This window comes from Papaver somniferum, unplaced genomic scaffold (genome assembly GCF_003573695.1).
Source record: "Papaver somniferum cultivar HN1 unplaced genomic scaffold, ASM357369v1 unplaced-scaffold_10, whole genome shotgun sequence".
NCBI classification, from domain to species: domain Eukaryota; kingdom Viridiplantae; phylum Streptophyta; class Magnoliopsida; order Ranunculales; family Papaveraceae; genus Papaver; species Papaver somniferum.
Window position 1 is genome coordinate 11,853,528 of NW_020618825.1, and position 72,089 is coordinate 11,925,616.

At 37.1% G+C, this 72,089-nt stretch overlaps 3 protein-coding genes and 1 long non-coding RNA gene across 6 annotated transcripts in view; 1 reads left to right on the forward strand and 3 right to left on the reverse strand.

The window, feature by feature from the left end:
• Positions 1-18,067: 18,067 nt before the first annotated feature.
• On the reverse strand, positions 18,068-21,883 carry LOC113326951. 3 transcript variants are annotated; one of them, XR_003348631.1, is made up of 8 exons: positions 21,774-21,883; positions 21,291-21,334; positions 19,677-19,808; positions 19,528-19,599; positions 19,298-19,413; positions 19,145-19,213; positions 18,957-19,053; positions 18,068-18,441 (listed from the first exon to the last, which is right to left on the reverse strand). It is a non-coding gene; the product is annotated as an uncharacterized LOC113326951 (long non-coding RNA). The 3 variants fall into 3 exon arrangements; XR_003348632.1 differs by having other exon boundaries at positions 21,291-21,337; positions 21,774-21,877; XR_003348633.1 differs by lacking the exons at positions 21,291-21,334; positions 21,774-21,883 and adding an exon at positions 20,237-21,153.
• A 5,331-nt stretch (positions 21,884-27,214) lies between these two features.
• Positions 27,215-32,724, forward strand: LOC113326723 (AT-rich interactive domain-containing protein 4-like). Its single transcript, XM_026574388.1, has 15 exons — positions 27,215-28,169; positions 28,252-28,443; positions 29,041-29,094; positions 29,190-29,278; positions 29,472-29,769; positions 29,877-29,933; positions 30,139-30,170; positions 30,285-30,420; positions 30,503-30,676; positions 30,771-31,361; positions 31,576-31,713; positions 31,841-31,939; positions 32,034-32,134; positions 32,217-32,307; positions 32,410-32,724. Exons 1-15 carry the CDS (start codon positions 28,017-28,019, stop codon positions 32,554-32,556), a joined length of 2,352 nt encoding a protein of 783 aa, XP_026430173.1. The 5' UTR covers positions 27,215-28,016; the 3' UTR covers positions 32,557-32,724.
• An 11,053-nt stretch (positions 32,725-43,777) lies between these two features.
• Positions 43,778-46,096, reverse strand: LOC113326030 (E3 ubiquitin-protein ligase AIP2-like). Its single transcript, XM_026573841.1, has 5 exons — positions 45,823-46,096; positions 44,993-45,203; positions 44,624-44,865; positions 44,276-44,488; positions 43,778-44,169 (listed from the first exon to the last, which is right to left on the reverse strand). Exons 1-5 carry the CDS (start codon positions 45,973-45,975, stop codon positions 44,020-44,022), a joined length of 969 nt encoding a protein of 322 aa, XP_026429626.1. The 5' UTR covers positions 45,976-46,096; the 3' UTR covers positions 43,778-44,019.
• Positions 46,097-68,435: 22,339 nt separating this feature from the next.
• Positions 68,436-72,089, reverse strand: part of LOC113326992 — a 3,716-nt gene continuing 62 nt past the window's right edge. The window contains exons 1-8 of the mRNA XM_026574643.1: positions 72,067-72,089; positions 70,393-71,202; positions 70,211-70,291; positions 69,901-70,071; positions 69,677-69,742; positions 69,521-69,586; positions 69,370-69,438; positions 68,436-69,078 (exon numbers count right to left, since the gene is read on the reverse strand). The exon at positions 72,067-72,089 is cut by the window's right edge and continues 62 nt beyond it. Coding sequence (XP_026430428.1) covers positions 68,674-69,078; positions 69,370-69,438; positions 69,521-69,586; positions 69,677-69,742; positions 69,901-70,071; positions 70,211-70,291; positions 70,393-71,091 — 1,557 coding nt within the window. The 5' untranslated portion in view covers positions 71,092-71,202; positions 72,067-72,089 and the 3' untranslated portion in view covers positions 68,436-68,673. The remainder of the gene's footprint in view (positions 69,079-69,369; positions 69,439-69,520; positions 69,587-69,676; positions 69,743-69,900; positions 70,072-70,210; positions 70,292-70,392; positions 71,203-72,066) is intronic.

Genomic DNA, 72,089 nt, shown 5'->3' on the forward strand with positions numbered 1-72,089 from the left:
TTGTCCGGACCAGATTATTAGGAGATGTGTATCTGAGAGTGACCAGTCTAGTATTATCTCCTTTTGTCATGAACATGCATGTGGGGGTCATTTTAGTGCTAAGAAGACTGCTGCTAAGATTTTGCAGTGTGGATTTTACTGGCCTTCGTTGTTTAAAGATTCCCATAGTCATTGTGTTTCTTGTGAGCGTTGCCAGAAGTTAGGAACCATTTCCCGTAGAAATATGATGCCTTTGAACCCTATTTTAGTGATTGAGGTCTTTGATGTGTGGGGATTGATTTTATGGGTCCATTTCCTATTTCGTTTGGTTATCTTTACATACTTGTCGGTAGACTATGTGTCTAAGTGGGTTGAGGCGGTTCCGTGTAAAACGAATGACCACAGGGTCGTAGTCCAGTTTTTGAAAGAGAATATACTTACACGTTTTGGTACGCCGCGAGCTATAATTAGGGATGGAGGTTCACACTTTTGTAATAGACCGTTTTCTCTTTTAATGAAACAATACGGTATTACCCATAAAGTAGCAACCCCATATCACCCTCAGACTAGTGGTCAGGTAGAGGTTTCCAATAGGGAAATTAAACGTATTCTAGAGAAAACAGTTAATCCAAATAGGAAAGACTGGTCGTCGAGGCTTACTGATGCCTTATGGGCTTACCGTACTGCGTTTAAGACACCCATTGGAATATCACCTTATCGTTTAGTATTTGGCAAGGCATGTCACCTGCATGTTGAGTTAGAGCATAGAGCCTATTGGGCTATTAAGAACTTAAATTTTTCACTTGACAAGGCAGGAGCTCAAAGAAATCTCCATCTCAATGAGTTGGACGAGATTCGTAGAGATGCATACGATAGTGCTAAGGAGTATAAGAACAAAATGAAACTTGTGCATGATAGGAATATTTTACGAAAGTCATTTTCTCCAGGTCAAAAAGTTCTTCTGTATGACACTCTGATGAGTGCTAAAAAGTGCATATTTCTATATATTTTTTTTGGCATTTAACTCATCTTTTGTGCATTAATTCTACATTTTATCCCATATTCTGTATTTTCATTGTTTTCAAGAATAAATACTTTTATTAATTAATTTTGCATTTTTAGGTACTAAATAAAGCCTGGTTAACTCCAGGAGCGAAAAGAACAAAGAAACGGCAAAGACTCCCGCAGAAAGGCAGCGAAAAATGATGTTTGCAAGAGCCGGATCAACTGGAAGTGGGCTTGAAAAGGAAGAATTGTCCTTAAAGAAGATATGGGCTTGGCATACCCAAGGCCCAAAACCCTCACCCAAACCCATTTCCAATATCCATACCCGTCTCCTTCGCCAGCCGTCAGATTGGATCACATCTGAATCCAATGGTCGCATCATCGCCAGTACATCAAAGTCTGAAGCTCCTGTCTAACACTACAGCACCTAAATCCATCTTGAGCCGTCAGTTTCGTTGTATTAGAAATCCGACGGTCGATACCAGTCTCTTCACTTGTAGCCGTTAGATCAATCTATCATTTCCGCATCCCACGGCTCAGCTTCGCGAATCATCGAGACTTGATGCAACCGCTCAACACCCTAATACCCAATTCTATACCCATTATCCATACATGCCTTAACCCTAAAACTATCGATCCAAACTTTCTTCTTCCATCTTCTTCACCCATTCCCTCCCATGCCGTCGCTGACAATACCACCAACTCCGTCTGCAGCCTCTCAACCACCACCATCCTTCATCATAACACACCAACCCTAAAACCCATCATCACTACCACTTTCACCAACTCTATAGACTTCTATTCCACCAATTTCACGCCTCACCAATCTCATGAACCCTAGATGTGAAATTGGTAGAATAGGTTGAAATAGAGTTGTAATTAGAGCATGGGTAGACGCAGGAGAAGGAATAAAGGCATGGGTCGAAGAAGATTGAGTGATTTCAGAGAGTTAGGTATGTCAATTTTGCTTTTTGTAAAAACCCTAATTTCAACTGTTTAATTTGGGAATTTTCTCTGTAAACCCTAATTGATTAATTTGGGTATAAATATGGGTTGTGGGTGTGTGTTGTAACGATGCCTGGGCTAGCCAGAGCTTCACCCAAGAGGACTGGACTAGCCAGTTCCTCAACTGTCTTCAGTTCATGTTTTGTTTGAATGCAATGTTGTTTCAAGTGTAATTTCCATATTCTAAGCTCATAACTAGGGTGATGAGGAAACCCTTTGAGCCATTGCTAAGTTTCATTCAGTTATAAACATAATTCTTGTTGTGCTTGAAATGTTTAGGATAGTCTTAATCAAAGCAATTTACATTTTGCTCTCACAGTGCATATCATGTATGCATTGTAGTTAGAACACCACCATGTGATTGTGCTACAGCTCATGCTTAATTGTCTGTTATGAATCCTCTGACTAGTTGTACTCTAAATCAGACAATTAGTACTTAGGATGAATACTTTAGTTGTGATTAGAACATCCTTTAGGTTGTTAAAAAACCTAAGTGGCTTCTCTGTGGGTAGTTGCAGTGTGAGAGCCCCAACTACTAGTAGGATTAGAATTATCTTAGTGCATTTAGCTTCCTTTCTAACCCAACCCTTTGATGAGCAGCAAGCATAGAACCTCCACTGCCATCTAGTTAGTCAGTTGAGCCAAGAAGCTCAATGATAACTATACAAGGGACAAGATTTATGTGGAACTAGGATAACTTAGTCTAGGTGAAATGGTGGAATCTAATCCCTAGTCTTCACCAAAAATCCCTCTTTCCTTTACTGTTTCTTGTTTTTATTTGATTCCATTTACTTCTTTGCTGTCACTTCACTGCCTTAGGCTCATTGCCTTTGTTTCATTAGCTCACTGCCACTGCTACACTTAGAGATATAGCTTAGCTAGGAAACCTTCAATCACACACACCTAGTCTCTGTGGTTCGACCCTGACTTGCACACATCTACTACAACAGACCTTGTGCACTTGCAGGTATAACAAGTAGGCTTCTTTCTTGCTCTTATTTTACACTCTTAAAAGCCTACCAAGTTTTTGGCGCCGTCGCCGGGGACTTGGCATTGTGTGGTTGCTGTTTTTCCTTGCTTTCTTTTGCTGCTATTCACTTGCATATCTTGCATTTAGTATAATCATTTAGTGTAAGCATGTATCTCATCATAACTTGCATTCATTACTGCATATTCATCTTTGCATTGCATACTCATTGCATCTTGCTGTCCTGATTGCATATCATATTTGCATATTAGTCATCTTTACATTCTTGCAGTCAATCTTGCGTTACAGTTCTTGTTCACTGCCTTTCTTTGCTGTCCTTGACATTTTTGTTGAGTGACCAGGTACTGTGACCTTGCTGTGAGTCTGAGAACAAACCTCTGGTGCTGCTGTGAAGCCCAAATAGAGCTTCTATTGCCAAGCCTGCAACATTTCCCCTGTTCAGCTACTGCTTGTGGTGCTGCTGAACTTGTGGTGCTGTTGTTGCTGCTGAGCTGCTTCTCCTGCTGCTGCTCCTGGTCCTGCTGCTGTGCCTCAGCTGTTTCTGCTGTGCAAAGGCAAGCTGCTGCTACCTCCTGCTGGAGCTGTTGTTGCTGTGATCCAAATCCCAACTGGGCTTTTGCAACCAAACTGAACAGATGGGCTGTGCTTCAAAGGTAAGTATAAACCCATTAAGAGAACCAAAATTGTGGGCTTCCATTTTTCTTGTGGGCCTGTAATATTAAACCCAATGTTTGGGCGTATATTTTCTGTTGGGTTTGTAATTAATTACCTGTGGGCTTGACCCAACACCATTTGTAAAACGTTTTCAAAAGCCCAAGTGGGCCTTGTCCTTCAACAAACTGAGAGCCCAACAACCAAAAACCCAGTTGGGCCTCACACTTCAGTCACTGAAAACCCAGAACTCAGCTGAACTCAGCTGGGCTTCGTTAGTTTCTAGGGCTTGCTGAAGTCGTTAGTGGGCCGTGTACCCAAACTATAGGCCGAGAGTTGGGCCCTGTTTCACAACAATTTTTCCAAAACCCAACAGTGGGCTTGGCCTTTTATCCCATAAAACCAAAGTTTTCAAAACCCAATAAACCAAAGTGTTTTCTTTTCCCATTAAGTCCAAATTTTCTAAAACCCATTAAAAACCAAATTTCTTTTTCAAACCCGACAAAACCAAATATTACCCATAAAAACCAAATTTTTCCTAAAAATCCAAACCCATTAAAAACCAAATTTTGGGCTTTGTAATATAGTTACTTAGCTTTTGAGCCCAATCATGTCTAGATCTTGGTCTACAGTTGGGGAATACAACAAATCCCTTAGAGAACTTGCGTATGGACATACTTCACGTCATGAGCCTCCCATAGACCATGATGCCAATAGTTATAGGAATTATTATGGACATTTTCAAAGTCCCGAGCTTCAATACATGAACCCTACTGACTATTCGCACATGCATCGTTCGCCACAACGTGAAAATGAACATTTTTCTAATGCCTCACTCACACAATCATCTCTTGTGGATCAATTAGAAGCTCGAATCGCAGCTTTAGAAATGCAATCACACGAGGAATCTGTCACATCTAATTTTCTTAGGCAACCTGAAATCTATGCATGTCCCGCATGTGGTAGTTTAGACCACCCTGTTGAGAATTGTCATATTTTGCAATCTAGAGAAAATCCAAGGTATGAAATGCCTATAAATTGTGAGGCTGGTAGTCATTGGGACCATAATCAAACCTTTGAGGGTTGCGATCAATCTTTTATAAACCCTAATGACCATGCACACATGTACCAATCACCACAATTTGAACATGAAGAATTTTGTACTACCATGAATTTAGACTCCACCACAGAAGCTTTCAGACTCAGTGAGCAAAACTTCGATAGATCTACATCACGAATTCAGGCATATTTAGATCAGATTTTGCTTCACCTACAAAAGGAGGAAATTCATGAGGAAATGTATGTTGTCCCTAATGAAGTGTCTAGTCCCATTCATGTAAATGATGTTGAATATGAACCTAATTTAGAGGAACATGAATCGACTAATGACACCACCACTGTTAATGAGGACCAATATGCATGCTACCATGATGATGATTATGATGATTATGATGATATGTTAGAAGAACATGAAAATATTGTGGAACCTGTTGGTTCAATAACATATGGCTTCTCGCCCTCGACCTTCATGAATGTTGTTTTTTCTAATACTCATTGTAATTCATATGATTTTGATATTGACATGGGGTTCGTACAATTATTCTGTGAAGATGAGCATGACATAGGAATAGTTGAATCTTCTGTAGACACTAATGTTATTATGCATGAAAATATATTTGATGTGTCTGATTCTCCACCTAGGTCACATTGTGATATTTCTCCTGATTTGCCGATGCATGAGAATAAATCTGTTGATGATGTTGATTCTGATTGTGGGCTTGCTAATTTATTTGATGAATGTGAGCATGTTGTGACACTTGTAGAAGACTTAGGAGATACTGATTTGATTAATAATGATGTGCCTATCGTCCTGCCTGAGTCACAATCTAATGGCCTTCCACCCAACCTAGATTTGGTTTATACCGATATTGTCAAACCAACTTTTCTGAAAATTCCCAACCTAGGTTTGGAACTGTGTGCTTCCCAAGTCCTTTTGGACTATTTTTCATCTAAGTATAATATCTTTGAGGAGCCACAGTTGGAATTAGCATGTTTGCCCGTCCCTAGCAAAGTTCATTTCGAGCTAGACCTTGTGCATGATGAACCCCCAAAACTGCGAGATTTTGTATCCAAAATTTTATCTGTTGAAAAATCCAGGTTTGAGGGTAGCTCATTTTTTTTCACAGCTTCACTTGCATGCCTATCATATTATTATTGTGTGAAGCTGTTGAAATGTCTACACTTCGTCTTTTGGGTTGATCCTCAACTCTTTAGATTGTTAGTGTATGGTGAATTTTTTGTATATAATCCAGTAGATAAAAATTTTAAAAACCCTTTTGTTCCTTTTGTATATATTTTGCTAATCCAATATGATCTCGGCTGAAATATGTTGGATTTTTTCCTTGAGTAACGGAATTCTAATCTTGCTTTCGCCGACATCCGGGTATTCTCTTTCCTTTTTCTCTACTCAGCATGGTCATATTCGTATGTTGTCGTATAATTTTATCCATCTTTTGAAACATTGAGGACAATGTTTAGTTTAGGTTTGGGGGTATAGAGTAGACACCACGATAACATGCTATATAATTAAAAACAGAACTCTTCTTTTTGAAAAAAAAAAGAAAAAGAAAAAAAAAAACGATGTATATATTCAGAAAAGTATCAAAAAAAATAATATCAAAATAAAAATCAAGTATTTATCAATTCCATCCTCTCTTGTTCCAAAAATAAAAGAGAGTAGTCAATGTAAATAAGAGTCATGTAAAGAGTCATCTTTTGTTGTATTATAGTAAGCAAGGAAGGGTGCATGCCAGTGATGTACAACGCGAGTAATTGTGAAATACCTCCAACTCATTCACAATTCTCATAAATTCCGGACAGCTAGCTAGATTTCGACCTCGGTTCTTAGTCTGAGAAACTATCTCTTGGTGATGAGTAGTCATAACATCTGATCTTTCTTTACACATGTGTAGATACACTTTACGCTCTTATCACATGTCTTTATTTTTTATCAGTGCTAGGATTGTGCCTTTGATAGCTAGATTGACATCTCCATTTTGCTGTGAGCTTCTACTGTCTTGCACATGTCACATTTCATGGAATCTGAGCTTATATTTTGTCCTAGAACTTTGTAGGTACGTTCTAAGCAAACCTTCACGAGACTTCACTCGTCCACTAGGGACACTTAGTGGTTTAAAAGGCTTAGTGCATACGCTAAATGCATTCGAGAGACCAGCGACAGTGGTATAGGTAGGATTTCCTTAGTTTTGTTTTACTTGAGGACAAGTAAAATTCAGGTTTGGGGGTATTTGATGAGTGCTAAAAAGTGCATATTTCTATATATTTTTCTTGGCATTTAACTCATCTTTTGTGCATTAATTCTACATTTTATCCCATATTCTGTATTTTCATTGTTTTCAAGAATAAATACTTTTCTTAATTAATTTTGAATTTTTAGGTACTAAATAAAGCCTGGTTAACTCACGGAGCGAAAATAACAAAGAAACGGCAAAGACTCCCGCAGAAAGGCAGCGAAAAATGATGTTTGCAAGAGCCGGATCAACTGGAAGTGGGATTGAAGAGGAAGAATTGTCCTTAAAGAAGATATGGGCTTGGCATACCCAAGGCCCAAAACCCTCACCCAAACCCATTTCCAATATCCATACCCGTCTCCTTCGCTAGCCGTCAGATTGGATCACATCTGAATCCAATGGTCGCATCATCGCCAGTACATCAAAGTCTGAAGCTCCTGTCTAACACTACAGCACCTAAATCCATCTTGAGCCGTCAGTTTCGTTGTATTAGAAATCCGACGGTCGATACCAGTCTCTTCACTTGTAGCCGTTAGATCAATCTATCATTTCCGCATCCCACGGCTCAGCTTCGCGAATCATCGAGACTTGATGCAACCGCTCAACACCCTAATACCCAATTCTATACCCATTAGCCATACATGCCTTAACCCTAAAACTATCGATCCAAACTTTCTTCTTCCATCTTCTTCACCCATTCCCTCCCATGCCGTCGCTGCCAATACCACCAACTCCGTCTGCAGCCTCTCAACCACCACCATCCTTCATCATAACACACCAACCCTAAAACCCATCATCACTACCACTTTCACCAACTCTATAGACTTCTATTCCACCAATTTCACGCCTCACCAATCTCATGAACCCTAGATGTGAAATTGGTAGAATAGGTTGAAATAGAGTTGTAATTAGAGCATGGGTAGACGCGGGAGAAGGAATAAAGGCATGGGTCGAAGAAGATTGAGTGATTTCAGAGAGTTAGGTATGTCAATTTTGCTTTTTGTAAAAACCCTAATTTCAACTGTTTAATTTGGGGATTTTCTCTGTAAACCCTAATTGATTAATTTGGGTATAAATATGGGTTGTTGGTGTGTGTTGTAACGTTGCCTGGGCTAGCCAGAGCTTCACCCAAGAGGACTGGACTAGCCAGTTCCTCAACTGTCTTCAGTTCATGTTTTGTTTGAATGCAATGTTGTTTCAAGTGTAATTTCCATGTTCTAAGCTCATAACTAGGGTGATGAGGAAACCCTTTGAGCCATTGCTAAGTTTCATTCAGTTATAAACATAATTCTTGTTGTGCATGAAATGTTTAGGATAGTCTTAATCAAAGCACTTTACATTTTGCTCTCACAGTGCATATCATGTATGCATTGTAGTTAGAACACCACCATGTGATTGTGCTACAGATCAGGCTTAATCGTCTGTTATGAATCCTCTGACTAGTTGTACTTTAAATCAGACAATTAGTACTTAGGATGAATACTTTAGTTGTGATTAGACCATCCTTTAGGTTGTTAAAACACCTAAGTGGCTTCTCTGTGGGTAGTTGCAGTGTGAGAGCCCCAACTACTACTAGGATTAGAATTATCTTAGTGCCTTTAGCTTCCTTTCTAACCCAACCCTTTGATGAGCAGCAGGCATAGAACCTCCACTGCCATCTAGTTAGTCAGTTGAGCCAAGAAGCTCACTGATAACTATACAAGGGACAAGATTTATGTGGAACTAGGATAACTTAGTCTAGGTGAAATGGTGGAATCTAATCCCTAGTCTTCACCCAAATTCCTTCTTTCCTTTACTGTTTCTTGTTTTTATTTGATTCCCTTTACTTCTTTGCTGTCACTTCACTGCCTTAGGCTCATTGCCTTTGCTTCATTAGCTCACTGCCACTGCTACACTTAGAGATCTAGCTTAGCTAGGAAACCTTCAATCACACACACCTAGTCTCTGTGGTTCGACCCTGACTTGCACACATCTACTACAACAGACCCTGTGCACTTGCAGGTATAACAAGTAGGCTTCTTTCTTGCTCTTATTATACACTCTTAAAAGCCTACCAAGTTTTTGGCGCCGTTGCCGGGGACTTGACATTGTGTGGTTGCTGTTTTTCCTTGCTTTCTTTTGCTGCTATTCACTTGCATATCTTGCATTTAGTATAATCATTTAGTGTAAGCATTTATCTCATCATAACTTGCATTCATTACTGCATATTCATCTTTGCATTGCATACTCATTGCATCTTGCTGTCCTGATTGCATATCATATTTGCATATTAGTCATCTTTACATTCTTGCAGTCAATCTTGCGTTACAGTTCTTGTTCACTGCCTTTCTTTGCTGTCCTTGACATTTTTGTTGAGTGACCAGGTACTGTGACCTTGCTGTGAGTCTGAGAACAAACCTCTGGTGCTGCTGTGAAGCCCAAATAGAGCTTCTACTGCCAAGCCTGCAACATTTCCCCTGTTCAGCAACTGCTTGTGGTGCTGCTGAACTTGTGGTGCTGTTGTTGCTGCTGAGCTGCTTCTCCTGCTGCTGCTCCTGGTCCTGCTGCTGTGCCTTAGCTGTTGCTGCTGTGCAAAGGCAAGCTGCTGCTACCTCCTGCTGGAGCTGCTGTTGCTGTGATCCAAAGCCCAACTGGGCTTTTGCAACCAAACTGAACAGATGGGCTGTGCTTCAAAGGTAAGTATAAACCCATTAAGAGAACCCAAACTGTGGGCTTCCGTTTTTCTTGTGGGCCTGTAATATTAAACCCAATGTTTGGGCGTATATTTTCTGTTGGGTTTGTAATTAATTACCTGTGGGCTTGACCCAACACCATTTTTAAAACGTTTTCAAAAGCCATAGTGGGCCTTGTCCTTCAACAAACTGAGAGCCCAACAGCCAAAAACCCAGTTGGGCCTCACACTTCAGTCACTGAAAACCCAGAACTCAGCTGGGCTTCGTTAGTTTCTGGGCTTGCTGAAGTCGTTAGTGGGCCGTGTACCCAAACTCTAGGCCGAGAGTTGGGCCCTGTTTCACAACAATTTTTCCAAAACCCAACAGTGGGCTTGGCCTTTTATCCCATAAAACCAAAGTTTTCAAAACCCAATAAACCAAAGTGTTTTCTTTTCCCATTAAGTCCAAATTTTCTAAAACCCATTAAAAACCAAATTTCTTTTTCAAACCCGACAAAACCAAATGTTACCCATAAAAACCAAATTTTTCCTAAAAATCCAAACCCATTAAAAACCAAATTTTGGGCTTTGTAATATAGTTACTTAGCTTTTGAGCCCAATCATGTCTAGATCTTGGTCTACAGTTGGGGAATACAACAAATCCCTTAGAGAACTTGCGTATGGACATACTTCACGTCATGAGCCTCCCATAGACCATGATGCCAATAGTTATAGGAATTATTATGGACATTTTCAAAGTCCCGAGCTTCAATACATGAACCCTACTGACTATTCGCACATGCATCGTTCGCCACAACGTGAAAATGAACATTTTTCTAATGCCTCACTCACACAATCATCTCTTGTGGATCAATTAGAAGCTCGAATCGCAGCTTTAGAAATGCAATCACACGAGGAATCTGTCACATCTAATTTTCTTAGGCAACCTGAAATCTATGCATGTCCCGCATGTGGTAGTTTAGACCACCTTGTTGAGAATTGTCATATTTTGCAATCTAGAGAAAATCCAAGGTATGAAATGCCCATAAATTGTGAGGCTGGTAGTCATTGGGACCATAATCAAACCTTTGAGGGTTGCGATCAATCTTTTATAAACCCTAATGACCATGCACACATGTACCAATCACCACAATTTGAACATGAAGAATTTTGTACTACCATGAATTTAGACTCCACCACAGAAGCTTTCAGACTCAGTGAGCAAAACTTCGATAGATCTACATCACGAATTCAGGCATATTTAGATCAGATTTTGCTTCACCTACAAAAGGAGGAAATTCATGAGGAAATGTATGTTGTCCCTAATGAAGTGTCTAGTCCCATTCATGTAAATGATGTTGAATATGAACCTAATTTAGAGGAACATGAATCGACTAATGACACCACCACTGTTAATGAGGACCAATATGCATGCTACCATGATGATGATTATGATGATATGTTAGAAGAACATAAAAATATTGTGGAACCTGTTGGTTCAATAACATATGGCTTCTCGCCCTCGACCTTCATGAATGTTGTTTTTTCTAATACTCATTGTAATTCATATGATTTTGATATTGACATGAGATTCGTACAATTATTCTGTGAAGATGAGCATGACATAGGAATAGTTGAATCTTCTGTAGACACTAATGTTATTATGCATGAAAATATATTTGATGTGTCTGATTCTCCACCTAGGTCACATTGTGATATTTCTCCTGATTTTCCGATGCATGAGAATAAATCTGTTGATGATGTTGATTCTGATTGTGGGCTTGCTAATTTATTTGATAAATGTGAGCATGTTGTGACACTTGTAGAAGACTTAGGAGATATTGATTTGATTAATAATGATGTGCCTATCGTCCTGCCTGAGTCACAATCTAATGGCCTTCCACCCAACCTAGATTTGGTTTGTACCGATATTGTCAAACCAACTTTTCTGAAAATTCCCAACCTAGGTTTGGAACTGTGTGCTTCCCAAGTCCTTTTGGACTATTTTGCATCTAAGTATAATATCTTTGAGGAGCCACAGTTGGAATTAGCATGTTTGCCCGTCCCTAGCAAAGTTCATTTCGAGCTAGACCTTGTGCATGATGAACCCCCAAAACTGCGAGATTTTGTATCCAAAATTTTATCTGTTGAAAAATCCAGGTTTGGGGGTAGCTCATTTTGTTTCACAGCTTCACTTGCATGCCTATCATATTATTATTGTGTGAAGCTGTTGAAATGTCTACACTTCGTCTTTTGGGTTGATCCTCAACTCTTTAGATTGTTAGTGTATGGTGAATTTTTTGTATATAATCCAGTAGATAAAAATTTTAAAAACCCTTTTGTTCCTTTTGTATATATTTTGCTAATCCAATATGATCTCGGCTGAAATATGTTGGATTTTTTCCTTGAGTAACGGAATTCTAATCTTGCTTTCGCCGACATCCGGGTATTCTCTTTCCTTTTTCTCTACTCAGCATGGTCATATTCGTATGTTGTCGTATAATTTTATCCATCTTTTGAAACATTGAGGACAATGTTTAGTTTAGGTTTGGGGGTATAGAGTAGACACCACGATAACATGCTATATAATTAAAAACATAACTCCTTCTTTTTGAAAAAAAAAAAAAAAAGAAAAAAAAAACGATGTATATATTCAGAAAAGTATCAAAAAAAATAATATCAAAAAAAAATCAAGTATTTATCAATTCCATCCTCTCTTGTTCCAAAAATAAAAGAGAGTAGTCAATGTAAATAAGAGTCATGTAAAGAGTCATCTTTTGTTGTATTATAGTAAGCAAGGAAGGGTGCATGCCAGTGATGTACAACGCGAGTAATTGTGAAATACCTCCAACTCATTCACAATTCTCGTAAAGTCCGGACAGCTAGCTAGATTTCTACCTCGGTTCTTAGCCTGAGAAACTATCTCTTGGTGATTAGTAGTCATAACATCTGATCTTTCTTTACGCATGTGTAGATACACTTTACACTCTTATCACATGTCTTTATTTGTTATCAGTGCTAGGATTGTGTCTTTGATAGCTAGATTGACATCTCCATTTTGCTGTGAGCTTCTACTGTCTTGCACATGTCACATTTCATGGAGTCTGAGCTTATATTTTGTCCTAGAACTTTGTAGGTACGTTCTAAGCAAACCTTCACGAGACTTCACTCGTCCACTAGGGACACTTAGTGGTTTAAAAGGCTTAGTGCATACGCTAAATGCATTCGAGAGACCAGCGACAGTGGTATAGGTAGGATTTCCTTAGTTTTGTTTTACTTGAGGACAAGTAAAATTCAGGTTTGGGGGTATTTGATGAGTGCTAAAAAGTGCATATTTCTATATATTTTTCTTGGCATTTAACTCATCTTTTGTGCATTAATTCTACATTTTATCCCATATTCTGTATTTTCATTGTTTTCAAGAATAAATACTTTTCTTAATTAATTTTGCATTTTTAGGTACTAAATAAAGCCTGGTTAACTCACGGAGCGAAAATAACAAAGAAACGGCAAAGACTCCCGCAGAAAGGCAGCGAAGAATGATGTTTGCAAGAGCCGGATCAACTGGAAGTGGGCTTGAAGAGGAAGAATTGTCCTTAAAGAAGATATGGGCTTGGCATACCCAAGGCCCAAAAACCTCACCCAAACCCATTTCCAATATCCATACCCGTCTACTTCGCCAACCGTCAAATTGGATCACATCTGAATCCAATGGTCGCATCATCGCCAGTACATCAAAGTCTGAAGCTCATGTCTAACACTACAGCACCTAAATCCATCTTGAGCCGTCAGTTTCGTTGTATTAGAAATCCGACGGTCGATACCAGTCTCTTCACTTGTAGCCGTTAGATCAATCTATCATTTCCGCATCCCACGGCTCAGCTTCGCGAATCATCGAGACTTGATGCAACCGCTCAACACCCTAATACCCAATTCTATACCCATTAGCCATACATGCCTTAACCCTAAAACTATCGATCCAAACTTTCTTCTTCCATCTTCTTCACCCATTCCCTCCCATGTCGTCGCTGCCAATACCACCAACTCCGTCTGCAGCCTCTCAACCACCACCATCCTTCATCATAACACACCAACCCTAAAACCCATCATCACTACCACTTTCACCAACTCTATAGACTTCTATTCCACCAATTTCACGCCTCACCAATCTCATGAACCCTAGATGTGAAATTGGTAGAATAGGTTGAAATAGAGTTGTAATTAGAGCATGGGTAGACGCGGGAGAAGGAATAAAGGCATGGGTCGAAGAAGATTGAGTGATTTCAGAGAGTTAGGTATGTCAATTTTGCTTTTTGTAAAAACCCTAATTTCAACTGTTTAATTTGGGGATTTTCTCTGTAAACCCTAATTGATTAATTTGGGTATAAATATGGGTTGTGGGTGTGTGTTGTAACGATGCCTGGGCTAGCCAGAGCTTCACCCAAGAGGACTGGACTAGCCAGTTCCTCAAATGTCTTCAGTTCATGTTTTGTTTGAATGCAATGTTGTTTCAAGTGTAATTTCCATGTTCTAAGCTCATAACTAGGGTGATGAGGAAACCCTTTGATCCATTGCTAAGTTTCATTCAGTTATAAACATAATTCTTGTTGTGCTTGAAATGTTTAGGATAGTCTTAATCAAAGCACTTTACATTTTGCTCTCACAGTGCATATCATGTATGCATTGTAGTTAGAACATCACCATGTGATTGTGCTACAACTCATGCTTAATTGTCTGTTATGAATCCTCTGACTAGTTGTACTCTAAATCAGACAATTAGTACTTAGGATGAATACTTTAGTTGTGATTAGAACATCCTTTAGGTTGTTAAAACACCTAAGTGGCTTCTCTGTGGGTAGTTGCAGTGTGAGAGCCCCAACTACTACTAGGATTAGAATTATCTTAGTGCCTTTAGCTTCCTTTCTAACCCAACCCTTTGATGAGCAGCAGGCATAGAACCTCCACTGCCATCTAGTTAGTCAGTTGAGCCAAGAAGCTCACTGATAACTATACAAGGGACAAGATTTATATGGAACTAGGATAACTTAGTCTAGGTGAAATGGTGGAATCTAATCCCTAGTCTTCACCCAAAATCCCTCTTTCCTTTACTGTTCCTTGTTTTTATTTGATTCCCTTTACTTCTTTGCTGTCACTTCACTGCCTTAGGATCATTGCCTTTGTTTCATTAGCTCACTGCCACTGCTACACTTAGAGATCTAGCTTAGCTAGGAAACCTTCAATCACACACACCTAGTCTCTGTGGTTCGACCCTGACTTGCACACATCTACTACAACAGACCCTGTGCACTTGCAGGTATAACAAGTAGGCTTCTTTCTTGCTCTTATTTTACACTCTTAAAGCCTACCACACTCGTTTGCATCTATTCCCCGGGAAGTTGCGCTCTCGGTGGACCGGTCCTTTTATGGTCTGTACTTTTTTTCCTCATGTCGCTGTTGAGATTGAGACACCAGATGGTAGTAGTTCTTCGAGGTTAACGGTCAGCGCTTGAAGCCCTTTTTAGAGCCTTTTCCTACAGGTGATGTTGAGGAGGTCCCTCTGGTGGACCCTGTTTACCTTGATTGACCATCGAGGCGAATTTGTATGTTGTATAATATTTTTGTAGGTTTTTGGTTACTCTTCACCCAGGTACTATCTTTCCGACTTCTCTCTTTACTATTTCCTCATGTTACTTATATTTTTGGTACTGTTCTTAGATTAGAAACATTGAGGACAATGTTAGATTTAAGTTTGGGGGTGGGGTAGAACTTTTTGTTACCTTTTCGTTGCAATAAATAAACTCCAGAGCCTGGAAATTTATCCCTATTAAGGATGACACTAACCAATCTAAGTGGATGGAAGCATTTTGGTTGTAGGAGTTGAGGAACCAATCTGACTAGATGGCAACATCTAAAGAGTCTATTCATAAAAGCACAGAGCTCAGGTGTTAGAAATAACATGATAGTTTCACCATATCTCGTTGAGTCCTTTTCACTTCTGTTTTTATTTTGTTTTGTTTTTAAACTATGTTTCTCTAAGTGATTAGGTGGGGCTCACGATTCAAGTTGTTACCAATGCCAGGCTGAACTAGAGTGATTGAGATACAAAAAAAAAAAAAAAAAAAAAGAAGAAGAAAAAGAGACCAGACCATCAGACCAACTGGAATAAATTCAATACAGTCGACCACTGGAACCCTTGTATATGTCAGCTGTGTTGACCTAGAGTTAAGATTATCGACCAATGATACCCTTATATATGCCAGTGTGTTGATATTAGTCAGACCGGTATCTCAGTCCATTAGGATAGGTTCATTTTGGCGGAGGCCTACAGACAGATATGAGAAACACCGTTCACCTAGTAAACATCAAAACCATCTATGTTTTGCTATATCCATCTTCTTGATATATCCATGTGATTAGTTTTGACTCCGGATATTGATGTCCATAGTGCGACTATCTGAGTAGAGCTCTGTCACTTCATATGAATTTTAGTATGCTTGAGTGCGAACTCGTGTATAGCAATTGGAATTTCGCATCAGGTTATTTCCTCCTGTAGTCAATAAGTATTCCAACCAAGGAGATTCTTTAGTGCCTTCCAAGGTTTTGTGTAGATAGCTAGGGTCTGGAGTATAAAGGTTTTGTGGGTATACCTATGGTAAGCCCTCCGGAGACAACACTCCGCCACTAGGGACACCTAGGGGTTTAAAGGCTTATTGCATACGCTAAATGCAATCGACGATGCCTGCGACAGTGAGTTAGGATTTTATTTGTATTTTATTTTTGCTCGAGGACTAGCAAATAATAGGTTTGGGGGTATTTGATAGACACATTTTTGTGTCTGATTTGTCTCGATTCTATATATTGTTAGGGCTCATTTTTGTACTTATTATGGTGTTTTATTTATTTGTAGGTATTTTTGGCCAATAAACATTTTTGGAAAAAATTGGCTCGAAAAGTTGTCGGAAAGCACCCGGAGGACATTTGCTATTCGGACTCTCACTTTGGATAAGGGGTAACCTAATTACTAAGGGGCATCCCATTTCCAGGCAGCTGCTAATTGCACCCCTACCCTGGATAAGGGGCAACCATCTTCAACATTTCAAAAACCAAGTTTTGGCGGGAAAGTAGGTGCACTGAAGAACAGATTTTAGGGTTCCTGATTTGGAGGAGTTTGAGGTCGATTAAACCTCTGATTTTCATATGATAGACTCCTTATGGGTCTAGGAAACTGATATGGGTGTTGAAATCGATTAGACTGGGCTCAATCGACGGATTTCTATCACAACAGAAAATATGGAAAGTCACGTGTGTGACCTGTTTTAGGAAATTTTAGAGAGATTAAAGTGCTGTAAACCTTCCCAAAGATTTGTATCTATCTAAGGAAGAGTTTAGAATAAAAAGGAAAGCTCGGAAACGCGTAGAAATTCTAAAACAAGAAATTGCCGCAACTTGGCCGTGAAGAGAAGGAAAGAGATTTTGTAAGATTTGGGAGAGATTTAATCGGTATTTTTGATAAAAAAAATAGATTGTTTGGGTCATATAGAAGGGGTGTCGAGAGTTTGGGGACCTAAGGAGAGCTAGAGAAGAAGAAATCAAAGTTTTATCAAACTCTGTTTCTGCTGCTGCTGCTGAAGAGGAAGAACGCGAAGAACATTGACGCACGAGAAACAGTCACAGAACAGTGTCGTTGTTTAACAGCTGAAGAACATTAAGTTGTGCAGGGCAGTCGTATTCTAGGGTCTTAAATTTCTGATCCTGTAACAGTTGATTAGTAACGTATATCTTCAGTATTGCAACCCCAACTGTAACGGTGACTTTTTAACATCTATACACCGTTGCAGATCTGCTGTTTCATATATTCTCTTCAATAAAACCACCTTTTGAGCCATGATTTATTATTTTGATCCTGTTTTTGATATGAGGAGCTAAACCGCATTGATGAGGCGATAGAGGAAGCTATTTTTCCAACAAAAAGCGGTAAAATCTATTTAATTTAATTTATTGCAATTATTATTATGATTATTTGCCTTGGACTATTATTGAATATGATTTTTATTTGAGTGATTGTGATCTATTTTGATGGAGTATGCTTAGTTTATTGACTCTTGACGCTTCATGATTGGTATTTACGATTATTGTTTTTGAAAATCTACTTGTTGCAATAGTAAGAATCAAATTGAACAAAAAAATTGCATGAATATAAATATTGGATTAAATCACTTTGAATTTGAAAAATAGTGGAATCTTAGCCTCAGTGTTCTTTTAATATTGATATCAACTTTGATTGAGTTTGCTATAATTTTTAGTGAGTTTTTCTATTTTAATATTAGAATTTAAGTCTAATTAATATCCTTCACAAGTCTGAGAATCGAACCACTTTTACCATTATCTACGAATCACATCAAAAATCCCCCCATCCCATTCTATTTTATCCTGCAAATACCCCATAACCCTGATTCAATCAATCAAGCAACCAAAGTATCAAGCCAATCACATTCTGCACCACTCATATTGATAATGATATGTGAATCATACATGAAAGAAAAAATAAGGGAACAACTTAGTTTTCTCTAGATTACACAAAGATTCTAACTTAGTTTCAGAAGCATAGTGAGTGTATAAGATACAATTTTCTGCGTCAAGGGACAACCTAGATTTCAAGAAGAGATACATGTTTGTAACCTGAATGAAGCACCTGATATCAATTCATTTTCGACGACATTTGTCACTTAAGCATAAGCATCTCAATGGTTTCACTTTGAATTACTCACTCTTATAGATCTGCAAAATTGCAATCTACAGACTTCAGATCTGACACTAACCTGCTTCTGTTCCAAGGATAATTGAGATTCTTTCTGAAACAAGAAATATACACAATATCAAATCAAAGCAACTCGATGAGGTGAAAACCGAGCTATGCCTATCTTATGAGATAGAGTCGGCAAAACTTATAACTTAATTAAACTCACTAAGAAAGAAACTGCTTTAGACAAATCATCTATGTTGTTGAACAACACGGGCTTGACGGCCACCTATTTAACAAGTTTGGAAAGGGGAGTCATTAGTTGAATGACTGTGGTCCATATTTACAAAATGCCGAACTTCGACACAATACGATGACCCTGCATTGAGCTGATATGCAAGCACTACTACCTAAGATTCCAATACTACCATGAAAATCTAGTCCAAAAGGATTACACCCACCACCAATGTTTAAGTTACTACTCCAACAGTATCCAAAATGTAAGGAATTAGAAAATTACAAACATTGAAAGAAAACAGTAAAAAAAACAAAGTAACACAAGAACAACCTGTCAATTCTTCATCAAAATGACAAAAGAGATAGTATGTAAAGTCTCAGATCAATTACCTGACATACCATGTTTGCAATACACAGAGGCAACTTAACCATTTCTTCCCCCTTTCTAGGCGATATCTTTTATTAGCTTCCACATCTGGTCTGATACCTAAAAAACAAGGAAAATTGAGAACACACAATGAAGAATTACCTTTATGATCTTAGATAATGCATTATCAAATATATAAGTTGATAATTACCTTCAAAATTCGAGACTTATGTGATCGAAGGATGTCAGGTGACCGATCAGAATCCAAATCCTGCAAGTTCTGTTAATCGAATTTTTAGTTTGGTGGTACATGCATTAATACGCAAACAAAGAAATAGCATACTGCATTGAGAAAATCGCGTACCCCACTCATACAGGACTTAAATGATGATTATAAGCCATTCAGAATGTGACCTGCATAGCCTTTTTTGGTTCACTCTGGCACCTTCGCATGTGTGTATGTGTAGCTAGTTTGATATCCTGGAAACAAATTACACATTAGATTTTCTAGTAGACATGAGATAAGAGAAGGAAGACAGCGTAAAAATTACAATTGCTTGTGAAGGGAGAGGAAAACTTGGGTCCAACACTAACCATCATGTGTTCCAAAGACTGCACATTATATCCAACATAAACTTACCAGAGGAAGGTCACCAACAGCATTACCTTGCAAAAAAGTGTAATTGAAGGTTAATATCAACAAATTGAGGTGACTGAATGCAAGCATAATCAAATGTACTTACCAGGAATTGATTTTCCACGGGTGGCTACTGGCACTTCACAACATGTATCATCCTTTCTTCATGTGTATCATATGGATCATAATAGGCTTTTCGTAACTCATACTTACGTCTCCTCCATGGATCATACATCCCCTATATGTGAAAGATACAAAACCTATCAACCTTGTCACCATCCACATAAACAGACCAACCCAATTTTTCAAGTAAACAAACTTTATCAGAATTAGAAAAAGAGCATACGTCGCAATGAAAGCAGACATCATTTTAAACTATATTTCAGCACATAAGTTTTTCTAAACTCTCATTGTTAGTAAGAGCTGACTGGTAACTAGTTGGAAATTCAAAGGAATCTACTGCGGTAGTTACGGCTTGCGGTGAATGCAAGACCAAAGACCATCCTACATCAGTTAGATCCTTTGAGTAAAACACTTGTGTCGCAGAGAAGGAATCAGGGCAAGACAGTAACCCATATCAGCAATTTGAATAAGTGAACACCCCGAGGTTTTAACACGGGAAATATCACAATACAAAAATATCAACAAGGGTCTTTCTATGAATACCTATCTGCCAAGCTATACACCCATTTTGTCATAGACCTGAAGTTCTACCTAGCTAACATCACTGTCATCTCTTTAGCAGCTTTCTGCAGCTTCCAGAGCTACGTGAAATGGCCGACAACAACCCCAATCGAACCAGGATTACACCCACAACAGCTAAGTCTTCCATAATCATATCATTCAAGAAACCATAAACAAAAATCAAGAGTTAAAGCTTGAAATGGCATATACCATAAACAAAAATCTCAACAGGGGCCTTGACATGAATACCTATCCATCAAGCTATATCACCCATTTTATCCTAGAATTGAAGTTATACCAACGTAACATCACTGCTATATCTTTAGAAACTTTGTGCAGCTGCAAGAACTACATTAAATGGCCCAACATCGCAACCAACCAATATTACTAGACCCAATTAAGAGAAGTTTTAAAGAAGTGAGTTACAGATTACACAGTTTTACATTATGACAGATTCCGTTAAACTACTGAAGTTGGAATAACATATCATGGAAGTAATGGTATAGTACATACACTTTGTGACACTTAAAAGATCCAGCAATGACCAACAAATAATTAGCGTCCGATCGGAAATTATCATACTACATCTAATACATATCCGCGGCTAATGCAAGGAAACTAGGTTTCAAATTTTGTTGATACTTAGACTCATAATATCAATTCATAGCAAACTGAATCCCTACACACTTAAAGAAACAAAGATGATAGCAGGATTCACCAACTAAAAGCACACCAAACCAGTATCCGTTCACAAGTACACGCCTCTTACAGTCTTACTATTATACACTTGATTCCAGAAAGATACCAAAGAAACTTCTAAAAAGAATTAAAGATACAAAGATTGCTTAATTCAAATTAGTTTTATAGATATTTTTTTACCATTACATATTCATAAGTCATAACATCACGAAGTTCATAATTCAATAAATTGCTCATTCTGGAATGTAGATAAAATGAGGAGGAGGACAAATTTAGCAGTGACAACAAAATGACTTTTTGTAACTTCATTAACAACAAAATGAGGGAGAAGTTATACCTGAGGATCTTCAACAAATGCCAGTGAATATGCTGAATGGGCTTCTACTGATTGTTACAATAGAAAAACAAATGATAATTAAAACACTATATCCATAAAATCAAACACTGAAAGATAAAGATGAAAAAAATTTGTAAACCCTAACTTGACCTGATAAAGTTTGTACAAAATCAAACCCAACGTAAAGAACTTTGTATGAAATCAAAAGAAAATTCATTAAAAATTTAAACAAACACGATTTAGAGAAACTCTAACAAAACCCCCAAATCAAAACCCTAATTTCTTTCCAAATCTAAAATGAAATTCAGATCTACTGGTTTCCTCTGAAAATAGGGTATCTATTTCCAACGAAATTAGGGTCTTAATTTAGAGAATATAGATACGGGAAAACTCGATTTAACACCAAATACACAAAACCCTAACCATTAATCTACCAACCCCTAACAGAAATAGCATCATTAATAGATATAAACAAAGAAATACCAAAATACACAAAGCTGGATTCAAGGTGGGGAGAGTTTCAATGGCGGGAGAGATCTTCTTCAGATTAATGGCGGGAGAGTTCACAGAGAGAGAGGGGACCAGTGTGTTTCTGTTTTTCTGAGGATGAGAAGATATTTTCCAAGGATAATATCGATTATGCACACGGACGATTCGCATGCCTGAAACAAATCAGTAAAAAAAGTGTTTCTGGCTGTTTACTGCCACACGCTTAGCTCACATGCGTGAAATAAAAACAGTTGCGAATCGCAATGAGCTGTCGCGAATATTTAGCAACAGAAATTCGCAACTGAAAATTCGCAACAGCTACACTTCTGTTGTGAATCTGAGTTGCTATATCCTGAATTTGGTGTAGTGCATGAACGAAAATGTAGGTGCTATTACGTCTTGACTGATTGTATAAAAATCTAGGATTACTCCTTTGAAAATGATAGATTGGATGACAAAGAATCCCAGATATTATCCTGTATAAGAGAACGGTGAGCAAGTTCTAAAATTCTCCTCACTTTTTCTAATGCTAGAGTTGCTTTCTTAGGAAACCTTTGATTCTCTGATGGAATTTTGGAGGATAAAAATCTAGGTCAGTTTAGAATCACTCTTACTCCTTTAATCCTTAGTTTTCTTGTTTCAAAATTTCTCAATTATGCCAATGTCATTATAATAAATTGGTAAAATCATCGAGTGATGATGATACCAATGACTTGAGTCTGAAACTCTCATCACCAATTTTCTTATAGATAAAAATCAAATTCAATTTTATGGATCCCACAATAATGTAGTTTCTCTTTTATAGGACCCACACAATTTTATGAATCCTATTATTGGGACGTCACCCTTTGGGTTTTGGGGGCTGTATTGGATTAAAATGTCCAAAATATGGATATGGGTGGGTGAAGGATGGGGACCTAATGTATGTAAAAGTTCAAAAATACCCCCAATAAGTATTACTTATTCCCCTGTTACCTTTCCACTAATTAATCTAAATTAATTAAAAACAAAACAACAAAAAAAAAAACGTCTCACCATCTCCTTTTTCTTCTTTCCTCTATTTCTTCGTTTCTTCATTTCGACACGATTAATCGTTGATTCAAAAAAATTTCATTGTCGATTAAATTCTTTCTATATATGATAGTGAAGACGAAAATTCATCATCTTCAAGTAAAGATGCAACTGAAGATCATGAGGTAGTGAATGAAGGAGATGAAGCAGGCGCCGATATGTCTGATATGACTGCTATAAGGTATGAATTGGAAAACCCAATATTCTTTATGAATTTATATGATTGTTTACTCCATTCCGAAAAATTTAGGTCTTGGAAAACAGTTTCAAAAACTGTATACGGATGGGAGTTCTTGTTTTTCCAACCGTAATTTGAGAACACGACTGGGAAACAAAGAACTCCCATCCATAATTGTGTTGCTACGGGTGGGAATTGATATTTCCACACCACAGTTTCTATCATACGACGAGGTTATTCGTAGTTGTATCTTGTTCTGTAGCGGTAGGGTTTACGGAAAGGTTGTTTCTAACCGTTATTTAAGAAACATAGTCGTTATTTTTGTATCCTAACCGTTTTTTATGTTACGGCTTGGTTGATTCCTTTACGTCCATAAAATTGGGTTGTAGATGGGAATGTTAACATTTCCTGGTCGCGTTTTATGTTACGGCTTGGTCGCGTCCAGTTTCCCAACCGTTATTACTAGTTTTTTTCACTCCATGTTTTAGCCTTGTTTGTATTGATTTGAATACTGTTTTGTATATGATTTGATTTGTGTTCAAATTTATTAAATGCATATATTGAACAGGGGAAATGAAAAGAGGTAGAAAAGTTCATAAGAAGTAACACCTTCTAACATCCCTACTCCATAACCTCGTCATGGAAAACCATTGGGTGCTAATGCAAGGACCCAGATGGAGGAAGTGAAGGTGAAGTTGTCACTGGTGGAGGAAGGGAAGGTGGATGAAGGAAGAGAATTTGCATTGGTTGTTACATAACCAAATCCAGAGATTGAACGAGAAGAAGTGCCCGAAACAAGTGTCGTTATTGTTAATAAGGGTAAAGGCATAGCTAGGAGGAAAAAGCAGAAGAAGAAGTATCTACCAAAGGCTACAACAAGACAAGTCATTGAGAGTTGATGCCTCCAAAGAAGAATGAGAATCCTTGAGATGCTCCAAACGATCGATCCATATTTATTGGTTTCGGATATTCATGGGATGCAAGGGTTTCTGCCGCAAAGGTAATAAATTTTACTCTAACATTATAAATACTATTCTATTAATTTATTTTTGGATTGTTTTATCGTAAATTTACTCTCTCGTCGATGGTTGAGCCAAAATATGTCTTTGTGACCCAAAACCTATTTTGTGATCTTATACTTGTGGATCGTCTACTTGGACACCTTGATTTCACATTGTGACTTGATTCTGACTTACATCCCCAATTTTAGATGATCGAGTATACTTCTGGCCCTCATTGTTTGTCACGTGAGCCAAAATTTATCTGTTACTACTTCTTGACTGATTTGTATTTAAGAAAATGTACGATTCTTCTTCGAAAATGATAGATTGGATGAGAAAAAATCCAAGAGATTATCCGGTGTAAAATAATGGTGATCCCAAATTCCAAATTTCATTTCTCCTAATGTTAGAGTCGCTACCTTAGCAAACCTATAATTCTCAACATAATTTTGGACGATAAAACTCTGGTCAGTTTAAAATCACTCTTACTCCTTTAATCTTACAGGGGGTAGTCAAACGAGATTTCAATGGACTTCTATAGATTTTTAGTTTGAGTGACTCCCGGAGATTCTCTGAAAATCTAGAGACTTTTAGTGATTCTCTGAGAGTATTTCAGAGAGTCTTTGTGACTTGTGGAGACAAAAAAATGAGATTTGTAGAGAGTCTTTGTAACTTGTTGAGACAAAAAATGTATAATATCTCTTGAAAAATTCAATATGTCTACCAATTTTTTTTTATCCACATTACAATGTTCATTAAAGTACCATGAATACCTAATGAAAATGAAAAAAAAACTAATGAAATATGTGTTCATTTTCTAAATAAATCTCATCATAGTTGTTTTATGCCTGAATTTCCATTCTCTTTATTCCACTCGTCCCACATTTTATTTGCTGTCCATGATATTGTATGCGATAGTTTTTACTTTTTTTTTTTATTCATATAGTTCAGAGGTGGTTATAAAGGCAACACAAGATTACAAGAAAGACAAAAAAATGGAACCCTCCACCATTCCGTTAACAGGGTTATCTCGGCTATGATGTTTACCAAAATTCCCCTTTTTTTTATTAGAAAATTCTCAAATTCTCAAGTCTCCCAAAATATCACCTCTTGGGGAGAGACTTCTACCATGCCTATTTTTCAAAAAAAGTCTCTCCAAATCTCTGAAAATTACAAATCCATGACTTTCAATTCTATTTCGAATAACAAGAGTGTTTGAGTATCTCTTACGAAATCATAATCCAATACACATGGAGTTTCGGAGAATTTAAATGACTTAAAAAAGTCTCTAACCAGTAACAAGAGACATTGAGAGACTCTCCAAAAATCTCAATGGAATAACAATAGATTTGGGAACTCCCCAGAAGTAATTTGAAATTTCATTTGGCTACCTCCCTGTTAGTTTTCCTGTCTCAAAATGTTTCAATTCTACTTATATCACTATAATACACTGGTAAAATCATTGTGGGACGATAAAAACACACAGTGAACAACACTAATCTTGTAGGACCCACACTATTGCAATTTCTCTTTGTAGGAAATATCAATTGGTCCTATAAATAATATATTAGAGAGAGTCTAGTCCAATTGACCTAGTCAGTTGTCTGTTTGGTCCTATTTGGCAATACAAATTATAGTTTGGTCCTAAAAATTATATTTTGGTCCTAGGGTGATGTCATGGATGATGTAAATGTCATCTTGTAGTGGCAGAAATACCCTTATATTATTGTTTGGCCATAAAAAATAATGGTTTGGTCCTAAGGTGACCATGTATATACAAAAATTTAATAGAAAATATCTCATTCTCAGATTTACTTTCTCTCTCCTCTTTATTTTCAGATCTAGTTTCTCTCCTCTCTTTTTTTCCTGCTGCTGCAAAGAAATAATGAAGATTTGTGTTTTTTTCTAGCATTTTGATTTTCAGAGATGATGAATACGATTTGCAGAGATGATGAAGACGATGAATCATATAAAGATGATGAAAACGACGAAGATGAAGATGCTGTTGAAGACGACGAACTCAGTTTTGAAGATGTTGTTGCTGTGTTTGATGATGAAGACGATGGTGTTTTGAAGTTTCTGCTGCTGTGTATGATGAAGAAGAAAAAAACAATGAAGAAAACGAATATAATCTTGAATCTTCATCTCGGATCCCTGTTCTTGATTTTCTTTCGTCTTCTTCATCGTTTTGATGTTTGTTGCTCGAGTTGGTGATGATGATGAAGACGAACTCAACATAGATCTGATGTTGTTAAAGATTTAATTAGGTTTTTGGTTTCTTGATGTTGTTGTGATTGGAGATGATGATGAAGATGAACTCGTCAAACCCTAGAAATCTGTTGCTAATGTTGAAGATGAAGATTTATGAGTTTTGTTGTTGTTGTTGCTGCTGCTTATGATGAACTTCATTCCTGGAATGAACTTCATTACTGAAATGAACTTCATTACTGAAATGAACTCTGTTTTTATATAAATGAACTCTGTTTTTATATGTAGTTCATTCCTGGAATGAACTCTGTTTTTATATGGAGTTCATTTCTGGAATGAACTCTGTTTTTTTAGCTTTTTATGTGGAGTTCATTCCTGTAATGAACTCTGCTTTTATATGGAGTTCATTTCTGGAATGAACTCTATTTTTTAGGTTTTTATATGGAGTTCATTCCTGGAATGAACTCTATTTTTATATGGAGTTCATTTCTGGAATGAACTCTGTTTTTTTAGTTTTTTATATGGAGTTCATTTCTGGAATGAACTCTGTTTTTATATGGAGTTCATTTCTGGAATGAACTCTGTTTTTTTAGCTTTTTATATGGAGTTCATTTCTGGAATGAACTCTGGTTTATATGTTTTCTGAAAAAATAAGTAGAAATTAACAGGAATTTATTTTGACGAATGAACTGCTACAAGAAAATAAGTAAAAATTAACACGAAAGGGTACTTCTGTCTGTTTTATATTTTTAAATAATTATGGACCAAACAACAAAGGCGTTTTCCGAAAGGCCTAAATAGACATGGGCCCATCTTAAAAAGGACCAAACGATATTTTTACCTTTCTCTTTCGTTGGACCCACACAAACAACTTTATTCTATATCATGAAGTAAGAACCAAAGGAAGTAAGAACCAAAGAGAGTGTGTTCATGTGATTAGTATTCAAAGGGAACAAACATAACAGTAGTAGTCATGAATCGAATAAAAAAGTATCAAATTTATTAAATATGGATCAAACAAATCCGACCCATCTTAAAACCCACTTCCAAGTTGCAACAATTTCATATTCAATCCAAAGAAAATCATAAACTTTTTCTTCAAAAATCAAACGTACATTTTTGATGTCTTACTGTCACATAAATTTTTAATGTCTTGACCCCCAAAAAGATGTAATTTTTTTTTTAATTCAAGAACTTACTTATTTAGTGTATCCCCAATCCAATATTCCAATTAATGTAAATTCTTGGTGTACAACTGACAAACTAGAAATAATTTTTAGATTTTTAGAAAAAGGTGACTTATTATTATTAAGATTTTTATTAGGGTTTCTTCCTTTTTTTTTTTCTATTATTTTTGTTTTCGCTCTTCCTCTCTCTCCATCTCAAAGTCTTTTAGTATAGTCGGTTTCGATTTCTGATAGAAGGTTAGGGTTTCTTCGATTTGTATGATTTCTCAACTTGGGGCATACTTAAGTTTTGATTTTTCGTTATATTCTCGTTGATTTCGATCAAACGCACGATTTTGAGCTCTGATTTTAGGTGTTTTTGATTCGATTAGCTTCTGAAAAGTAGCTTAATTTGGGTTCTTTTTCGTATTTGATTTCTGGGTTTTCTTTGTTTTGAAGAAATTTTGAGGTTCTGAGTGTGTTCGATCTTGGTGTGGGAGGTGTAAATTTTGAAGTTGGTGATGAAATTAGGGTTGTCTGGTTGAAGTTTTGGAGTGCCCCAGATTGGAATTAGGGTTGAAAATTTGGGGGTTTTGAGTTTTGTAATGTGTTCATGATGTTACCAGTTACAGGAGCTTCGAAAACTACTTGTGGTCTACTTGCTGTTTTCTGTGGAACTAGCCCTAATACTGCAAAACATGAAGTAGTTTCAGAGAATGGTTCCAAGTATCCTATTCCGGAGCTTGTTTCTTCGGGGCGTCTAGAGGTGAAATGTCTTTCCCATATATGGTTGTAATTTTAGTGCATTTTGTTAATTGTGGTTAACTTTTGTGTTTTGGTTTTCTCAGGTTCAGACATTAGTAAACCCAAAGGTTGATGAATTTAAACAAGTTGTCAAGACAACAGAGCCGGGCATTGTGTACTTGCAGGGAGAGCAACATTCGGATAATAAAGAAATTGGCTCTTTGGTATGGGGAAATGTTGATTTGTCATCTGTGGAAGCGATAACTGAGCTGTTTGATTCTACTATGCCCACCACTGTGAGTGAATGATAATCTCCTTTCTCTTGTGTAGAGTTTGTTTTATGTACAATGTAGTTCTATAAAGTACTAATGTGCAGTATGCAAGTTGTTGTGTCTTGAGTTTGTGGCTAGGTTGGTTGTGATCGGGTAACTTAGTTTGTGTTTCAGAATGTTCATTTATCTACAGGGCGGATGCGCTGCATGACATTTTTACCAGAATTGTATGTTTAGGATGTATACATCCTTAACCAGTCACAACTAGGTTATGCTGAGCTGTGTTTAAATGAAAGTTGCACCTTAACCACCTCCATTGCCAAGTTTGTCATTCTTAATGGTAGATTTTCTTGCAACTCTGGATTGAGATATGGATATGTCTGCAACTCGTATGGAAAAGTGTGTTTCGGAATGGGAACCTTTAAACCTATGCACAGATAAAGCACATATTTCTTAATAGTTAATAGACCTGCTTCCCCAAGTTTGTAATCTCACAATCTTGAATTTCTGGTTGTTCTCTGTATATCTTGTAACTGCTTTCTTTATTGTTTACTCGGGTCCTGTGGTCTTTCCATATATCTCGATGGTCTAATAGATTTAACATATTGAAATTTGGTGAAGGTTTATTTGGAGATCCCAGATGGTGAAAAGCTTGCGGAGGCACTTTACTCAAAGGTAATCTTAACTATACTTATTCTCTTTTCCGAGTAAACAGACGTTAGGTTCTGGAGAACAATCTGTCTCTTAATTTGGAAGTGTCTCTTCTGCAGGGGATTCCTTATGTGATATACTGGAAGAATGGGCTCTCTTGTTATGCAGCTTCCCATTTTCGCGATGCATTACTCTCAGTGGTACAAAGGTATTCACATTTACTTGCTCACTGTGCCATAAGTTGTCCCACCTTGTTAGGATGGTGGGTTTAAATGTATTTCCCTCTTCGATCGATAATATCCTTTCACCCTACAGATGGTTTTGTTCCTGTTAAGACACAGAGTCATGCCATGTGATCATAATGTGCATGAGAATGATTTTGTTCTGTTTGTGGATTTCAGTTCGTGCAGTCATACATGGGATGCTTTCCAACTTGCCCATGCATCATTTAGGCTATATTGTGGACGAAATAATCAAATGTTGCCAGCTAACAACCAAAATAACAGTGGGAAGCTGGGACCACGACTTCTTGGAGACCCTCCAAAGGTCACTGTTCCACCAATGGAGAATGGTGCAGGTGAAGGCGAAGAAGAAGATGAAGAAAGAGAAGGAGAAGATTCTGGTTCTCTTCCTGCAATAAAAATATATGATGATGAAGTTAACGTGAGATTTCTTGTTTGCGGGCTTCCGCGCACTTTGGTGAGTTATAGAGGGTCACTTTCTAATATGGAATGAATATGATGAACTTGATGTCCAAGAAGGCATTTTTACAAAAAAACTAACTTATGAGGTTGCCTTAATTTCAGGACGCATGCTTACTCGGATCACTTGAGGATGGTCTCAATGCCCTCCTGAACATTGAAGTAAGTATGCTGTTAATCACCTTCTTTTTTATCTGTTGATGACCATCAAGGATTTTAAACTTCAGTTCTGCCTTTTGACGCATTATGCTGGTACTGGTTTGCTCTGTCAACTAACCGACATTTATATAAACCAGATCATTTATTTATTAGTTTTTAACTTCTCTTTATATTACTTATTTTGATGACATTCTTCTTCCTGTTCCAGATGCGTGGCAGTAAGCTTCATAATCGTGTAAGGTGAGTCATCAGCACTTTTAGATGTACTGAATTTTTCCGCTTTAATGTAATTTATGATTCTCTTAGCACAGTGCAGTAAGTTCAACTAATTAACTGGTCTTAAATTTTTGGCAGTGCCCCACCACCTCCACTTCAGGCAGCGGCTTTTTCTCGTGGAGTCGTGACCATGCGATGCGATGTATCAACTTGCAGTTCTGCTCATATTTCTCTCTTAGTGTCTGGTAGCGCACAGACCTGTTTCGATGATCAGGTAACCAGTGCAAACAACCTTTTCCTTACGTGTTGGTGAAATATTCATGAGAAACTGATATTCTCGATATAATAATGCTCAGCTGTTAGAGAGTCATATAAAAAATGAAGTTATCGAGAAGAGTCAACTTGTCCATGCACCACCAGATTCGGAGGAAAGCAAACCATCTCTATCTGAGCCTCGACGTTCTGCTGCAGTTGCTTGTGGCGCAGCTGTGTTTGAAGTTTGCATGAAAGTTCCAGCTTGGGCTTCCCAGGTATGTATTTATTCCAACACTGTGTTTCTGTTGTTCTCTCCAGTTATCCATCCTGAGATTTCTTTTAATGTGTTCTTTGGGTGTGTTTTTGCAGGTTCTTAGGCAGCTAGCACCACAAGTAACTTATCGCAGTTTTGTTAGCCTTGGGATAGCTAGCATTCAGGGGTCATCAGTTGCTTCATTCGAGAAAGATGATGCGGAACGCCTTCTTTTCTTTTGTGCAAGGCAAGGCAAAGAATCCTATCCCGAAATTGCTGTCCCTAATTGTCTCCCGAACTGGTTGAAACCACCTGCTCCCAGCCGTAAGAGGTCTGAGCCATGTCAGGAACCAAAAATAGAGGAGGATGAAAATAAGGAGGCGAGACGAATTGATGTTTGTAGGCCCATAGTGCCTCTCAGAAAGAAAGTAAAAATTGCTGCAATGAGGCCAATCCCTCATACCCGTCAGCACAAGATGCAGCCATTTGTAGGAATCCCTGAGGTGGGTGATGCATTTCATATGCCTCCACCGAAGTCCACGTTGCCAATTGTTTCCTCTGCTAAGCATAATAGCGGTGGACATGCTCCAACACATCGGAAAACAGCATCAACCTCTTTACACCAAGCTCATCAAATTATATCCCTGAATCCCATACCCCTAAAGAAACATGGTTGTGGCCGATCTCCAATTACAATTTGCTCAGAGGTTAGTTTTACTGGTACCTGTTTTCATGATTTACAAACACCTGTCGACTATACCATTTTCCTTTTTCTATTTGCCTATATTGTGTGATACCGACCAGTTAAGTGTCCATGTCGTATCCAAAAAATGGGAATAAAAAACATTATGAGACAAAAATACTAATGACAAAATGCCTTTCCTGCCATGGTTTTTTGTCTAATATTTGGCTAACTTTCAGGAAGAATTTCTAAGAGACGTGATGCAATTTCTCATGCTTCGGGGACATAGTCGTCTGGTTCCACAAGGCGGAGTTGCTGAGTTCCCAGAAGCCATACTTAACGCAAAACGTCTGGACCTGTTCAGCTTGTATAGAGAGGTGAGCTGATGTTTCTCCATTTGGTTTGTTGGTGTAAGCCTCTACCATTTTGGGGCAAGTTGTGAAACTCTTTTGGGTCTACTTTTTGTAGTGCATCAACCTTTTCATTTTTGTAATCCATGTTTAGGTTGTTTCAAGAGGAGGTTTTCATGTTGGAAATGGCATCAACTGGAAAGGCCAGGTTTTCTCGAAGATGCGTAACCACACAGTTACAAACAGAATGACGGTATCTGCTTCAACTTTGTCTGTCTACCATCTAATCTATTATATCTTAGTTTTATGTGTTTATTTACGCACATCATCCTTTTGATCTATGCCAGGGTGTTGGGAACACACTCAAAAGACATTATGAAACATATCTTTTGGAATATGAATTGGCGCATGATGACGTTGATGGAGAGTGTTGCTTGTTATGTCACAGGTTTGTTTTCTCTCACTCTGTAATTTAATGCATTCTTCTCTCATATATTTGCTGACATTTGGATTTTATGAAACTTCTGCAGTAGCGCAGCTGGTGATTGGGTGAACTGTGGAATGTGTGGTGAGTGGGCGCACTTTGGCTGTGACAGACGGCAGGGCCTTGGCGCCTTCAAGGTAAATTGACACTATAAAAAACGACACATTTTTTTTTTTGCTTAATGCGTTGTTTATCTTCTCCTTCGAATCAATGGATATTTAATTTTGGTTATGTAACAGGATTATGCGAAGACAGATGGTCTAGAGTACATTTGCCCCCATTGCAGCATAAACTACAACCGGAGGAAACCTCCAAAAGTCTCAAACGGATTTTCACAGGGATCATCAGCTGCCGTTGGTGGTGCTAGTTATTCACGACATATGTAACCTATTCTTGTACATTTTTGTTTCTTCTTTTTTTGGGGGTTTAGGCTTTTCTTTTTGGTTCTTTTAGCATCATAATTGGTAAGAGAAGAGATGACCCAACTTTGAAGTAGGGGTCAGTCAGGTCTGTATTATTATTATTATTATTATAAATTATTTCTATTAATGGGAGAACGATGATTACATGAAACTAGTTGGAAGCCTAACAAGCTAGGCTCCAAAGACATACTATTATATTAATTGAACAGGTTGCTGTGCTAGCCTACCAGCGGGCCTCATGGGTATCCTTGCCAAGGGGAGCCGAAACGGCGGACTGGGGGGCGAGATTGTGGCACAAGGGGGGCAAGCTAACAACACCTTCCATGTTAATTCCTGCAATGTTACGCCATCGAAGACTCGAACCTGGGACCTCCTGGAACGCATCACCTTTGAAGAACGGGGTTGACCAGCTGAGCTAGGGCCCGTTATTATTATTATTATATTATTATTATTTTATTTTTTTCATTAATGGGAGAACGATGATTACATGAAACTAGTTGGAAACCTAACAAGCTAGGCTCAAACGACATACTACTACATTAATTGAACAGGTTGATGTGATAGCCTACCAGCGGACCTCATGGGTAACCTTGCCAAGGGGAGCCGAAACGGCGGACTGGGGGCGAGATTATGGCACAAGGGGGCAAGCTAACAACACCTTCCGTGTTAATTCCTGCAATGTTACGCCATCGAAAACTCGAACCTGGGACCTCCTGGAACGCATCACCTTTGAAGAACGGGGTTGACCAGATGAGCTAGGGCCCGTTATTATTATTATTATTATCGTCATTTTCTAACAACAAAAGCTCACTACTGCTACAGAAAAATGAAACACTTGGATTCTCAAGCAGAACTTACTACTAACTAATTCACGTATGCGGCTGAAGAGAACAACCTTAAGTGGCTGAATAGTACAACCACATAACAAAATTACTTGCCAAACAGCTTGATGTAATTATAGCCAAGTTCCTCACACTGATGCTCGTGCTTTGTTGCGATTTGCTGCGAAACGCTTCTTGCGGCACTTCAACGAGACTCCAGGAGACTGAAGAACATATCTGTAGCAAACTTCGCACAGCTGTTGTGATTCAGTTCGGAGCCTACGAGCGAGCGCAGGCTCTTCTTGATCCGTTGGTTTTAGTAAAGAAATCCGTCGAATAGTACTACCAAGACCAATGGAGCTTGTCCATAATTTTGTAAAGCTTTAGTCTGACGCTGAGATCGATCCACTGGTTATCTGCAAACACATTTATACTAAATAAAGATTCAAGAAAAGAAAATCTGCCTGAGAAAATAAACCAGCGGATGGTAGCATTGAAAGCTACGGCCGCCGGTTAAACCAGGAATAAAAGATATATATATATATAGATTGTGAAATGTCTATATGCGGTAACAACTAGGTATGATAAGATCAAATCTTTAACCCTAATCCCTTCCTAGATATAGATTTATAGTAGGGCAGGCCGGGCTGCTCGATCCATTTAGTTAGTCAAGTTGGATGGTCAGGCCTGGTCATTGAGTATCTTGATAATCCAAAATCCGTTCAAACATTTGGACATGTTTCACTAAATATTATTGGTTATTAGGAGGCGGTGGTGATGGGTGGAGGCGAGCACCAGACATGTATTTGACATCTTAATTTTTCCATAAGAGGAGCTTATTCTGTTTCTGTTTTCATTGTATTCATTGTATCAACACCAATTGACACCACTTAGTATTTTCACCTGTCGGGTGTCCATCATACGGTGTGCAATTTAATAGTACAGTCAGCTGCGCACCAATTTTGGCAATCAGTGCAGTCGTGTGTGAAGGTAAAATATGTCTCCATTTTGGCATTCCAGTTTTGCATATAGCTAAAGCCAATAATGGGCGCTAACTACTTGAATTTTTCATAGCCTTTTGCTATAAAATGCTATCCAATATCCATAGTGCCATACAACAGAGGTTTACGGCTCAAGACTCAAGAGCCCCCCAAAAGGAAAATACTACAAACCTTTGGATCTGAAAGGAAAATACGACAATTAGTTCCTTGGCTATGAGTTTGTTACATCAACATACATTTCCAGTGTAATGGAAAGCTATAATTTTAACTGTTGTCCTCGTCCTCTCTTGCTTTCTCGTCAACCTCCGCACATAGAAGAGCTTCAGGGTAGCTTGGAGTGTATGATCTGACCAATTTTCTTTTAGAATGCGTTTCAACTCCAGCTTGGAGTGTAGATTGGGTCATGTGATGCTGAAACGCATCGTAAAAAAATCGGGGTCAAAAGAGCATCAACTGTTATATTCCAACGCAACACAACGATGCTCTTGCATAGACAAAGAGCTGCTTATTGAGTTTTTCCATAGCAGAGCATGCATGATATGGGACCATTATTGCAGTTCGGACCCTACGAGCAAGGGCAGGCTCTCCTTGATCCATCGTGATTCTTTAATTGTTACAAGAGCAGGCTCACCTTGACACAGTGCTTCCAATAACGCTTCGTCGTGGATTTCTTTGGTTGCAAAGAATCCACCGAACATGTCTCAGAAGCACTGGGGCAAAGGAAATTTGCACATGTTCACAATGTTGCAAAGCGTAGTCTGACTTGAGCTGCTAAGAAGTGCCTTATAGCTGCTAGCACATAGATCTGCATAATCACATCCATTCCATTTCCGAGCCTATGGGCGAGCGCGGGCTTCCTTAGATCCAGTGCTTCTAGTGGCTGTTTCAACGTCGTTTTCTCTAGTTGTTGCAAGAATCCCAACAACAAAAACTGGAAAAAACAATCCAACGAACAGTCCGCGGAGCTTGCGCTTGTTCACAAAGATGTAATGCTTTAGTCTGACCTGGATAAGCATAACTAATTGAGACCATTGTTGTGATTCAGTTCCGAGCCTACGAGCAAGTTGCAAATCAACCGAAAAATACTGCTAAGACCAATGGATCAAAGAGGAGCTTGGCGCTTGTTCATAATTTTTTGCAAGGGTTTCGTCTGACTTTAGCTAAGATCACTAGTTATCTGAATCTAAAAATCGATCACATAAAGATTTGCTCATACAATAAATAAAAGGGAAAATTGGGACACTGCCCCAATTTGGACTGTAATCTTGGAAAACTGCCCCAACGTTAAAAAAAGTTGGAAAACTGCCCTATTGTTAGAAATCTCAGTTAACTCTGCGTGTGCGAGTTCTCACGTGCCAAAAAAGACAAAAATACCCCGAACCGCTAAGATGTTGCCACGTATGTGAAAGATCTGACGGACTGAGATGAAGAAGTAAGCACGTGACTCGCACGTGATATTCAGTGAAATTACCAAAATAATATTACCTTTTCCCATTTTGACTTCTGTGACCATTGTCTCAAATTGCGACACGTCGCCGGAGTAAATGCTTACAGCCGTTGATTGATAACACTACCAGATTCTTCCACGTGTCATGTAAAGAATGCAAGGCATTCCAAAGGATTTCCGATGCACACTTTGTTGCACAGCACAAGAAATTTGCTGATCAGGAAAATGCTCTACGTGAACAATTTGAAAGTAAAATGCTTTCATTATGTAAGCATAACATATGAATTGCACTACTAATTTTATAACAATAAAGACCATACCATCATACCATAATAAAGGCCATACCATAATACCATAATATATTACAACCATATTATCTTTAGGTAACATAACATAACCGGTCTTCAAAGTTTTTGGGAAGCATAACATAGCCAGTCTTCAAAGTTTTTGGGAAGCATAACATAACCGTAAGTCTTAATACAACCATAATACCACTGACCACTAGAACAAAGAAAAACTAGACTAGACATACTTTGAGTTAGGCTTTCTTTGCCTTTTTGATGATGGTTCACAAATATTATTTGTCTGGTTCTGTATGTTAACTGTGCCATGGTAAGTTTGACTAAACAAACCAGCAGCTAAAGAAGAACCAGCACCACCTGCGGAAGAGGTGGTTGGTGCAGTAGTTACCTTCTTTGAAACAGATGTAGATGGTGTTGTAGAGGTTGATGGTGCAACAGTTCCATTTGCCTTCCTTTTCGATCCAGTAGAAGATGTAGCTTTAGCGGCAGAGGTCAAAGGTGCAGCAGTTCCATTTGCCTTCATTTTCGATCCAGCAACAGATGTAGCTTTAGGGACAGAAGTTGAACGTGCAGCAGCAGCAGTTCCATTTGCCTTCCTTTTCGATCCAGCAGCAGATGTAGATCCAGCAACAACAGCAGCAGAGGTTGATGTAGCTCTATCAGCAGCAGCACTTTTGCTTGAAGATGCAGTTGCTGATGCAGATTTTAATGCAGATTTTTTCCTGATCTTCTTTGTGTCTATAGTTCCTACAACAATAGTATCTCCATCAACAAGAATCTCTGTTCTCACTCTTTTCTTCTTTGGATTAGATCCAACAGGCCCACCCTTGCATGTTCTGTTGTTGTGATCATCACCACCACATGTACTACAATTCCTAGGTTTGCTTTGTTTATTCTTCTCCATCCAAGATTTCTTCCTTCTTACACAAGGTCTTCCAGGATCTCTTAATCTGATTGGAGCAACCAGATCCACCTTAGACTACACAAGATGAAGAAAGGGATTATGTTCAGTATTCTTTATATACCTAGATCTAGAAAGAAAACAAAAAAAATTATAAAGAAAAAGTAAAAATAAGATAATGTTATTTAAAAAAAGATTCTCAAAACAAGCAATAAAGGTCACCTGACTTTCCCACTCATCAATGTCTCCTAGTGGAGTTATTGACCAAGAGTAAGTGGTCCTATACATGTCCACAGTATAATACTTACTACAGTACCTGCAAACATAAATAACCCATTCATTGATTACTGCAACCTATAACACACACCACTCATTCATTGGAGCTCTATATTCTATAAATTGTAGGGATTATTATTGTGAAAGATTACTCACATTGCCCAATTGGGATTCAATCTATGCAAAACACAGGTAGCATGCACACATGGAAATTTTCTTAGTTGCCATTGTCTGCAAGTGCAAGTTTTTTCTTCAATTTCAACAGTAAAGACCTTCTTTGTGATTTTATTAGTCACCTCATATGTCTTCATCTCTTCTGCAGGGTCAACATCAAAGTTTCCTCTAAGGGACTCCATCACCTCAATGAGATCTTTGGCAGCAGGTACCAGATTGCCATGTTTGAGCTAGTTTCCTTCTCTTGTAATACAATCCACAAAACCAACTGTGTGTACATGGTGACCAACTTGATGATAGGTTTCTTTCTAAGTTTTTTAGCCATGTTGTTAAAGCTTTCTGAAAAATTGCTATTTATATGTTCACAAGCAACATCGTGTGGGAACCATGACCTTGCCCAGTGTTTTGGGTCCAAATCCATCAAATACTCATGTGCATCACTATTAACTTCTAGCATTTCATCCATATGTACCTAAAAAATATGTAATAGGTGTAGTAAATTACTACTGACAATTACCACAAAAAAGTACAACAAATTTACAAATAGTACGTACCTTCCAGTGACTATACTTATAGGCTTTCGCAGCCTGCCATAGAAGGTTGTCAGTTTTTCCCCTTTGTATCCATTGTTCTGGAAATTCTGGTATAGATGTCTGCAAAAAAGGTAACAAACGGTTATCCAAATTATCCAAAATAAAATTGTTGTGGTACAAATAATAAACATAAGTTGTATTACCTAAAGCAAAACCTATGATTTGCCAGTGGAAATAACTCAGCCACTGCCTCGGTAAGACCCTTTTGTCTGTCAGAGATAAATGTCAATCCATACTGATCTGGTATTTGTGTCTTCAATTCTTTCAAGAAAATGTACCAATTAGCCTCTGTCTCTGCCGTACCAACACCCATAGCAATTGGGAATATGATATTTTCACCATCTAAACCTGTAGCAGCCATCATTACACCACCTAATTTACCTGTCAAGTGCATTGCATCAAGCCCTATAACCAATCTACAACCATTTGAGAATCCTTTAAGTTGTGCGCTGTATGATATAAATAAACTCTCAAATCTATCAACATCTCCATCTTTGGCATAAGTGAAGTGGCCAATGCTTCCAGGGTTCAAAGTTGTAGCAGCAGTACAAAGTTGTGGAACTTTGGTGTAACTTTCCTCAAAAGTGCCATTCAACTTGCCTAGGACCAGATTCTGTTTACACAAAAAAATTGAATTTTCACTTAAGTTAGCCATGTGAATTTCTTAAACAAAGAACCAATAAACTGAAGAAGAAATAATGTTAAAAAATGTCATACCCTTGCATCATTTGCAACCCAATAAGGTATGTCAACCTTTAATTGGGGCCAAATGATTTTTTTCATGATTTTTCTACCCTTCTTCAAAGAAGTGGAAGCAGTCATTGTCTTCAACAAGTAATCTGCTACAAATCTAGAATTACATTTTGGGTTTTTATCAGCACCAGTCCTCTTACATTTGTGTTCTAAGTTGCATCTCCTGACAGTTACAGTCTTACAATTAGGAATTGCTCTTGCACTCACATTCCATTCACAGTCATTGATGTGTCTGAACTTGCAAACATCATAACATCTTTCTTTATCTGTCTTCTTAATTTCATACTGCATAAATTTCAGTACTGCATATTCTCTTAGATGTTTCTTGAAAGCAACTATGTCTGGAAATGCCATTTTAGTACACAACACACCAGGTTCAGGGTCAGGTGCTTCTTCATTCTCCATTATCAGAGTTTGTTTCCCAATATAGCCACCATAGTCTTTTTCCCATTCTTCATCTTCATCTTCATCCATCTCATACTGATGACCATCAAAATTCTCATCTCCATCCCCACTAGTACCACCAGCTAAATTCTCATCACCAGCCCCACTAGTACCACCAGCTAAATTCTCATCACCAGCCCCACTAGTACCACCAGCTAAATTCTCATCACCAGCCCCACTAGTACCACCAGCTAAATTCTCATCACCATCCCCACCATTATCAGGCAAAATCTCATCACCAGACCCATCCAAATTCCATTCCACATCACCAACTCCATCCCTAACATCTTCATTATTAAAAAACTTGGACAAAAATTCTTCATAATAGGCACTATCAACAGCATCTTCGTCTTCGTCTTCATCGTCCTCATCATCTGCACTAAGATCATACTGAAATTCTGGCCTATCATCTGGATGACACTGATCTTCCGCTTCATTCTGCAGATTCACTGGGTCTTCACTAATATTAGCATCTTCAATAATTGAACATTGTGTAACAGCATCATCCCAGAACTCCGTTTCTTGCTGATCATGTATATTGTTTGCCACACTAGCTTGTGTTGTCATAACTTCAGGCACATCTTCATTACCAAAGTTCAATCTAGTTGGCCTGAACTCTGTATTCTGTTGCTGCTTTGTAGACTGTTTCTTAGATAGTTCAGCTAGTCTTGGACTCTTCCTAACATTAAGCTTCTTACTAACCCTTTTTTTTGGAGGAGTACTATGTAGACTAGACAAACCACTACCACTGCCACTGTGTGCACCACCAACTGAACTATTTACCTTATCACTGCCACAACCAAATGGTACATCACCATCAACCATAAACACTTTATACTCAACAAATCCATCTTCATCTGGGACAGCTTTGTTCCACATTTTAATAAAGTCATTTTCCTTTTCACACATAAAATTTTCTTTATCAAACAACATAAGGTTAAACTTTTCTTCCATACCCATTTTGATCATCCTATCCTTCACCATTTATATAAACCCAAGACCACTAATACCAGCAACAACATTTGGAAAATACATAGGTGTAAACTTATTATTTCCATTGCTCACAGTAACTCTGATGTTCCTATCCATATTACCCTGATATATATACAAACAAAATTCAATACATGCATGTCAAAATCCGCACCAGCAAGTCAAAATATTACATACAACTCATGTTAAATAACAATCAAAACTTTCAGTTTCACACAAATTGAACCCTAAATTACAAAAGAAAAAAAAATTTCATGAAACCCTTAAATTATAATTTCATTTCGTTTACAAATTAGCACAAAATATCATCTGATTCAAGCATAAACAACGATTGGGTTTCAATAACTTACTTGTTTATCGACCAATTAAACCGCAAATTTTTCAAACTTATACTTTCATCGTCTCTAAGTATGTTCTTCAGGATCTTTCATCGCTGTAACATTAAGAGAAGAATCTTAATCATTAACAGTTAAAAAATTTCGAGTTCAATCGAGATGAAATTGTAGTGCCAGTCACCTTACCTAATATTCTTCTCATTCTTTCTCCTCTCTCGTCTCTGGTTAGATCTAAATGAAACAAAGAAGAAAATATCTTCTCGATATCTTTTAGGGCAGAACTTACAACCATGTGAGATATCACGTGTGACGGTGACACATCTCACCATAAGAAGTCAACACGTAGGTGACATGTGTCGTGACTGGACGGTGACACGTCTCGTAGATGAACTTCACTGAATATCACGTGCGAGTCACGTGCTTACTTCTTCATCTCAGTCCGTCAGATCTTTCGCATACGTGGCAACATCTTAGCGGTTCGGGGTATTTTTGTCTTTTTTGGCACGTGAGAACTCGCACACGCGGAGTTAACTGAGATTTCTAACAGTGGGGCAGTTTTCCAACTTTTTTTAACGTTGGGGCATTTTTCCAAGATTGCAGTCCAAATTGGGGCAGTTTCCCAATTTTTCCTAAATAAAAATATATGAAAAAGAAAATATGATTAAACTCAAGAAAAAAATTTAACAAGCGGATGGTAACATTGAAAGTTACCGCCGCATGTTTAACTCACAAAAAAAGATTGAATAATAAGAAGTTGCAAATCCAAAATATATATAGAAAATCAAATCTCTAACCCTAATTCCTTCCTCTACATATGGGTGTACTACGGGCCAGGCCCTGCTGCCCGGTCCATGTAGTTAATTTGTCAAGTTGAATAGGTCAGGCGGACCTGGTCATTGAGTATCTATGAAACATTTTGGAGACGGGCAGGCCAGGTAGGTAATATTTTGATAGTCGAGCAAGCACATGAAGAACAGGGGTCGCCTAGAGGTGTAAAAAGTGCCGGCCGGGAATAGCCCCGCACACGCTTCACGTGCTGTGCTTTACTAGTCAAAAGCTAGGCACAGCGTACGAATAAACGTGTTGTGTCGTGCTGGTACACGTGTTATAAACAATTTGAAATCACTTAATGTATACATTAAGTTTAACATTACCGCGAGAATTTAAATAGACAACATATCATTTCAAATTATTTCAAGTAAAATTAACAAGTTTATTAAATGAAAAGAAATAACCCATCAAATATAAAATTGGATTATTGTCATGTAAATTAATGTTCTAGTCAAATATAGATGACGACATTATAACAACGATATTGAAGTATATTTTCCAAATATTAAGATATTATATGTGTTGTTATAAATAAGCCAACATAAAATGTCAAAAACTAGCTAGAACAGTGACTCTGTTATGAAATATATAAAAAATGTGATGTATTATGCCTTGTTAAATGGTGTATTTGTGCATGCTATGACGTGTTTTCTTAACGTGTTGTGCTGGACCACGTGCTTATCCGTGCCGCGTGCTGTGCTACTGTGCCGATTAGACTAACCCAGCACAATCCACGAAACTAACATGTTGGGCCGTGCTGGGTTGGACTGGGCTCAGATTTTAGCGTGCTATGCTGGGTTGTGCTCGTGCTGACACATCCCAATTTACACCTCTTGGGCCGCCCATAGTGCATGCATACAAGGTTGATTTAATAACTGAACTAGTACAGCTAGCTGCGGACGACGCACCAATTTTGGCAACAAATGCACTCTTGTGTGTGAATGTAAATCATGTTGCTGTGTACCTCTCCATTTTGACATTCCGGATTTGGAGCTGCCGAGATGTCCTCGAGTATGACTTGTTCATCTACTGCCGTCTCTACAAGCTACAACATCATACATGCAATAAGATCTAATTAGCAAGAGCAGTTTTTTAAATTAGTTATGAGACGAGTTAATGGCTTTGTCATATGTACCGCCACCGGAGATGCAAATAATTGCCAAGAGTAGTAGAAGAAGAAAACAACAACTCCCAATATTAGTCTCACATTATCCGCGGTATCTAAGATTATGCGGTTTATAATTTTTAGGGCCTCTCCACTCATCGTCTTTTAACATGCCTCTCCACTCATCACCTTCTAACATGATATCAGAGTTTCGGGCTATTTTTTGTGTCGAATCATTTGAGTGCACCTTTATTTCGCGTTATCCGATTTATCATCTACATGTTAAACCCAAAATGGCTACACGTGAGGGGCGTGTTGGAATTATTAGTTCCATATTGTCTGAGTTATCTAAGATCTTGCGATTAATAATTCTTAGGGCCTCTCCAATTAGTTTTGAATTGGATGCCCATAACTAAAGAAATAGACAGATGGTGAAAGATTTCGAGACTAATTCATTTACGGCTAGGAATCTATCATTTCGTAGTCGTACGTCAGTAATATTGGGTTAGTAATACTTATTTTGTGTTGAGATTATTAATTTCACATTGTGTAATACTCATTTTGTATTGAGATTATTATTCCCCACATTGTCTGGTTTATCTAAGATCATGTAATTTATAATTTTTAGGTTGTCTGGGTTGTCGAGACTAATTCATTTAGGGTTAGGAATCCATCATTCGTAGCCGTAGGTTAGTAATACTTATTTTAGTAAGTAATGTTGGGAAATGATAAATTCTTATCCGTAAGTTGACTCTAAAAACTACAAAATTTTCATCACATAGTTTTTAGCCCTATACAGTGTTTTCCCAGTATTACGGCTAGGTCATAGTCTTGATTCCTATCCATAAGTCATAGTTGAAACTCCCAGCTGTATCTTGGTTTTTACAATTTCTACTGTTAAGAAATGATGAACTTTTGACAATAGGATTCCCCAAATATGAAAAAGTGAGGGAGGGAGGGCATATGCCCTTTATCAATCTAAAAGTTAAATTCAATTTGTTCATAGTTGTTATAATAATGAATTAGGCCAGGGGGAGGTAATACATGTGTTCTCCGTGGACTAATTATAAGCAAAGATTCATTGCAATCACTAGGTAATATTTAACATCTTAATTCTTCATTCAAGCAGTGCTTCGGCTTCCATGGAACCCAATGACAGCCACTGCAACTGCATCCACATTTAACTACTATATTGTGGTTACTAGTTACAATGCATTACAAGTACCTACCACCTGATTTTATTGATATCTGAATATTAATATCTGTGTTACAACATCCACATCCACAGCCTGGTGCTGGTGGAGATGGGCATGGACTTGGTGGAGTTGGTGGGGGTGGGGGTGTTTGTAAACTCTGATCTAAACAGATATATTTGTTGTAATTTAAATGTCATAAATTTACACCAAAGTTCACAATAACTTGAAGATATCACAATATCCATCCCCGCTAAAAATTTAAACATACATGAATTCACCACCACGTAACGCATTTGCAGCTCCCTTGCGCTCTTCTTCAGCTTCCCTGTCTCTCTCTTTCCTCCTCTCGTAACTGTGATCATCTGTTGGCAACTCGTATCGACAGTCTGGGCAGGAATTGTGTGCATCCTATCATGTACACAAAAGTTTATTGATCAGTGTGCAAATCAATAGGGAAAATTCGAAATCCATCATTTTAGTTTACAAGTTTTGGAAAAAAGTTGGAATAGTTTACCAGCCAAGGCTTTAGACAAGGCGGGTGATAGAAATGTTTGCAAGGTAACTCCTGCATCTTGTCACCAACGACCAATTCCTCTTGGCAAACGGAGCACTTTGTGTTGATTTCCAGCCTCCCCAATATTTCCTCTGTTACAGTGATTATGGGAAGCTTTTTCACAACTTCTTTACTAGCCGGTGGTGGTCTTTGGGGTCCTCCAGCGCCAATTGCCTATGCAGTCGTCACAAACAGAGGGATCAAATGATAAGAGCGCTTTAACTTCCAAACAGGAATATCAAAGTTAAGGGTGGAAATGATCTATATTACCCTAAGAATGTGACATGAAAATCAAACAGTACAAAATACCTGAAGTGAAGCTTCAATTGCAGCATCCAGATCTGGAAAGCCTTCGCCAAAATTCATGTTAGTAGCCAAATCTGCCATTAGTGAAGAAGCAGCTTCCGTAGTGTTAAAGGTCTCCCTTGCTGCTTGAGATATTTCTGCTCCTGCTGCAATAACATTAAGAAAATCTTGCGCCTGTAACCATTGAGGTCTTGGTGGCTCAGGATCCACCGTAAGATGCCCTTCAAATAGATACCTTGACGGACCTGTTTGATCGAACACAATTCAGGACTTAATCAAAAATTCATCGCTTACGATAAGTCTCATGAGAATTTTTCTAGAGCATGAACATGAGTAACAACAACTGTTAAGAAGGCTAAGTGCAATATATACCTCTGTTGGATTCCGATACCTCAGGCTGATTCTCTTTCTCATGCAAATGTTCACGAGCTCTGGCAATACAAGATTTCAAATGTTGCCTTTCAGAAGATTCAGTAACAAGACGCTCGGCTTGTTCGAAAAGTTCTTTACCAGCAAACCAGAACCCAGGTGCTGTATATCTAGTCTGTAAAACTGTAGCAACACGACAAACCACAGTATATATCTGCAAATGCAAGTAAAAGAAAAACGTGAATTTACCTTTCAAATCAAAATTTCCAACTCCGGTATACGCTTAAATCAGTGCAGTTCCAATTACAGCTTATAATTTTTTGCAGTTCTCCTAGAATTTCATAAAATATGCTACTAATAAGCCCCACATATACATCACGACCACCGCCACCACCACCTCTATCTAATCACCACTGTCACCTCCACCACCTCCATCTAACCACCATTACATGTATATAACAAGTATTTTGCTAGTATTCCCACCTCTACCTATTATTTTGCACTACCACACCACCAGATCCATCTAACTAGTATTCCCACCACCACCAGCACCACCACCACAGGATAAACTCAATCTAACTACTTTCACCACCACCACTTTCCTAACTACAATATTTCATCCCTAATCCCCCAAATTCTCATTAAATTGCATCAAAATATCACAAATTTAAGCTCAACTACAGATCAATTACACAACTGCATACAATTTGACAAAATCATCCAAAATTTTGCCCTAATTTCAATTTTCTATTCACAAAATCCAAAATTGCTCAAAAAAGTTCAAATTTACCAGAGAAAATCAATAAAAAAAATAAACCCATCAATTTACTTACCAGTTGGCGAAGAGATGGAGAAGCAGAGGGATAATTTTCGATCATCAAAGATTTGATGTTGGAAACAGCTTCTTCAAACACTAGTTTTTTCCCAATTTGTTTCTGTAAATCCTGTAATTTCAATTTCAATTGATCCTCTGAAGAAGAAGCCATTATCCCGAATGATGATGATTCAATTTCTAACAAAACCCCTGATTTTGATTTTTTTTTTTTTTTTTGATGTGTCTCTCTAGAGGGCTTCTTGTTGGGTAATTTAATGAGATTTTCTTGTTCAAGGAGGAAACTGATTTCTATTTTCCACCCAATTTTTATTTTCTATATATTTTTCAGTGTGAACATTAAAGCAAAAAATAGGACTCGGATATCTGAGTCGGCCACCGACTCAGACATATTCAGACAGTTCCAGATCGTTTCAGATCGAGCTTGCTACTCACTGATGATGGGGTTGCAGTTGCACTCGTTTGATGTGGGGGCGTAATTATTATGTACGTCCGGTACCAGACGTGAGTATTATCTACGCCCCATTCAGGTTTAAATACTATGTTTGCCTGTGAATGAGACGAAGATTATATGTTCACCGAGTTTCAGGTGGAGATTAAACCTGTGTTCGATTATAATTTGCTCCACACCCGTTGTGTTTGAACACCCCCAAATACAAATTCTTTTAGTTTTTTGTTTGGTTTTGGATCTTAGTTTGTTCGTATGATTGTGGACGTTCTTAATTATTATTGAAATTTTTTAAGCAGTGGATAGATTATTTGCTGATCCTAACTTCTCTGTCTTGTAAAGTGTTGTTAAATTATTTGGTGTTGTCTAGCCTCAAACAAATGTAACATGTTTTGACCTCCGAATCTGAATGGTTGTTTAGCCTCTCTCAAAAGGCTGAGTTGGTTTAGTGAAATTCAATTTGTTCAACAAAAAGAAAGAAAAAACAAAGTGAGGATTTTGTATTACCCTAAAATAAGTAGTTAATGTTGGTTAAACTTCAACATAGAAGTCACTAACAAGCTGGTTAGGACAAGATTAGGAAATTGATGTAATCCTAAGGGAATTAGAAGTCATCTAGTTCTAAGAAAAGGGAAGACATGTAATAAGGTAATAGGACTAGGAAAAGGAATTCATAGTTCTATATATATATGATCACCAAAGTTGTGGTTGATCATATGAGCAAGATTAGAGCTTGTGTTTAGTTTTGAGAGATTTTCTAAACATCAATAAAGAGATTTGTCTTTATATAAGCTAAGTTTCATCTTGCAGTTGCCATTAATTGGTATCAGAGCTTGTTTCTGAGCCATGGAAAGCGAAACCACCATTGTGGGTGCAAAACAGTTCACGCCACTATCAATACAAGTTCCAATCCTCAACGCCACAAACTACACAGTATGGGCCATAAGAATGAAGGTACTGATGAAAATCTACAAGGTGTGGGATACAATTGAACCAGGAACAGATGATGCAGATAAGAACAACATCGCTATAGGTTTACCCTTTCAAGCAATACCAGAATGTCTTGTTCTACAAGTTGGTGAACATGAAACTTCAAAGAAAATTTGGGATGCAATAAAGGCACGTAATCTCGGAGCTGATCGAGTTAAAGAAGCCCGTATGCGAACCTTAATGTCTTAATTTGAAAGAGTGAAGATGAAAGACACTGATACTATTGATAGCTTTGCAGGAAAGCTATCAGAGATAGCCTCAAAAGATGCATCACTTGGACAAACTATTGAAGAGAACAATCTTGTCAAGAAGTTTCTCAATAGTTTACCAAGATCCAAGTATATTCATATCATAGCTTCTCTCGAACAAGTCTTAGATTTAAAGAAGACTAGATATGAAGATATAATTGGAAGATTGAAAGCATATGAAGAGAGAATCCTTGATGAAGAAAACAATAGAAAAACTTAAGAAAAACTCTTGTACACAAACTCTTACCAACAAAACTCTGCGACAAGAGGAAGAGGTCGTGGAAGAGGTGGTAGAGTAAACAGAGGCCGAAGAAGAGGAGGAAGGTTTAACTCACAAGATAGAACAACAAGTCAGAATGATCAAAACCAAGGGAAAGAAAAGAAGGATAGATCAAACATTATTTGTTACAAATGTGATAAACCAGGACACTTCTCCTCTGTATGCCCTGAAAGAATACAAAAGATGGAAGAAACAAACAAGAATGAAACAAGGGAAGCAGGTACAACTATTTTCATGCACGAAGTTGTATTCTTAAACGAAGGAACCTAATACCAAAAAACTACGAATCAAAGGATGGAGAAGAAGGAATCTGGTATTTAGATAATGGAGCCAGCAATCACATGACTGGTAAGAGACACTACTTTTCTGAACTCAATGAGAAAATGCTTAGAACTGATAGAGGAGGAGAGTTCACTTCCTTAGAGTTCAACAAGTTCTGTGAGTCAAATGGAATCAAAAGGCAACTCACAGCACCATATACACCACAACAAAACGGAGTGGTGGAGAGGAGAAACAGGACTCTAATGGAGATGACAAGAAGTTCTTTAAAGGCTATGCAGGTACCTAATTATCTATGGGGAGAAGCTGTACGACACTCCACATACCTAATAAACAGGATACCTACGAAAGCTCTGAAAGACATGACTTCCATATGAAAGTTTGCGAAAGAGAAAACCAAACATAGATCATTTAAGAGTGTTTGGTTGCAAAGCATACGCAAAAGTTGATTCTGCAACTCTTAAGAAACTGGATGATCGATCTCAGACTCTTGTGCATCTAGGAATTGAGAACCTGTAGATGATCTATTTGTGACTGGCAATTCTCTCAAGGTGATCTGTGAGTTCAAGAAAGATATGTCATCTAAGTTTGAGATGTCTGATCTTGGGAAACTCACATATTATCTAGGCATAGAAGTTCATCAAGGGATAGATGGTATTCAGATTAAACAAGAAGCTTATGCAAGGAGAATTCAAAAAGAAGCAGGACTTGAAACTTGTAATCCAACTAAGATACCAATGGAGTTTGGACTTAAAGTTTCAAAGGCACAAGAAGAAGCTGAGATTGATCCGACGAGTTATAGAAGAAATGTTGGATGCCTTAGATACTTGTTACACACAAGACCAGACTTGGCTTTCTCTATGGGAGTAGCAAGCCGTTATATGCAGAGTCCACGCAAGTCTCATGGTGATGTAATAAAGCAGATATTGAGATATCTAAGAGGAACAATCAGTTGTGGATTGAAGTATGGTCGAGGAGGATCAAAAGGAATTGTTGGGTATAGTGACAGCAGTCATAATATTTACCAAGATGATAGAAAAAGTACAATTGGTCATATATTTTATCTAGGAGAAACACCTATTACATGGTGTTCACATAAGCAAGACACTGTAGCCCTCTCATCCTGTGAAGCTGAGTTTATGGCTGCAACAGAACAGCTAAACAATCAATATGGCTTCAAGAACTGTTGGGTGAAATCAAAGGAAGAGAACCTGAAAAAGTTCTTATCAAGATTGATAATAAGTCTGCAATTGCACTCACTAAAAATCCAGTGTTTCATGGAAGACGAAACACATTCACAAAAGGTATCATTTCATAGGAGAATGCATCGAGAAGGAGGTCATTAACGTTGAACACATACCAGGAACTGAGCAGAAAGCAAATATATTGACAAAGGCATTAGCTTGGATCAAGTTTGAAGAAATGAGACAATTGATTGGAGTACAAGATATGTCACGGGTAAGGTTGAAGCTTAACGGGAAGAATGTTGGTTAAACTTCAACATAGAAGTCACTAACAAGCTGGTTAGGACAAGATTAGGAAATTGATGTAATCCTAAGGGAATTAGAATTCATCTAGTTCTAAGAAAAGGGAAGACATGTAATAAGGTAATAGGACTAGGAAAAGGAATTCATAGTTCTATATATATATGATCACCAAAGTTGTGGTTGATTATATGAGCAAGATTACAGATTGTGTTTAGTTTTGAGAGATTTTCTAAACATCAATAAAGATAGTTGTCTTTATATAAGCTAAGTTTCATCTTGCAGTTGTCATTAGTTAATAATTTGAAATGCTCGTAATAATTAAAATAATTAAAAATCGATGAAACCTCCTATAACCTCCATTTAAGCCGCATTGGCCACCCATAGGCTCCTTGGAAAAACAATCCTTTATTTCAATTAAGAAAATATTGCATACAAGTAAACAATAATATGTGCCAGGAGGTGCCAAGATAATTAAAAAACACTGAAACATCCTGCGAAGAGATGGAGAAGCAAAGGGGTAACTTTCGCCCATAAAATATTTGATGTTGGGAACAACTTCCTCAAACATTTGCTTTTTCCCAATTTTTTTCTGTAAATTATGTAATTTCAATTTCAATTGATCCTCTAAAGAAGACATCATTATCCCGAATGATGATGATTCAATTTCTAACAAGACCCTTGATTTGGATTTTTTGATGTGTTTCTCTAGAGGGCTTCTTGTTGGGTAATTTAAAGAGGAGATTTTCTTGCTCAAGGAGGAAACTGATTTCTATTATTTTTTTCGAGTGCCTTCACGGGAAAAGAAACAAACAGTGTGAACATTAGCTACCGACTAAGACATATTCAGACTGTTCCAGAGATCGAGCTTGTTACCTCCTGCTACTTTAACTTTAGTTACCTTATTATGAAAATATTTGAGAAACAGATAGATCATTTGTTGATCCTAACTTCTTTTCCTTGTAAATTATTGTTTTGTTTGGATTATTAAATGGATATTTAACTTAGCTATGAAAAATCTTGAGAAATGGATGGATCAACTTTTGATCCTGATATCTCTTCCTTGTACAATAATGCTAAATTATTTAGCTCTGTCTATAACAATCCAAGCATGGCCATTTAACCCAGTTCTATTTACCTGTTTCTGTCATTTGAAAGCGATTGTAATGGTTGAATTATCAGATCTCTGGAGAGACCCTAATGTTGATGGCAGTATCTTAAATTATGTATTCGTTGTAATTATTGTAATCTTAAACATATCACCCAGTCTTGTAACAATGATAAATCATACTAATGTACGACGTTCGCCTCCTTTTCAAAAAGGAAAAAAGAAAACAAATCTGACTTGACTCAGCATATGAGTTCAGCAGGGGTCACGAGTTAGATGTCATATTGCTTGTTTTTTCAATTATTTAATATTAGGCTCAGCTTATACATCTAACTCGAAAGTATTTAAGTCAGGTACAACTTAATTATTTTTGAGTAAGACGTAATAACTAATAAGTCATATTCAAATATAATGGATTGAATATAAACGAGTCAGCTGAGTTATAAAAAGATAAATAGCCTGTAATGGGTTCAAAATTTTTGTAAATTTTTCATGAAACACCAATGCCTCTTTTGTTAGACTATCTGGTAAGTATTTGCACATTACTGCATCATTTCGCCTCCACTGCATCAACGAGAGAGTGTACTTCTTCAGGTGTTGCACCGCATTTTCTGTTCCGCTGAATATGCTCCCGAATCTTGGTAATACACATCTCGCAGGGATCCTAGCATGCAATATTTCATAAGTGAATTAAGATTTATCAGCCTCCTCTATTGCTTCTTCTAATTGTATTCGTCCTCCTCTTCGCGAATTATTTATCAACGTCCTCATGTCTCGCAATTCTTTCAAAACTGCTTGATTCAAATATCCACCGCCTTCCTCGGGTATGTTTCTTCTTTCTTCTTCGTGTATTCTTTCGTCTTCGTTTCTTCTTCGTATATTCCTTCTTTTTCGCGTCTCCTTTATTCTTAGAATCTCCGCCTCTGATCCTTTCATCTAGTTTCTTCTAGTGCTATCCTCAACTCTCTTTCTTCGCTACTCTCTCTTCGGTGTCTCCTCCTTCGTTCCCTTCTTTCCTCGTCTCCATTATCTTCATGTACATCGTCCCTCAAGCGTATATGCATCCTTTCCGATGAGCTTGTTCTCATCCTTGAGTCTGAGTCTCCAACTCGTGAGTCATTGATCGTTTTTTTATCGTTGAGCTGGCGATTTTCCTGCATTAAAGTGGCGTTATGTTTTGTGAGTCTTGTTCTTTCCTCCACCATATCTCTCTCCATTTCTCTTTCTTGACGAAGTGTTTCCCTCAACTGCTCCAATGTCATGTTTTCTTCATAGACATTCGCCTCCCTTTCCTCATGAACTTGTTCTTATCCTACAACATTTTCGGTATCAGTAGTATGGACAGATCCTTCCCGGAAGTTGTTTCCGTTGGGGTCATCGTTTTACTACTGAATTCTACCACGCCTTCCTCCTGCAGCTGAAGTTTCTCCTATCTTCATTCTTCCTCCTCTTCTTGCTTCTAAGCGTTTACTTTTCCTTGCTGTTATTATGTGTTTTGCTCTATTTGGCACTCTTGCCATTAAACAACTTCAACTGATTCTAACTAATCGACTCTGAATTTTCTTATCTCACTGAATAGTTTATGAACCTCAATTAATGAAATAAGGTTAACTTTGTTATGAACCCTAGAATGAACTGTTCTTTTGAAAATCTAAATAAAATTCTCAAAACAACTCAAAGACTATACTTTTTTTCAGATCTCGAACATGAATGAGATTCTAAGACTTACGAAACCATACTTTATATTCAAGCTAAAAACGAATAACTTAAAAAATAAATAAATCCAAAAACAAAAATAGAGAACCGCTCCAACTCCTTTTCTAGATCTCAGGTGACAGTAAACTCTCAACCCAACTCCATGTTTTTGGACGCCAAAATGTAACTGCCAAAGGAATCAGTTGATGCAGGTGGAAACGGTCTTGGTTTAACGAGATCTGGACTGGTTGGTTGAGCAGGAGCGAGTCTTAGTACATAAAGTGAAGATTCCGCTAGGCTAGTTACTGATAAATCCTACAACACACCCAAATGATAATCTTACTTAATTCTAAGACATATCTCGTGATCAAGAACACAATTCTTAGTTTTATTGATTAGTATGATGATGATAATAATACATGTAATGAACACCACCAAACCCTAACTTAGACTCTCTCTCTCTCAGATCTCATACAACATAGACTCTCTCACTCTCCAAAATACTCAACCCCTTTTACAATGATCTAAGGTCTATATTTATAGACAAATAATGAAGTGGAGTACAACTCATTTTTACTTCGCGGAAAGTCATACATTTCACGTGATTCTGCTTTTTACCTCGCATAAACGATTTTTAATAAAGTTTTTCCCTCTCTTCAGTCAATAACCTCGATGACTTTTCGGTACAGCTGTCCTGATTTCTTGTTCAAAAATTTACCTTCACCGATCATTATTTTCTACTTCGATTCGTCGTCTTTTCTTCGCTAACTGATTCCTCGTTAAGTCATTATTTACTTCTTTTATTGGTTACTTAGGAAGTTCCCTTCTTTCTATTCATTTTGCAGTTTTGATTCTTCATACTTCGCAGATCCAATTTTCGTAAAAGTGACTCTGACAACTCATTTGACTTGTCACTGACACTTTACTTCAGAAGATTGTTAAAAGATTTCCTAACAAGATTTTATTCGTCTACTTCATTTCATCTCGTCCGTTCACATGGCAAGTAGGTTTTACGTATCTACACGTTTCGCTCCCAAAGAAACCATATAGTATTATGACTAGGGGTGTCAACGGGTCCGGGTCCTCCCGGGTATCACTAGACCCGGACCCTACTTATAAAGGTCGGATCCGGGTCCTAACGGTTCCGGGTCCGGTTCCTACACTTGTGGACCCAGAACCGGACCCGTTTAAATACCCGGGTATCCGCCGGTCCCGGGTACCCATTGGGTCTTAAGAAAACTATTAAAAAAACCTCAAAAACTTAATATTTGTCTCTTTTTGGCTTGGATTTAAATAAATTTTATTATTATTTCTTATTAATGTACTAAATAAAGATTAAATGTAAGAGAAAAATTTAAAACGAGTAAAATATCAAAGCTAAAACTAGCAAAAACATGAATAAAAGTATGAATAAACGGGTACCCGATACCCGTCGGGTCCTAAGTTGCTAATGGGTCCAACTTTAGGACCCGGAACCGGACCCAAATCTATCGGATCAGGTTCCGGTTCCGGGTAATGGGTACCCATTGACAGCCCTAATTATGACCAACTCCAAGGGAAAATATTTAGCAACAAACTCTCACCAATATGTTTCCGCTTCCAATGTTGTTGAAAAGATGACTGAGCGTCGTTCCACCTTCCACCATATACCCAACCAAAAAAATCTGTTTCACTCTCACAGCTTTGGCTGCGCAAGGGATTGAACTAATTACATAAATTTCAAATATTTGTAAGTCCCGAGCAAAAAAAAAAAAAAATCCTGTTAGCGCACTGCTCGGTTGAACCCACTAGCGTTGGTATGTCAAGTTAGTTGTCAATTTTAGTTGCCAAAATGCATTCTTTATTTAGCATACTAAAGATAGTTTCGGACTAGATTAGGTCTAAGAAGTTGAATCGAAGCTATCCTTAAAGGATGAAGATTGAAGACTACAAGAAGACATCAACAAGTACTTCATCAACAAAGGTATGTGATTGATTTCATTTGGATTCTTGTTCAATTCTACCTTTATAATATATCAATATATATGCTCACTCTATGGAACAATTTTGATGACGGTAAATGTACATTTATGTATATATACTTGAGGTTATTTGATTCATGACCTTGGAGAAAATAACCTTTATCCTTATAAAGAATCTCAGGTTGTAGTGAATGAGCTTACGAATCCAATGAACCAAGAATCACTCAATTCCGAGTTATAACGATGAAGTTATGAGTGATTTATTAAAGTTCGTTAGTAGGAAACAATCCATGGGCTATTTGTAACAGTTCATGGACTAGGGCCCAATTACGTGACTAAAAGTTATTTTTGGTCAAGTTGGTGATGTTTCCTTATGTAGGCAAGATGGTTATTAATCCAAACATATTTTATTACCATATTAAAGTGTTTGTGATAACTTTAAATTCATGCATAAGTTAAAATGTGATTTATTCACATAAATACAATATTTGCTAATTAATTATTTATTTAATTATTTTGGCAAGATTTTTAACTTAGGAAAGACTCCCCAAATTAGGAGAGTCTTGAAAAAGGAAAATAACTTTGCTTAGTTTTCAAGTTATGTTTCACTATAAATATAGAGTTCTTGAATGCTACACGTTTTTATCCCCTTTGGAAAATTGGCGTAAGCTTTGCAGGTTGTTTCCATGTCTTTTGTTCTTCGTGAACAAGATTGAGATAAAAGTATTTGTATTGGGGATCACAAAGCAAAGTTGAATTAAATCTTCGTGATTGATTATACAACTTGTAATCTAGGTTTTTCACCTCTTGTCTATTCTAAGGTTTTCTCTTCTGATATAAAACCATTCAAGAGTTGTTGATCATAAACCCTAGGTTTTAATAGATTTCAGTTTCCGATCGTATACCAACACTTGTTAGTCGAAATCGGAGACTAGAAAGAAAAACTTTTATTGAGGCATCTCGTAAAAATCCTTGAGAAGTTTTAAACAAGATATCTCTAGATTTATTCTAGTTGTTCTTGTTGTAGAGTTATTAGGTTTCTCTTTCAATTTTTGAAGAGTATAATAATCCTTAATCTACAAGTTTGTTTTGATATTACTTTTACCTGGTAATTTTTTTTATCAAAATAAACACAAGATTTCCAAAACCTTGATTCAAATCTAAAGGGAAATCAAACCGGTGTTTTGTGCAAACAAAATATCGAATCCTATCAATCGTGGTGGTATATCTTATAAAGAGAACCTTGGGTTCTGCTAGAAGATTTGTGTGAAGAATTTCTAAAGAGAATCGGTATTCTGCTCGAAGTTCTATAAGTGCTGAAGAAGGTATTACATCTAGTCCGAATTGGTAGTAGGAAATTGGTGTAACAACTTTTAATCAGTGTGTGTTTATTCTGGACTAGGTCCCGGGGTTTTTCTGCTTTTGCGGTTTCCTCGTTAACAAAATTCTGGTGTCTGTGTTATTTATTTTCCTCATTATATTTTATTTATATAATAGAAATATCACAGGTTGTACGTTAAGATCAATCAGTTCTTTTATCCGGCCTTTGGGTTGTTGAATAAATTGATTGACACTTGAACATTGGTCTTTGGTACCGTTCAAGTTAATCCTCTTATATTCAATTGGGGTCGCGAATTCCTATTTTCTAATTGCGGATTGAATCAAGAGACATAGATATAAAACTCTTTGATATACTTTTTATAGATTGAGTCTAACTGTCTAGTTGATTCTCTTCAAAGTATATTGGATTTTGTCTATTCAAATTGACGAACGAAATATTGGGTGTGGTTGTTAGACACCCTCTTTTCAATTGGTATCAGAGCAGGCAAACACGTTAAGACCTTATAACTCTGTGTTTGAAGCAATATGATTGTTATAGACAGAGGTGCTATCTCTTTAAACGTATCACCAGTCTTCGATGGCACGAACTATTTATGGTGGAAAATTTCTATGCGTTCTTTCATTCAAGCACGAGATTTTCAATCATGGGTTCGTATTGTTAATGGCTATAATCCTCCATTAGTTACAGTAGACGGTGTAACAGTTGCAAAGGATATTGGTGAATACAGTTATCTTGAGATTCTTGCTGCAAAGAAAAATTCTGAAGGATTAAATGCTATCATCCATGCCATTACCCCAGATCTCCAGCACCACGTGACTAAGTGCAATAAGTCTAAAGATGCTTGGGATATCTTAGAAACCGTATTTGAAGGGAATGCGCAGATAGCATCTGACTGGGAAAACCTTCGCATGTTTGATGATGAAACCTTTGATGAGTATGACCAAAGACTTTCTCAAATAGTTAACGCCTCATATTCATTAGGAAAAACTATTCCATAGAAAGATATTGTGTGAAAAATTCTCAGGTCTCTACCATCAAGATAATGAAACACGCCATTGAAGAAGAAAACGATCTTTCTACACTCTCTAGAAATACTCTTGTTGGAAAGTTAAATATATTTGATAATGAACACGCATCTAGAAAAGAGGTGATTTCTCTTAAAGCTGCAAACAATTCTGAATCCTCTAAGGATAAATCTGGTTTGCCAGATACTAAGGATGTTACTCCACGAAAATTTAGAAAATTCTTGAGAGATAGGAAAAAGAGTTTTTCTAAAGGTGCAACATCTCCTAATGATGATGTACAATGCTATAACTGTCGTGGTTTCGGGCACTTGTCTTCAGTATGTCCTAGCTGGAGCCGTAGACAATCGGCATATGTAGCTGCTTTGCCTACTCTTGATGATGGACCTGAATATTATAACCCCAAGAGTACTCAGGCGAGGTTGCATTAGCTTCTGGAAAAATTCTTGCGGATACTGATTCTGATTCTGACGAAGAAGTGTTCCATGTGGATCCAGTTTCTAATAACCTTCTTAAAGAAAGTCATAAAAAACTGTCGGAAGCTGAAAACACCATTTTCAGTGAGAAAGTTCAATATGGCAGACTTCGTATTCGAAATAAAGACTTGCAAGACCAACTTGATTCTAGTGGTGCAAGAGGTTATCCCAACGAAATACGAAAGCTTAAAGAAGAAATTGTCGAAGGTCGTGATAGGGAAATTATTCTTCAAGCAAAGCTAGATAACTTTGAAAACATTGATATGAACTTGTTATTTGATTCAGAACGAGAAGATCTCAAAGTTCAATGTGAATCATCCAAGAATGATCTAGTTATTGCGCTTGATAAGGTCAAAAGTTTGGAAGAAGAAAACTCAAGCTTAAAAGAGAGTTTATCTAGAAATAGCAGCTCAGATAAATTAACCTCAATATTGGGAGCATGTAGAATTCATCGTGATACACGGGGATTGGGCTATGAAGGAATAGACGCTCCTAGTATTTGCAAAGAAGTAAAATTTGTCAAAGCTAAAGATTCTTCTCAACCAAAACCTTCCACGGTTGACAAAAATAAAGTATCTCTATAAACTGCTGATAACGAAAAGAGGAAATCCTGTCATGTTCCAAAGCAAAAACATACACATTCAGGTAACACTAAACATTACTTTTTCCATTCAACTAAACATTGTTTTTATTGTGGAAAACCAGGTCACTTGCAAAGGAATTGCAGATTTATTAAACGAGATAAAACCATATCTGACTCTGTTAAGATAACAAGATCTGATGTTCCAAACTGGAGAAAAACTGAGTCTCATAATATCAGTTCTTCTAGTATTCCCTCTAAGAAATTTCATAATTATTTTGGAGAGAAAAAGAAATACGTTACTCCAAAAGATACTCAGAAATGGGTACCATAGAAGATCAATAAAGCAACGAGTACTATTAAGAAGGATCTCCCAGACAAGAGTTCGACAAGGGATAACATCTTAAAAAGGTATGGAACAGTCATTGAAGGTTTCAAGGAAGTTGTTAAATTCCTAGAGTTTGTGCATTATTTTTTTTCGAATACCTGTGGTGAGCAAGATTTTGTTCACCTCAACACAACTTAATTGTGTTGAAACTGCATGCTCACCAAGAAGCCCTAGTAAATGCGGTGAGGGTGGTAAAAGAATTGGGGCGCACAAATTATGTTTGGTAATTTTTGAATATGTGGGAAAATTTATTGTTTCAAGCTGAGTCTAACTCGCTTACATATTTCTTGAAATATGTGTTGGTAAGCTTTCGCTTTACCTAAATCATCTTTACCTAGTGACGAATGTCATGTTTCAATCACTTTGAAAATTGCTCTGACGAAAAATGGTATGTGATTAACGACTGTATAACGTCCTCTGAGAATGTTTCAATGATTGAAATGAGAGTTTAGACTATATAACCATTGGAGGATATAAACATTGTTTTGGAAACACATATATGTATAAGTCCTTATTCCTTGAGCCGAAGTTTGCGAACTTTGTTGATCAAGTGAACCAGAGTAGTGCATGAGCTAAGTCCGCGAACCCAGTCCGCGAACTGGCAAAATTCTCAAATCCGAGTAGGTTATGGCTAAACTCCATCCGGGAACTTAAGTCCGCAAACTTGAGTAGGTTATGTCTAAAAACGATGTTTGTGAACTTAAACTAAGGAATGCAATTTCCAACCGTGGCTATATAGTTCATAAACCAATTCGAGTGAGTCAAATCGTTTTTGCTTCAATTGTGTCTTATGTAATTACATAAGATCTAAGCAATTGAACAACACTCTAACTAGTTCATTTGAGTCATTTGAACTAGTTATGGTGAAGAATAATATGGTTGAATACCACACGTATGATTCTTAATTACCTAACTTGAGGTTTGATTAAAATTCTTATGTATAACAGGTTAGAAGCTATAATCAATATCATTGGATGTTGGTTTTTATTGTCGAAGAATCTTTTTCATACTCTTATGGTAACCATTCTTGGTGTAAATCCTTATGGAAAAGGTTATTCTTCCTTCTAAGCATATCAATTCTTGTTTATACAAGTGTGTATCTTAGAAAAGATGATCACAATACATGATCTTCATGATTATATATTGTGTATTGTTACCATGAGATAGTTCTACTGTTTCTAGTAACACGATCTCATGTGTATTGTTTCGACTCTGTGATATCATCTAAACTAAAGTTGATATGTTTTCCTTTGGTCAAGAAGTTCCTCTATGAAAATTTCATTAGGATCCCGCTAGTTTTCATACCTTTGCCAATTTATATTGACAAAAAGGGGGAGAATTATTTTGTAGTTCACACTACATATACATATGATTTTCGGATCATTATGTAAGGGGGAGTGGTTTCCATGTGAGATGCAGTATTGACTAAGGGGCAATGATACATATCACCGTAGTATTATTGTCAAAGTTGTGATATAATTGAACTTTGATGCTGTGTAATAATACTATGATGGATCTTCAACAAGTACAGGATGAGAAAATTCATAATTTAAGAACCAAAGAAATCAAGCATGTAGGATTTTGGTTTTGTCAAGTACAATCCATATGTAAAATTCTTTTGTCACTAAAATTGACATAGGGGGATATTGTTAGAGCACTGCTCGGTTGAACCCACTAGTGTTGGTATGTCAAGTTAGTTGTTAATTTTAGTTTCCAAAATGCATTCTTGATTTAGCATACTAAAGATAGTTTCGGACTAGATTAGGTCTAAGAAGTTGAATCGAAGCTATCCTTAAAGGATGAAGATTGAAGATTGAAGACTACAAGAAGACATCAACAAGTACTTCATCAACAAAGGTATGGGATTGATTTCATTTGGATTCTTGTTCAATTCTACCTTTCTAATATATCAAGATATATGCTCACTCTATGGAACAGTTCTGATGACAGTAAATGTACATTTATGTATATATACTTGAGGTTATTTGATTCATGACCTTGGAGACAGTAACCTTTATCATTATAAAGAATCTCATGTTGTAGTGAATGGGATTACGGATCCAACGAGCCAAGAATCACTCAATTCCGAGTTATAACGATGAAGTTATGAGTGATTTACTAAACTTCGTTAGTAGGAAACAATCCATGGGTTGTTTGTAACAGTTCACGGACTTGGGCCCAATTACGTGACTAAAAGCTATCTTTTGGTCAAGTTGGTGATGTTTCCTTATCTAGGCAAGATGGCTATTAATCCAAACATATTTGATTACCATATTAAAGTGTTTGTGATAACTTTAAATTCCTGCCTAAGTTAAAATGTGATTTATTCACATAAATACAATATTTGATAATTAATTATTTATTTAATTATTTTGGCAAGAGTTGTAACTTAGGAAAGACTCCCAAAATATAAAGTTCGTGAATGCTACACATTTTTATCCCTTTTATAAAATTGGCGTAAGCTTTGCAGGTTGTTTCCATGTCTTCTGTTCTTCGTGAACAAGAGTGAGATAAAAGTGTTTGTATTGGGGATCACAAAGTAAAGTTGAATTAAATCTTCGTAATTGATTATACAACTTGTAATCTAGGTTTTTCACCTCTTGTCTATTATAAGGTTTTCTCTTCTGATATAAAACCATTCAAGAGTTGTTGATCATAAACCCTAGGTTTTGATAGATTTCAGTTTCCGATCGTATACCAACACTTGTTAGTCGAAATCGGAGACTAGAAAAAAAAACTTTTATTGAGGCATCTCGTAAAAATCCTTGAGAAGTTTTAAATAAGATATCTCTAGATTTATTCTAGTTGTTCTTGTTGTAGAGTTATTAGGTTTCTCTTTCAATTTTGAAGAGTATAATAATCCCTAATCTACAAGTTTGTTTTGATATTACTTTTACCTAGTAATTGTTTTTATCAAAATAAACACAAGATTTCCAAAACCTTGATTCACATCTAAAGGGAAATCAAACCGGTGTTTTGTGCAAACAAAATATCGAATCATATCAATCGTGGTGGTATATCTTCTAAAGAGAACCTTGGGTTCTGCTAGAATATTTGTGTGAAGAATTTCTAAAGAGAATCAGTATTCTACTAGGAGTTCTATAAGTGCTGAAGAAGGTATTTTACATCTAGTCCGAATAGGTAGTAGGAAATTGGTGTAATAGCTGTTAATCAGTGTGTGTTTATTCTGGACTAGTTCCCGGGGTTTTTCTGCTTTTGCGGTTTCCTCGTTAACAAAATTCTGGTGTCTGTGTTATTTCTTTTCCACATTATATTTTATTTATATAATAGAAATATCACAGGTTGTACGTTAAGATCAATCAGTTCTTTTATCCGGCCTTTGGGTTGTTGACTAAATTGATTGACACTTGAACATTGGTCTTTGGTACCGTTCAAGTTAATCCTTTTATATTCAATCGGGCACGCAAATTCCTATTTGCTGATTGCGTATTGAATCAAGAGATAGAGATATAAAACTCTTTGATATAGTTTTTATAGATTGAGTCTAACTGTTGATTCTCTTCAAAGTATATTGGAGTCTGTCTATTCAGATTGCCTAACGAAATATTAGATGTGGTTGTTAGACCCCCGCTTTTTCAAATCCAACAAACAACAAGTCTTACCAGCGTATGTTTGATTCTTTTGCCCAATCCAATCAACCAATAAACACCATATGTTAATAACCATCATTTGGTAACGACAATATGAAAGAAAAGTAACAAAAAAAAAATCAATCACCTGTTCAGGACTAGCTCCATCTTCGAAAAACAACTTAGGGATTCCACTTGTAGTAGGATCAAACCTCATTTTGGGGACAACACAAAAATCCACAATATCAGTTTCTTGATATCCGTACCAACTCTTCCAATTGCAGAAAAAATACTCTCACCATCTACAATATATGCAACGAAAAAAACGGTCCTCCGATGTTCTCTTTGATTTCTTCTGTCCTTCCTGCGAACTCGTATTCGTATGTTCCATCTTTCGGTTTCTTGTAGGCAGTTCTCCCTACAAATGTCATACAAAATTTATAGTACATCTAACTTGTGGGTTTAAGAAAGATTTGTTAATTTTTTTCCTGCGCATTTTTGCCATTTCTTCAGCCTCCAAAAAATACTTCAAGCCAAATGCAAAATAATCAGATAATTGAGAAAAAAAACAATAAACCACCGGGAAGAATTAATCGGTTTCCTCTTTATCCGCCACATATAGAGCTGTTTCAACACGACTCAAACGGATCTGAGTCAAGGGTTATATCATACAGATCGCGAGTCAGATGCAAACAACATGGTGTAACTTTGATCTGACCCTTGTTACACAAAAAAAAATGTCATTTACCAGCCAATGCCCGTCAAGTATGCTTGCATTTCAGCTGTCAATTTGCATCACTCTTATCAGAAAGTATGGATTAGCCTATCCGTTATTAGTTCGTATGCAGTGAATTTTGGGTTTTGGTCTCATCTCCGCCAGGACCGAAATAAATTGATAGTTTTATTTCGGTGCTTTTGTTTCCGAATTTTATATCTCTTATCATGCAGTTGACTATATCATCCGACTGAGATTGACTACATAGCTTGGAACCTCCTTATGTTAAATTAAAACACAGAATAAACATATTATAAAACTAATGTTAATGTATATACGAACAATTGTTGCCTAATCTTCGATCTCGTTTAACTTGAAATGAAGTTGTTAGAGCATTGCTCGGTCGAACTCGTAAGTGTTGCTATATCAAAATTGTTGTCAGATTTAGTTGTCAAAACTATATCTTGATTTCTTGTCTAAAATTAGTTAAGTCTCGGTCTAGGATAGTGGAGTTGAGAAACGAGTCAGTCATTATTTGCGTTCTACCTTTTGAAGGAGAAGATCAACCGAAGCTTTTGGAGAACTTCATCGGCGAAAGGTAAGTGAAGACTAAACCACTTATTTCTCAAGTTATATTCACCATTATATATTTGAGATGATTGTTGCATAAATAATTAGACTAGCTTGTATATACAAGAATTTGGAGTCGAGAACTAATTATTTAGTTTACGAATTTCTCGAAATATAATAACTAAGGTTAATGAACATTTGTTCATACTTGATCAAATTCGGCGGAGAAAAATTTATTGTTCAAAACCAAATCTTGATTCAAGTTTATCATTCGAACATAGCCAGGAACAATGATATGTGTCATCGATATTATTCAGGAATGCTTCGAATTTATTTAGAGAAATATAAAACTACTATATTCGGAATACAAGGAGAAGCTCTAAGTGGCAAGAAAAATGTCGATGACATGCAGATAAAAAAAGTTTCCTTGCAAGTTAAACGAGATCGAAGATTAAGCAAAAATTATCTGTATATACACTAACCTTAGTTTTTTTTTATTTTTATTTAGTTTTTAAATTTAATGGAGGGAGGTTCAAATCTATGTAGTCAATTTCGGCCGAATTATACAGAATATGGGATTGAGAACCATCAACCAAAAGGAAAGATTCTTAAAAAAACTGATGCTAGTATAAGGGTAAAGAGGAGGGGTTTTTCCCCAAACTCAGTCGAACACTCATTCAATCGAATAAGTGGTCGATATTCTTCACTGTACGAAAAATGATCCACCATATGAAGAAAAATCAAACAAAATAGAAGAAAAAAAAAATAAAATGCGAAGAAATTTTTTTTATTAAAAAAAGCAAATTACTCAAATGTTTCCTTTTTCCTATAATGTCCAACATGTCATATCAGATAGACTTTCAACCATTTTCAAAGGAATAAGGTGTTTAAGATGTCGATCCCATAACCCTTCCTTAAAGACGCAAGAAAAATATCGACGACACGCAGATAAAAGAAGCTTCTGAAAACGTTGTGGGTACCAAGATACACCACCAAATTTTTCTTAGGAAATCTGTATGGACAAACTAAACACAAATCCGAGAGTAAAAACTCAATCAAGGAAAGTGCCTAGAGTTATATCTCTCTCCACCACTTGTTGTTAGAACGCTTACTGAACTGAATCCGTGCTACAAAGAGAGTTCTTGGACGTTACCAAAGACCAATATCCAAGGATCAATCAAGTTTTTTCCAACTAACAAGGTTGGACCTAGCTATTGTGATTGATCAACGCACAACCTGTGATATTTCAATTATGAAGATAAAAAATATAATGCGGAAAACAAATAACACGGACACCAGAAGTTTTGTTAACGCGGAAACCGCAAATGCAGAAAAACCTCGGGACCTACTCCAGATTGAACACCAAACTGTATTAATCCACTAAAGATACTAGCCTACTACCAATTAACTTCAGTCTGGAATGTAGTTGAGCCCGAAATCAGTCTCCCACCGATTCAGGTATAGTCGCGCTCCGGACGCCTCTTGAATCCCAGCAGGACTCTATGGATTCCCTTAGACGATGTCACCCATGACTAAGAGTTGATTCAACTCAATTGAAGACTTTAAACCAAATCTGCCTCCCAAAGATTAAGCTGATAATTGATTAACAGATGATCAAATCAAACGATATATCCAGGTGATGGAAATCGATAGTAGCTTAGACAAGAGTCTGGCTATCCTCAAAATCCGGACTTATGCAACCCGAAGTGCAGCCTAGATTATTATTCACCTCATAAGTATAAAACTTGTGGAATCAACAAAGTATGAGACGAAGAGACTTTGTTGATTACTATCTATTTTGATTGATGGAGGAAGGCTCAAAAAACAATCAAGATCAGGATATTCATGTTATCAAGATAAAAGATAACTGGACCTGACTTCACGTATCCCAATGAATTATTTGTAGTCATTAAACCTTAAAAGGGTTTCTGAAGAGGACGACTCTTGATACAATTAGGACATACCAAAAAATAATGTCAGGATTCAAAGATCCCAGTTTCCAAGAGTTCCCCTTATATAGACTTCAAAGTCTAGGTTTCTTTAGGTTTAAGTTAAGATAACTTTGGAACCAAGCAAACAATATCCACTGTTAGATGAAAACTTTGAATCTTATTCACATATACAAGATACACACTATGGTTAGGTAAACCGTAACCTGACCGTGTATAAAGAATGTGTTCAACATGGTTAGCCGAAACTAGACGATTTGAACTTAAAAGATTAACACCCATTTTCATGTTCAGTAAGACATTATTATTGAGTCACAATCATGTGATCAAATGAGTCTAGTGTTAATTAGAGAAATGATCATATGCAAATTACTTCATAGAAATAATTTGATCGCAATTTAATCATGATCGACATAGTTTGTAAATGTACAAGGTAAAATTACTTGAGTCATTCGTGAATCGGATGAGTCAAGTACGCGGACCGGTTTGCAAACTTATATGCAATTACCGAGTTCCAGACTCTACATAAATTTTCAGTTCATGTACCAGTTTGCAAAATTTAAACCAACTCAAAGTTCTGGAGTCTATAGAACATTTTATTTCACGTACCGGTTTGCAAACTTAAGACCTTTGCCGTTTCCGGAGTTCACAGAACATTCAGCTCGCGTACCGGTTTGGGTACTAAAATGGTTCTAGAACATAAAATTGTTTTGGCTCGCATACCTGTTTGAGTATTTTAACCTGGTTCCCTTACCACAGTTCCACAATTGTTTGTATATGAATATACATACCTATCTGGATCACGAAACAAACAGATTTTCCCAAGATGTACATGCGAATATGCATATCATACAAATCTGAAAGTTGATACATTGGTATCCGTTACGTGCACGAATACATATAATACGACTTCAAACATATAACAATTTTCTCAGTTATGCTCCATGCTAGTAGTGAAGATTTGTTGGAATAGTTTTCATCTTTATATGTTCCTTTTTTGGGCTAATTGTACCTTATTCTGGAGTTCTTCAGAAATCAAGGATTATTACATGCAGTAATCGTTGAGTATCAAAATTACCGTATTAATTTTTTTTGATATTAATTGGTGACGATAAAAAAAAATGAAAAAAGAGAAACAATATTCTTTAATATCATTCTTTTTGTTTTATTAATTCTGACCATTATAGTTTATCCATGGACCGTTTAACCATTTCACTTTTACAGGATGGGCTATGGATAGTGTAACTTTGAGACTAAGGTCCTGTTTGGTATAGTTTTCAAAAACAGTTTTCTGTTTTTAAAAACAGAGAAAACAGAAAACAGGAGAAAACGCGTTTGGTAAGGACATTTTCAGAAAATGTTTTCTATCTGTTTTCTGTTTTTAAAAATAAAAAAATGAAAACAACAAATTATTGTTTTCTGTGTTTTCTCTTTTTTTCTTTTCTTTATTCTTTTCTTCTTTTCAGAACAAAGTAAGAGATGGGGAATGACTGCAAGTGAGTCATGGCTAATATCACTATCTCTTAGACGAATCTTTACATTTGATCCGATTTAGTTGGTTATCCTTGTTTTCAAAAACAGTTTACCAAACAATTTTTAGAAAATGAAAACAAGGAAAAAAGGGTATGTTTTTAAAACAGTGGAAAACTATTTTTGAAAACTGTTTTTCAAAACTGTACCAAACAGGCCCTAACTCTTTCGATTTGAAGAAAGACTCGCTCAATCGAAGGAGTGAACTTACTATGGGAAAATGTAATAGAAGCACTACACGGGAGGCTGTCCGTATATATAAAATGAAAGAAAAAGAAAAAAGAAAATATCCAGAGGGGTGGACTGTCTCTCGTTTGAAGCTAAAAAATAGTCACACAAGGACAGTTCCCGTATAGGCCATTTCTTTTTTTCTTTGTTTACACGACAAACTGTCACCTGTGTAGCTTATTATCTCTATCGGTAAACAATCCCACGCGTGTCACACTACCAACCACTTGTTCGGACGAACGAGTGTATAAACGAGCTGGGGGTAGAAGTAAAGAATCCTTCATTTTGAAGGACTGACAGTACCCATAGGATTTGCTCATAGACCAAGCATTATGGTTCCCTTTATTCCTTCCCTACCCCTCATATGTTAGGAAAAAACCATCTCTTATGATCTTCCATATACCCACATAAGTAGGGATATTCCTTCCTTACTACTCAAAATGGATCACATCTGATCCAGGTAGTAGGGAAGGGAAATGACACAGAAACTAAGTATTTGTTTCTTAGTAGGGATATCCTTTCCCTTCCGTGTAAAATCTTACTTTACGGATATTCAGTTTCCGTTTTTAGTTGAAACGGATATTCAATATCCATGACCTTTTACACGGAAACTAAGTATCCGTTTCTGGTTTTTTAAGTTTTACCTTAAAATTTTCCTTTTTCACTCTTTTTTTTTATTAAAACTTTTTTTTACATATTATATCTCTTTTTTACCTATTATATCTCTTTTTTTTACTCTTAAATATCTTTTTTTACCTATACAAAATATTCCTAAAAAAAAAATGGAAAAAAAAGGATATTCAGTTTCCGTTTGACATGATTCAGCGTATTCACACGCAAACTGAGTTTCCGTATCATGTATGAAAGGGATAAAAACAGACCATAGTGAGGCTACCTTGTAACCCATATCTCTTCCCTATCCCTCATGTATAGGGAAGGATATGGGTCACAAGGAAGCCTCACGATGGTCTGTTTTCATCCCTTCCTTACACTGCACAGAAACTTAGTTTCCGTACAAATAGTGCCAAACGGAAACCAGGTTCCATTATTTTTTCCCAATTTTTTTCCACGTGTGTGTTTAAACTAATATTATTTATGAATAAAAAAATTTGAAGAGAAAAAAATAGAGATATAATAGGAAAGAAAGCGTTTTAATAAAAATAGAAGAATTAAAAGTAAAAAGTAGGGTAAAATAAAAACTTCTCAAACGGAAACTAAGTGTCCGTTGAAAATCACACGAAAATTCAGTTTCCGTAAAGTAATTTTTCACACGGAAACTGATTTTCCGTGTGATTCCCTTTCCTACTATCTGGATTAGATTTGATCCAGAAAAGAGATACCCCTACATAAATAAGGATATGGAAGACCATAATATTTGGCAAATCAGATTCCCCCCCTACATATAAGGGATGGGGAACGAAAAAGGGGGACCATAGTGTTTGGCCTTAGAGATGGTGTTCTCACTTCTCATTTAATGGCCATTGGCGGGTAAGGCCAAAATTGATCCATCCGAATCCAATGTGCAGCCCTGGACCAAGCCCAATACTTGTTGTTAGCTAGAAAACATGCCTCACTGGGTCCTCAACCTGCAACCACTATCCAAGAGGGAGTGGGTTGTGAAGGTTCCAACCCTCCCATAAGGGGAACATTGTTGGGGTATTGTGATGGATTGGATGAGCATTCTTTGTAGTCAGCATACCAGGGAAACAACAGCATGTCCAAAGTCAGGAATAGAGAAGCCAAAACAGATTTATTTACTTCTAATGTCAATCAAATATACAAACATCCACAATACATGTAAATGTACATGTACAATGGAAGGCATGCGTGTATACAGAATGAACAAAAAAACAAGATCATCGCTGCTCATGTTTTCAACGAAATCTAAAAAAAATTAATCAACTCGAAACTAGGAAATAGAAATCTAAAATGTCAGCAAACAAAGGGAAAAATCAGTTCTGTATACTAACTAATCAATTCTGTATACTCGTGCATTTGCCACGTCTTCTTGTTTAATAACATCTCTGTTAAAACCGTTGTTAACAGTGTTCTGTCTCTGCATTGTGTTCCCATTGGGAGAAGAATTATGATCATTTGAATTGGCACAAGGTGGGTTGTGGTTGTGAGGAAGATGGCCATTGGTGAAGTACGGCTTCTTTTTCTCGGATGAGTCTGGGCTTGATGCTTCTTTCTTGGAAGAGAGGGCTCCTGCAAGAGCAATGGGCATGAGACAGAGACCTTTGGTTTGAAGAAATTGCATAGCTGCTGTCACATTGGATTCCATCAGCTTCACCAATTCTTCTTCAAATGCAGCATTGTCTTCGGAATCTGATTGATAACCTTCTTGACCAGTTAAAAGTAGATTACCCGAGCCCTAAAAATGACATTATTCTCTGATTAGTTATGGGAGTAAATTGTGGATATCCTGTCACTTAAATCTTCTATACATCTTTATTTTACAGAATTTCGATCTGTCCATATGGTTTGTCTTCATAAAATTCAGAAGGAAAAACGTTCTTTGGCATGTGTCAGTACATTTCACAATGTACCGATAAATGTTTAGTGGAATTAAGATGTCTTTCTTAAACCAACGATCTGTGCTCTCATCCTAAGAGGACGAGCGGGGAAAAATTTGGATAAATATAGAGAGAGAAGGGGATAGTACCTCAGGTTGACCATCTGTAATGAGGGGAACTACTGCACCTGCTGCTCCAAGCCTGCTCATGCTTAAAACCTAAATTGCAGTATGTCAGTAAGAATTGGTGCACTAGTTTTATCAGTTAAGGTTTGAAGTACGCATTTATCTTTTACATTACCTTGACTTGAAGCTGAAGAAATTTGACATATTCAATGATCTCATCGAGCATTGACGATTTGTCAGCCTGCACAAACAAGCATAGCATCAGCAACAGCATTATATAAATACAAGGGCTTCAATAAGATTTACAGAAAATGGAGAGTAAAGACTTTACCCTACTGGCATTTGGAACCAGTTCTTGCAAATTCTTCATCCTGTCGGCAATTTTTTCTCTTCGGAGCTGTGCAATTTTTACATGGTTAATGCTCAACAATCTCAAGTTTCAAGCACTTAAATATTTGAAGGCAACAAACTGGTTCCAGTTTTGGAAGTATAAAGTAAACCACCACCTAAATACAGCTTGTTTAAAAATGTATAAATGAGACAAAAACTACTAACCCGTTCAGCTATGCTGTGCGGATCAGTTGCCTGACCCCTGCGTGCCCTTATACGTGGTTTTATGCCTCCATTGCACCCTCCACCAGGAGTAACAGAAGAATGTGGAAGCTGAGACACAGGATTCTGGTCTGTATAATGAGCGGTAGGGTTTCCTTCACCCAATTGTGGCAACTGGGTGGCAACAAATACAGAACAAAATTTAATTACAACAATGAAAGTTAGTAAGCTAAGGCCAGGTAATAGCTCTATAAATATGTTGAGTAGGACTTAGAAGAGGGGTAAAAGAACTGAACAAAAGCATATCAAGCACCTGCATCTGAGAATGCGTTCTTGCCACTGGAATTTGATTATTAGGAACGAAGGAAGGCAATCCATGTAACTCCTCTTGTGCCTATAATATTAGTCAAACATTAAGAATGTCGGATGGAATGGATACACATATAACTCTCTTAGCAGGCCAATGAGGGAACGCAAATAAAATTACGAACTTACAGATGTCAATGAGTTGAAGTTCCTGACACTAAGATTTTTATCATCCCCAATCCCGAAACCATTTGCATCAGTCTCCACAAAATCTCCTTGCAAACCAAACCCTTGTAATTTATCTTGCTCAATAACAGGGGGCAATGAAGGAACACCCCCATATGATGGTCTAGTCCATAACTGCGGAATTGAAGTAAATGATTGAGATTCTCCAATAGATGGATGAATCCCTGATGCTTCAGAGTCATTACTTCCAACTGAACCAGAATCCCGGAGCGCACAAGGTGACTGATCTGAACCACTTACAACAGGAACCAGCTCAGGGGAGCTACGGCTCAGTGAGTCAAGGGTTGACGGACACATATTCGACTGCATACTCATGTAGCTAGAGTTCATGTTACCAGCATTTACCAATTCTGCTCCGTATAAGGACTGTATATCCCGGTTGAAAACCTCACCTAGCAATTGAGGTTCATCAGTAAGCAAATCCTTGCTGAAATCATAGCTAGTGGCTAGTTTGTCCATACATTGACTTGAAGGAGGCATGTTGACCAGTAAATTCTTCTCACCCCCTTCAAAGATTCCTAAACAATCAGTTAGTAGTCCATCATTCTGAGCAAGACCATTGCGACCCCAAGATGACCTTTCTACAGTACTAACATCTGACCATGACGAGGATGAGAAAATTTGGTCAAGAAATTCGTCCATAGTAACCGTTCTTCAACAAGCTTGGTTTCTCAAGAAATCAAAATTATTGAGCATAGATACTCAAATGACAGTATAAAGCAACCCCTTCTTCTCTCAGCACTCAGCTCCTACCTGGAGCAACAAACAGATAATACGGCTCTCATTAGACATAGGTCAGTCTAAAGAGCTTAAAAAACATCATTGAATTGCATAAATCTTCGAAATGTGTTTCATACTAAGCCTGCAAGCGATTCAATCAACTCACTCGAAGGACATAATCTAAAATCACAAGATATCAGAAAATAAGTTTACTCACTCATGATAATCATTCGGTATCTCGATACAACACAAAAATACTACGACCCCGCGAAGCTCCCCACCATGATGGCAGTTCACAAGACTATCAGTCCAAGCTTCGAGGGGGTTATAAGATTGGTATAATTCATACATATTAACAAGAAAATACCCAAATTTTACAAAAAAAAAAAAAAATTACCAGAAATAGTTCATACCTTAATGCAATATCCCTAAGTATCATTGATTACCATCATAACAATCTCCATTAAAAATGACAAAAATGAAAAATCCAATCCTTTCATTGACAAGTTCATTGAAACCCCACACAAACAATTCTTCAAACAAAACACAAGCAAACAGAATATGAACATATTTAACACAACCCAAGACTACAAAATCATCTCAAACATAAACAGATTATTTAAAAAAATCCCCACCTCCAGAATTCCACCTAAAATTAACCAAATCATGAAAAATTAAACAAAACCCAGACATTAAAAACAATCAAAATAAACAATTATCAGCTAATCATTCAAAACAAAACTGAAAATTTTACTCTCTTTTCACTTCATGCAAATACTCTCAAAGCTACAAAATAAAAAACACACCAATACCGTTTTTTTTTCAAAATCAATTACTACTTCATTTCCAGTGGAAGGAGATAAACAGAGAGAGGATGAGATAGTTGGTAGTACTTACAGTGTGAATTCACTTCAGAGTTC

What these genes read in the sequence shown, in the direction of transcription:
- LOC113326030 (XM_026573841.1), bottom strand. Translation starts at nt 45,975, where the DNA reads ATGGCTTCTTCTTCAGAGGATCAATTGAAATTGAAATTACAGGATTTA. An exon ending in GGTATCGGAATCCAACAGAG is followed by an intron (nt 44,866 to 44,992) that starts GTATATATTGCA and finishes TCGATCAAACAG; the next exon opens with GTCCGTCAAGGTATCTATTT. An exon ending in CTTGTCTAAAGCCTTGGCTG is followed by an intron (nt 44,170 to 44,275) that starts GTAAACTATTCC and finishes TGTACATGATAG; the next exon opens with GATGCACACAATTCCTGCCC.
- LOC113326723 (XM_026574388.1), top strand. Translation starts at nt 28,017, where the DNA reads ATGATGTTACCAGTTACAGGAGCTTCGAAAACTACTTGTGGTCTACTT. An exon ending in ATTCTACTATGCCCACCACT is followed by an intron (nt 28,444 to 29,040) that starts GTGAGTGAATGA and finishes AATTTGGTGAAG; the next exon opens with GTTTATTTGGAGATCCCAGA. An exon ending in ATGCCCTCCTGAACATTGAA is followed by an intron (nt 29,934 to 30,138) that starts GTAAGTATGCTG and finishes TTCCTGTTCCAG; the next exon opens with ATGCGTGGCAGTAAGCTTCA.